Here is a 70,750-nt window from a genome sequence, read left to right as displayed (position 1 = left end):
TTATATCCCAATCAGGATTTGCAGAGTTTTTCATAAAAAATACACTGAAGGGTAAGGGTATTGTCTATAAAGGTCCGTCGTATGATGCCTTCTGTGTTCAGTCTAGAGAGCAAAACCGGATGAAGACTAACATTGCCACAGAACAGAATCAGATGAGAACCAGCATTGGCACACTGCAGAATCAGACGAGGACCAGCATTGGCACTGATCAGAATCAAACTAGGACCAGCATTGGCACAGATCAGAATCAGATGAAGATTGGCATTGGCACAGATCAGAATCAGATGAAGATTGGCATTGGCACAGATCAGAATCCGATGAAGATTAGCATTGGCACAGATCAGAATCAGATGAAGAATAACACTGGTACTGATCAGAAACAGATGAAGACTGGTATTGTTACTCACTTGAACTCTAATCAATCTGTGGGCTATGGTTCCAAAACTACAAATTTTTCTTCTCAATGTGGTGCTATGCCTAGATCTGGCAGGTCTGAATGTAATGGTGTGACTTTGAGAGAATGGCTGAAACATGGGCACCACAAAACTAGCAAAGTGGAAAGTTTGAATATATTTAGGAAGATTGTGGATTTGGTGGACAACTCTCACTCTCAGGGAGTTGCATTGCATAACCTGTGTCCATCTTATATTAAATTGTCACCATCAAACCAAGTCATGTACCTTGGTTTACCTGTTCAAAAACGAATGGTGGATGGTGTTGTAAATTCTGAAGTTGTCCACGTAGATAGTTCTGTTGTTAGAAAAAGACTGTCAGAGCAAGTAACATATCCCTCTCATGATTTAGGGTCAAAGAAGCAACGGCTTAATGAGAATTTGAGAGTTACCGGTGGTGACTTGGGTCTTGAAACTGCAAGTGATAGGAAACTTCATAGCGGACCACAAGATTTTTACAATGAATATGAGGAAGATCCCCAATTTTCTAAATATAACATTGGAAGAATGTCTAGCATCCCTCATGTATCTAATGCAGGTCAAATTCCATTGACATCATGTGAAAAATTTGAAAATAAATGGTACACAAGTCCTGAGGGAGGTTACACAACATCATCAAATATCTACTGTCTTGGTGTCCTCCTTTTTGAGGTGTGTAGACAAGTTCATGATGCTTCCATTTATAATGCAATTTTCATGCATTCTTTTATAGTGTTTATTCCTCAAAATTGAAACATGTTTCTATGGTATGAACTTGTGAAGTACACATTGAAATAAGCTTTGGTCTGTATACATCAGCTCAACTTGGCTTTTTAGTATTAGTGTTGATTTGGAAACTTATTAGTTTTTCTCTCTTTTTTTTTTCTTCACTTTACTGATATCTTCTTAGCAAGGCTCAAACCCAGATATTAAAGTACATTTCTTTGCAAAGTGGCTGCCTCATTTCAGGCTGAATAAAAAACTAGTGCGGGAGTTTAGTGAAATTCTTTCCGGTCACTAAAATTAAATAATTGGTATAACTGGAAGCAATTTGATGCATAGCAAGTTCAGCTGCTGATTTTACTTGGGTCAATTTTTCAGTTACTTGGTCATTTTGACTCTGAAAGAACACATATTGCAGCAATGTCTGATCTTCGACATAGGATTCTTCCTCCAATTTTCCTATCAGAAAACCCTAAGGAAGCTGGCTTTTGTCTTTGGCTGCTCCATCCAGAATCGTCCTCACGTCCAACAACAAGGTAGTACTGGAAATATTGTCTATCATTGTTAATATCTGATTAAATTAAATCATTATATGAAAAAAGGATTTCACAAACATCTGATATACGTATCTCACTTTTTTTCATTGCTTTTTTGGATGAATGTTGTAGATGGAAGAATGTATATTGTGTAATGAAACCATGGCATGCCGTTTATGTTGTTGTTCAAAGAGGTATAAGCATATGCATAACATTTGTCATTGTTAGGCTCATGAATCAACTCTCATGTGATTATCTGTGTTATCACTCATCATAAGATCTTTGCTCAAATCTCCTCTCCCCCACCGGTGGGTTAATTTGGATGTTGTATTATGTATAGGCCTTATTAACTAAGTGTTTGACTTAACTAACAAGATGAAAGCCGTGAAGAAACTTACTTTATAACTCAATAATAAAAACATAATTCCCATATGACTAGGCAATGGCAGCCACATTTTTCTCATATTATTTATAAAAAATTGTCTCTGAAGTATTATAGATAGACTTGAAATATTTGTTCTCTGATATTTCTTCTCTATCCCTTCAATATTACTAACTACAAACTTAATAAACATGTTTGTTTTTAAATTGCATCTGCATTGAAAAATTTGAAACATAGGAGGTTGCATTGAATGTTACAAGGCATTTTAGTCACATAAATGATCTAATCTTTTGATCATTTTAGTCACACAAAATGCATTTGGAAAATTTATTGCAGGAGGAAGAGGGACATGTTTTTTGAGAAGGTATATGGTTGGTAGTTATGCGTGAGGTGAAGGAGGGAGAGAGGAACTTCTGATTTATTAGGAAGGGAACCAGGGTAAGGGAATCATAATCTAGAAGGAATTTTTAGCATCTTGTTTGTGTCCTAAGCTCTCTGAGCGATGCTATAATTTCTTTCTTTTAGAGTAATTTTCTTTTTCTGTGTTTTAGATATATTCCAGTGTTCCACTGTTAATTTTTGCCCTCTGCAATATTCAATGCATGTTGCATTTATGAGTGACTAGTTTTGTACTCATCAAAATCATTCAGAGAATTTTTAAATTTGATATTCTTCTCTTTCTGTCCTTGAGTACATATTTATTAGTGTTTTGGTTAATATGCTTTTAGTTCTTAAAATATGGACTTCAAACCCGGAGTTATACTCTATTGATATGATTCCCTAAAGTTATAACTTCTGTTGCATAACAGGGAAATCCTTCAGTCTGAATTGATTAATGGATTGCAAGAGTTTTTTAGTGAGGAACTTTCATCAAGTATTGACCAAGAAGATGCAGAATCAGAATTGTTATTGCATTTCCTTGTTTTGTTAAAAGAGCAGAAGCAGAACAGTGCTTTCAAATTGGCAGAAGAAATCAAGTGCTTGGAATCAGATATAGGAGAGGTGGACAGGAGACACGACTCAAGAAATTCCTTGGTGTCCTCTGGCTTGCAGAATGACTACTCTTCTCAGAAAGAGATTATGCCTCTTAAGAAGGACTCTTTAAGTTTAGAAATGCTGCCCTCAATATCCCCCATCTCTAAGTCAAATGAAGTGAGATTGATGAGAAATATATGCCATCTTGAAAGTGCTTATTTTTCCATGAGATCCAAACTTCAGCTTTCTGAAACAGATGCCTCAAGTCACCCTGATAAAGATGTACTAAGAAATCGTGAGAACTGGCACGTGGCCCAAAAAAGTGAGGAACAACCTAAAAGGAAAGATACTTTAGGGACATTCTTTGATGGTTTGTGCAAGTATGCACGTTATTGCAAGTTTGAAGTGCTGGGTGTACTAAGAAATGCTGATTTTAACAATCCTGCAAATGTCATTTGCTCTTTAAGCTTTGATCGGGATGCAGATTACTTTGCCTCAGCTGGGATATCTAAGAAAATAAAAATATTTGAGTTTAGTGCACTTTGCAATGACTCTGTTGATATCCATTACCCCGTGGTTGAGATGTCAAACAGATCAAAACTCAGCTGTGTTTGCTGGAATAACTATATTAAAAACTATCTTGCGTCTACAGATTATGATGGTATAGTCAAGGTATGTTTTGCATAAGACACTCTTTGAACCATTATTTGATTATTGGAAGATGTTCTTTGCTATATTCATCCATTACTTCTACGGAATTGATGTTTTTTTTGGTTCAAACTGAAATAGTTTGCCTTAGAAGGTCTACTCACTTTTTCCCCTAGAATATTCTGGCTAAATCTCTGCCCAATAGATAATTATTTTCTCAAATTGGTGGTCTTGTTTGGAATCTAACATCTAGTTTTTTAATCAGTTGTGTCATGACTAAAACAACTTATCCCTAAAGTTTGTGCTAGTAGCAGAAGACTAATGAATGATTTTATATAACATTTATTTCTCAAACAAACCCACTTATCCAGAGTCCTTTGGGCTTAAATCATAGATAACGCACAAGCTCCCCTACCTTGTGCTGAAATTCAATTTTTATTAAAAAAAGCGGTGAGACAAGGATCAGACTCTAGACCACTTTGTCATATAGACTCTAATGCCTTGTGATTAACTAATTGTCCTTAAAGCATAATCTGTTAGGTAAAGACATGAACAGCTTCATATTGTATCTCTAGCAATTTAATTAGTGACGTGTTAATGCCTTGATTTTATCATAGCTGTTTCCCTGACTTTTTAACTTGCATATACAGTTATGATTTAAATCTGAAGTTTCTAGGGATGTCTTTTTCCAAGTGATCTGGGTTCATAACTCCTAAAAGTTTTACCTTGTGAAATTGGAATCTAGAGATGAGTATTTATAATACGTATACATGGATAGAACAATTTAGAATACTTGGGATACTTTTGTTTTATTATTAAATACTATGCATTCATAGAAAGTTATAATTTGAAGGTAAAATCATGTGTGGTTGTGCACATGCTGATACCTTTATCCTTATAAAGTTTTCATTCATGCACTAGCAAAAACATAGATACTAAGACTTTACATTTGTGGATTTTTAAAAAGAAATGAAAGAATAAATAGTTTTCTTGATGGCTGTCCTCGATCTTTTCTTCTATGATATTCTCAAATAATGTCATTTTCTGCCGCGACTTTGTGCTACTGTTGCAGCACTACCTGAATCATACTCATTACGTGGAATGTATGCACTTTTGCCGAAATACATGTGGTTTGTGCATAACATATTATATAGCATTACATAGAGACTGGTGATCACCATTTACTTAAATATAGAATGGCATTCATTCACTTGATTGTAAACACCTGGGCCCATTATCACTGGGAAATGATTTTTTTAGGGGGCGGGGGGTTGGGTTCTGAGAGAGTGTAACCAATTTTTTGACAGCTGCACATGCTTTTACTTCCTGCATTAGTCAGGGCATTTTGTAATTTGATGCATTTTCAGTTATGGGATGCAAGTACAGGCCAAGAATTTTCTCAATTCACTGAACACGAGAAGAGGGCTTGGTCTGTTGACTTCTCTGTTGTATGCCCTACGAAGTTTGCCAGTGGAAGTGATGATTGTACTGTCAAGCTGTGGAGCATCAGTGAGGTAAACCTCCTTTTCATGTGCAAACACACACATATACAGTACATATGCATGTAAGCATGTGGGTGTGCAGATTTTGCTTGATTTCAAATTGGTAAGGAAGAAAGAAACTAGAGTTACAATGTATTTGAATTTTTGTTTCTTTTTTAGCTTTTCTTGTAACATAGCATGAATATTGTAATTTTTTATATTCACTGTTCATTTGGGTTGATCCTGGACTGGCTGACCCACCCGTGTTAAAAATTTCAGCTAGGGTTGGGTTCATGCGTTTGAAAATAGATAAACTCGTAGTAATAGGGTTGAGTAGTAGGTTTGGAAATTTCAAACCTGACCTGAACCGAACCTTTTCAAAAAAGTTTGAATCAATGTTGTTAGAATTGTAAGATTATGTGCAATTCGGCTAGCTACCTATTCATATCATAAGATAAATCTCGAATGACTTTGAATGTCATGGTCTATGAATGAGTTGGTGCAATTTCGTTTCATCAATATTTAGTAAGAAGTATACAATTTAGCAACTCATTATTTCTTCTTTTATACTTTCTTTTACCAATTCTCATGAAAAAAATTGTAAAGTCATATAAGCTTAAATGGTTAAATGAAGAGGAATTGAAAGAGTACTTATGAACTTATCCTATTTTATAATTCCTCGGCGACTTATTCATTCACTGCACGCACTCTCTTTGTCTGTTTCATTTCTTTGTTTTCATTCTTTCAAAATAGAGACTTTACAAGCTTAGATAAACTAATTGTTTTGTTTTATGGTTAATTTAATTTTAAGTTGTTACATTGAACTCCATATATTGGCTATATGATATATTTTAATTTATTTTTCATTGTCTTCAAAGCCTATTATTTGATTATTATAAATTATGGTTCGTGATTCAAAAATTAGCCTGACTATTTTTATCTGAATATTAATTTGATACCCTTGGTTTGGGTCCAAAATTTCCTCAAACCTGACCCATGCTCACATCTGCAAATTTCCCCCTTAAAGTAAAAGACCTTGATCACAGCTTTCTGTACTCGTATCAAGAAGATGAATGTAAGATTTTTTGTATGAAGAAAGGTTTCTGTTAAATTGTTTTATGTTGTGTTAAATGTAATTTTAGTCCTTACAAATAAGGCCATGTTTGATTTTAGTAACTAGATATAATCATTTCTTTTTGGTTCCTCATTTATGTTTGATTTTAGTAACTAGATATAATCATTTCTTTTTGGTTCCTCATTTATGGTAATCTATGATGCACAAATATGAAACGCAGATCGGATACAATGCAAGGCGTATGCGATATGACGATATGCTTATTTTAAAAGTAGAGGATGTTCTGCTTGACATATGCTTTGTTCAAAATGTATAAAAAAATTTAGAACATAATAAATATATAATTGCAATTGTGCAGATTTAAATTCGAATTACATTTCTTGGACATTGTCAAAATAAAAATAAAAAACTGTAAATCATTATCATCATAAAAATATTTGTTCATGGGTTTGGGTTCTTCATAGATACGCATTGGTGAAGTAAACTAGAGTATCAGTATCGGATATGGATACATGAAACAAATTGAAGTATCAGTGCATCATATATGGTAATATGTGCCCTTATTATCATAGACAAGAGACCAAAAGGAGGCGGTTATTTTTTTTGGGACTAAAATCATATTCAACACTTATATCTTTATTTTTCAAAATAAATAATGTTGTAGTGGAGACCTGTTGTTCATAATGGATACATTTTGCTTCACATTGTCTTTTCAAAAGTATAGGATGCTGTAAAAGAGTGAATGATAATTTCTTCCCAATAATTAATCAAGAGCTTATGCAGTATAATTTTTTTTCCCAGAGGAACTGTTTAGGCACAATCAGGAATGTTGCTAATGTCTGCTGTGTTCAATTCTCTTCTCATTCCTCCCATTTACTGGCCTTTGGATCTGCGGATTACTCAACATATTGCTATGATCTTCGCAATCTTAGAAGTCCCTGGTGTGTATTGGCTGGCCATCGTAAGGCCGTTAGCTATGTCAAATTCTTGGACTCTGAAACACTTGTTTCTGCTTCTACTGACAATACATTGAAGATCTGGGATCTCAATAAAACCTCTCCTGTGGGTGCATCCATTAATGCTTGCAGCCTAACCCTGTCAGGACACACCAACGAAAAGGTTTGGTTTTAAATTTAATAGCACTGGGCGGAATCTATGTTTATGAAGAGTCTGCAAAGCTTGTTTGTTACTCTTTCAAATTCCTTTTAAAATTTCACTTTTTTGGGGGTTAAATGGAGACTTAGATTATGGTTGATGATCTGAATATCAAAATCAATTATATGAGATCCATATTGGTTTTGACCAAAATGATTTGTTCACTGTTGAGGAATTATATCTGTTTTTGTCATTGAACTGGCCCATGTTTATGTTTTCCAAATTGGTTAGCTGAAATCTTCTGCCCCCCTCTTGACAGAATTTTGTGGGTCTGTCAGTGGCTGATGGATATATAGCGTGTGGTTCAGAAACAAATGAGGTATATATTTCCTTAACTCTCCTTGAGATTTCATCAAAATTCTCATGACGCCCTTCCTTTTTTCTTACCCCCACATTAATCTTCCTTAATTGTTTTAAAAACAGTATATATTACACGGACTCTTTTAAATGTTTGAAAATATTGTATAATGTCTTCTGATAAAAGAAGTTTCTATAGTGGCAAGAAAAGAAAAACTAAAGAACTGTGTCCTCGGGAAATTTTACAATGTCAGTGTAATTTATTGCATTCAAAATTTATTTAATGACTAATATAAAAAAGCGAATAGGCCAGAATTTTTAAATATCGAGCAGAAAGTTGTGTGCGTGTGCAGGCATCACAATTATGTTTTCTTGCAGGTTTATTCCTACTATAGATCGCTTCCCATGCCAATCACTTCGCACAAATTTGGGTCCATTGATCCCATTTCTGGTAAAGACACAGAGGATGACAATGGACAGTTTGTTTCAAGTGTGTGCTGGAGAGGGAAATCCGACATGCTTATTGCAGCCAATTCAAGTGGATGTGTGAAAGTGTTGCAGATGGTTTAAAGAAAAGGCTCCCCATGGCTGAATTACAGTTTTGCGAGTTCCTGGAGTTTGTCCTTGTCACTCAGGCACTCTGCCCAATCCCATGAACCCCTTGGGAGCGTATAAAAATTCTTTTGACATCTTCAGCTATGGCTTTATAATTTGAAGTAGAAGAAGGGCTTCAATGTCAGCCATAATTGAATGGAGAAATACATCTGCAATCTAAATCCTCATCTTTTTTGGTAGTTGGATTCATCATCATGTGCAACTCGGACTCCAAACCACAATTTCACATTGTCATATGTAGAAAAGGCTTGTTATACTTAAATATCGCTGGGATCAATCCGAGAAGCAGATTGAATTCGATACTAATTAAGGTCCACTTTAGAGAAACTTCTCAACAAACATTAATTGGAGAAGAAAAACAAATCAAATTTCTCCTATTAGTTAAAATCAATTTACGTGCATCGGTTTCCTCATTTAATATTTTTAAAACTGATGTGCGTAATTTAATTTTAACTTTCGGTAGAAATTTGATTCGAATCTGTACTTATTCATAAAATTGTCTAAATTGGGCTAAAGATTTTAGAGTTGAAATCATTGGTGCTAAGTTGGTTATTAGCTGAAGAATGTACCCTGTATCTATGCAAAGGTTAACCGTGCCAATGTAAATTGTATTGCTGTCCTTTTCAGATTTTATTTATTTATGAAGGACTAGCAACTGTAGGGTTTATAGGAAAACTGATTGTTTATCATAAGATGAATCAATCCTTTGCCATGAATGGAAAGCATATAACTTCAGGTTTATGCACTCTTTTCTTTCTTTCTTTTTTCTTCACTTTTATTGGGAAGTTGGGAACACGCTACATTAATACTTTTATATTTATTCATTAAGTTTTAAATTAAACAAAATCTGCATGTTTTTTTTTATATAAAATTTCGTAACACGTATTTAATTGAGGTTATTTATTATTTAAAAGAACATTTAATCTTTAATCATTTATAGGATATTTTAGGTTAAGTCCACATCAGATCATAATCGGATTAAGCTTAAACTTCCAAAAATATGATAATTATAAAAAAGAAATCAGTACAAAATCAAAATAATTAAACCCAATAATTTTAAGTTCAATATTAATTGCATTAAACATAAAATTCAACTCATACAAATTTTCCCTTCATAGAGATTAAATATGGTGTCAAACCAAAAAAATAATAAGATTAAATATAAAGACATGTGTTTGTCCCAATTTTATAAATAGAATAAAACTTAAATCAAAGAGCTTAAAAATGAATTAATATAATAACTTCATAAATACTTATTTGTTTAAGTGAATGTTGTTCTAATTTTATAAATAAAATTGTTTAATAAAATAAATCATTTTATCGAGATATTTGAAATCCTAATTTGATTTTGAGAAGATCGAAATAAAAAGGATAGAGAATTGGAGAGGCAACCTCCAATAATTTCATAGTATCATGATAATTTCACATCCAACCATTTTTCTTCTAAAGGGATGTGAAAGTATAACCTAATTTATACATACAAATATCTCCCTCCACCAACAGTTGAGATGCAAAAACTCTTCTCCTAAAACACAAGAAACCTCCAAAAGATTGCCAATATACAACTATGCTTCTAACCTTCCCTTAACAAGCTACATTTTGAGCTTCCATACTTTCCTCATAAGATATGCCCGTTTTAAGCAGGAACATATAAAGGTGGGGAAGATTCGAATGACGCAAAACAGTCAAAGGACTAGAACTGTGCAAACTAAGAAAGATAGGTTGATGAGTGTTTTACCTCAAATTCGAAAGATAGTATTGATGTTCGGTCACGGTTTTATCTTTAAAATCATCTCTCAGAAATTGAATAAGAAGAAAGTTTTTAAATTCACTACACTTCTAAGTGATATGGAACAGGAACAAGAACCGACGTCTAAGGGAGTGTACCCCTTACCTAAAGGGCTTGTCAAATAATCTAAAACACGTGAGAATCTTCCACCACAAGTCATCGTGAAAGTGAAAAGGGCCATAATCTGAGACATGGCCACAAGTTGTATAACAAAGGGATCGATGCAAACGGTGACATGCTTCCTCTTTTCTTCACAAAACTGCTTTCGGAGTCAGAAAGATGACCGCTTGTCTGTTTTCTTCTCAAAGGGGCTTGGGGGAGTGACTGCCAACGGCGAAAACCTACCTGTTGACATCCTTGAACCGTTGTCCGAAACTGAGACATTATCACTTTTTCTGCTCCTTGTGGATGTTCCTGCATTGCTCAATGGACGGGGTGGCGTGAGCCCCTTCAAATTGGTCTCAGTGTTGGCACGTCTCATTCTTCCCGGGCTCAAAGATTTGTTCAACTTCATCCTTGAACTATCTGTCATCCTACCATATCTAGTTAATGCTGACTGATCCACTTTCTTCGACCTTAAACTGCCCTTATGATCCGACAAATTACCCTCGTGTTTTTTCCTTGAAGGAATGGGCAATGGTGATGGTGATCGGTTCCCTTTGGAGCTGCGATCCGATTCAGACCCCAGGGTAAGCCGTCTTTTACTGGGGCTCAACCTCGTTTGAGCCGGTGATGGTGATCGATTCCCTTTAGAGCTGCGATCCGATTCAGACCCCAGGGTAAATCGTCTTCTACTGGGGCTCAAACTGCTTGGAACCGGTGATGGTGTATTCACCTTTCTCGTCCTTGAAACTCGACTCGATGTAGATGGTAATGATTTTGTCGGCCGCAATTTTGGCGTTCCTGTTTAAACCAGTTTCATATGCATTTAGTTTCTTGCAATCAAATTCAGCAAAATATGTATTATGCTAGCAAACATGCTATGAACACCTTTCATTTTGCCTCTTTTGTGTTTGTCATATTGTATTATATTACCTACCACATTCACATTTCTCTCTTTTCTTTCTCTTGTTGGTATATTTTAACACAAGGTGTGCATGAATGATCTTTTAACGTAAAGAAGATGAAAGTTCATTCTCAAGAGCACTAGAAAGAAACCGTGATGAACACTTAGAATAAAACCCCTTGGAAACGATATACATATATATAAGTGAACTGACCTTGGTCCTTTTTTTCCTTTAGATGTGTTTGCTTCTTTATTCTAACAGTTTTCTTGTAGGGCACTTGAAAGGAAACAGTTCGTGCGTCACAAACTGATGTGGGGTAGGTTGTTCGAGGGAGAGGATCTTCCACTATGAATGCGTTATCATCTTCACAGAGTGTTCTTGGCTCATCACTTTCACTCCTATACCCATCCTTTCGGTGGTGCTCGCAGCACTCATCTTTAGTACCGCTGTTTTTGGGATTCATTTTCTCTTTCTCCACAACCTTATAAGCAAACATTTCATAGGGTATCTGCGACACAGCGGAGACACAAGACGACCTCTCGGTGGAAAAGCTCTTAAGGAACATTGTCTCTATCTCGCAGCAATCAACAGGAGGAGCCTCAAGAACGTTGAGCTCAGGGTTGGTGACTTGGGACTCTGAGTTCATGGTAAGGAACTTTTTGGTGTACCGCAAAATCCTACAGATGGAGGAGAAGCTGGGACGCTGAGCAGGGTCAGTTTGCCAGCACTTCTTGATCAAACTCACAAGGTATTTCGGGGAATGGTAAGGAAACAAAGGTCTCTCACCGACTTCGATGTTTTGGACCATTCTGTCTCCTTGAAAATGGTTTTCTTCAAAAGGCACTTTCCCTGTCAACAACTCGAAGCATATCATCCCAAAGCTGTAGGCATCGGCTTTCTCTGTAGAAGAACAGAGGACATTCTGCGTTTGTTCCAACCGGGTTAGAACTTCAGGAGCATACCAAGTGAAAGGGCTAAAGTCATGAATGGCACCAGTGTCAGCACTACCATTGTTGACAGAAGACAAGGCAAAGCCTGCAACCTTTGCCTGAAAATAACCCTCTTGGGAGTTCCTTGACTTGAGGTGAATATTCAATGGGTTAAGTTGTCCATGAGAAATGTTTTGGGAATGAAGGTACTCCATGCCTCTGGCCATCTGAAGCATGAGATCCACCACAACAGGGACAGAGAACAGAATCTGCCTCCTGGGACCACAATTCTCTCTCATGTAAGTCCACAAATCCTTCTTCATCAACTCCATCACAAGAGAGAACTCTTGCTTCACCTCGTCGTAAAACCCGCAAAGGTATTGCACTATGTTGGGGTGCGAAAGCGAGAGCAGAGAAGAGACCTCACCCTGGTGCGCTTCTCTCTCCCCTTGAAAGTTCCTCAACGCGAAACTCTGCCCCAGCCATTGAATTTCCTTGAAGTCCCTCAGGTGGGCCAACCGGCGTCTCACCTGGTAATCTTTGGACCCGACAAGCACCGCAATCGGGCTGATCTCCGACCCGTTAAGAAGCTTCTTGAGGAGCATATTAGCGAGGCCACGTTCGCTCTTCCTGAACGCAGCAGAACCACCCTCCTTCGGAGTCTTGTCCCTGATGGCCTCGATGAGCCTCCACCTGTCCTCCCTCCACGCGTTCTCCAACTTCTTGCAAATGCCGCGCGGGACCAGGTACTGCTTCCCGAACCTCCATTGGAACAGCTCCGGGTCGTTCCACTCCACGTCGTACTTCCGATCCAGTATCACCTTCTTCTTTGCCTTCTCCTCCGGGTGCAAACCTGAAACCTCCCCTGCAATCTCGATGGCCTCGATCACCGCCGGGAAATAGCAGAGGAGGTTGTGGATGTGGAACTCCACGCAGTCTCGGTGGTGAGAGAGGGTGACGGCTTTCCCCAACCAACCTTTGGAATCCAAACACTGCTTTATGTAATGCTCTCCCTCCTTGAAAACCCTGCACAACTCACTCAGAGGAAATTCCAGAACCTTCCATTTGCTGTTCCTCTCTTCCAGCTTCAGGTTCTGCCGTATCTCCTCCGCGATCGTGTCCATCGCCAAACTGAATATTTCCAGGATCAAACAGCATTGCCGTTGGTTGATTTGGATTTCGTCGCGCAGAACCATAAGCGCTTTCAGACTCCCTAACACCTCTCCGATATGCCGGAACTGTTCCATTCCGGCACCTTCAATTGATCAAAATCTACAAAAACAACGTAACGTAACGTTGAAACAATAGGAATTGGGAAGAACGTAACGTAATGCGAAAAATTAATCCATGCACAGTGTGATTTCGTATAGCCTAATTGAAAATTACAACACCATCAGACAGGGAACCAATATCATTTCGACAAAATGTTTTTGAAAATTGGTATGTTTGATCGCGGTTTCAGCCACAGCGTTACAAATTTTTACGGTCACCGCAACCGCCATTATGGCCGCATCTGCTAATTGTTTACAATGTAAAGGATCCGGTCAAAAGTGTGATTTATGTATGAACAAAAGAGATAACGAAATCGTAGAATACTAATTCAAAAGATGACAAAATCATACGCTTGGCAAGGCGCAAAACCAAGCACACTGACACGGGAGAGAAGGTTTTTTTTTGGGGGGGGAGGAGGTTAGGAATTTGTTTGCAGGGTGGTGTGATGATGGTGGTGGTGGTTTGATGAATTAAGCAATACTGAAGGTGGGAACAGAAGAAAGAAAAAGTAACGGAGAAGATGAAGAGAAGAAGAAACGGAATGTGCAAGGGAGGTTGAAAACGGGAAATGTGAGTAATGAATGTTGGTGCAGTGAGGGGTTGAAGTAGGAGTGTTTTTGTGGCGTTAACGTTGTTCCTGAATAACCTAAGATTTTGATTATGATGTTCGCAGAACGCAAATGGGCGCTGCATGTCTCCGATGTTGGCGGAGTTTGGTCTTGCAACGGCCATCATTATCATTCACCACTCTTTTTGCATTCTATCTTCCCCACCTTCACCATCGTATAAATATGGAAAATAAAACCTTTTACACTCCTTAAAAAAATTATATCCACTTTAATAATAGAGAAATTGTATATTAGAATTTTAAATTGAAAAATAAAATATTATTTTGAGCTGTGAAGTGAGTTTTTTTATTGGATGAATGTGAAAATTTCATTACCCTATAAATATTCGTATTTTCACAACCTATAAAACTATACCCCTTAACAATTTTACTATAATAATGTAGAAAAATTATAATTTCACGACAAATATGTTTTTTCATAGTCCTTCGTTATTGAATAATTGTCTCTTTAAATAATACTATCAATATACTTTTATTTTTTTTCAATAATTATATAAAGAGATTCATTTGGAAGGATAAAGTATTTGGTTAACTAATTCAAAGTCATAATTCATCATCAAATAACAAGAAAATTAGTCACACTTTAGTCTTCCATGTCAAGGTAAACGAGGAGAAAAATTAAGAAAACTCTAATAAATGTTCCTATAAAATTTGATCATTTATCTTTAATGTTTATAGTTTTTTTTAATCAGCAAACAATAAATAAATATAAATATAAACAATAAATAAATATAAATATAAACAAAAGATAAAAGGTATTCTAACTCTTATATAAAAAAGAATCTGAATAAAAGCAAACCTTCAAAATAAAACACAAAAAATTCCTAATCTCACGAAATAGCGTCATGCAAAACAAAAAACCACATCAAAGAAGAAATGTGTCTCTCAAACAAGAAAACCAAACCAAAGCATGAGCAAGAAATAGAAGGCACACCTGCCGGACCAAACAGAAGGAACATAAGACCAACCTTTCAAACCACTTGACGATCAATATTTTGCTATCATAATAATACAAGAAGATGGGCTTTGGACCCAATAAAAAAAGACAAGTACACCATTAGAATCTTGTTTTTTTAACCAAGTCAACGACTTATCTCTTTTTATAAGTTGTTCTGCTATACGGATATTAAAAAAATATTTTTATTTATATATTGTTCTAGTTTTTAACTTTTTAAAATTCTTGTTTGTTTTTAGTACTACTGTTAACTCTGTTTCTTCGTATTTTGAAAAGGTTTTGCTTTCAGCTATGTTTTTAAGACAATTCTTCTACTTGAATTTCATTTCTTATTTTGATTCCGAAAAACAACTTATACTTTCACGTGATTCAACTCACTCGTATCGGTAACTGCTCCATCAAACTATCTAGTTAGATACTACAACGATACCATCTATTTTGAAAAATATTAAATGATCTACTACCACTAAAATATAAAATTAACAAATACAACCGTCAAGATTAAAATAAATTTAATTAAATGAATTTTACAACAGTTAATTTATTCCTAATTAGAGTAAAAAAATAACGATTAAAACTTTAAAGTGTAAATGAATAAATTATGCTTCAATCTCGAACTTCTTATTCTATATGACAATTTTGATTAATTATAATGAATATAAAAATAGTCATTTATATTAATTATTTTTAGCAAAACTTACAAATATATGACATATATATATTCAAATATTTAATTATATAAATATTTTTTTAATTTTCTAATTTATTAATTACTACTCATAATTAAAAAATAATAATAAGTTTTATATATTAAATTACTTTATTATAATTGATAATATTAATTTGTAGTAATGTTATATTTTTTTAATCTTTTTAAATAATATAATTAATTTTGTAAACTATTTTAATTTTAAGTTTTAATTTAAAAAAAAAACAGAACGACCGAAAACAGAGTAAGAGATTAAAAATATTAACTTAACCCGCGGGTCAGTCCAAAAAATATAATCTGACACCTTGTTTTTATTCAAAGGAGAGTGCACACAAACAACGCCTACCTCTCAAAAAAAAAATATATAGAAACGTTTTTGTTTACTTCTTCTATTTCTTAACTTGAGCATTAAAATGCTCTTAAAATAAAATAACTGTTAGAACAAAGGTTTCACAAAAAAAATTATTAAATAAAACAAATTTTAAAAACTAAAATAATTAATTACTATTTAATTAAATTATAAATATTTTTATAAATTAAAATAATTATTAATATATAAAATATTTTTTTAATAAAATTTAATAAATTAATTTTTAAATTAATATTTAACTTTAATTATTAAAATTTAATTAATTATTATTTTAAATTAATTTCTATTAGTCTTTTAAATTTAATTTAGATATTAATTTAAAAATTATTTTGTAAATCTTTATTAATAATACAAACTACTTTACATACTAATAATTTTTTTTAATTTTTAAATTAATATTTAATTTAGTTAATATAATAACTAATTATTTTTAAATTTTAAATTTTAAATTTAATTATTATTTAATAATTTTTGTATAGTATTTTGTTTGGAATGGTTTGGTAAAATTTAACTCCAATTTCTTCATTTTGTTATATATAATGATAGTTTCACACTATAATTTTTCTTACTTTCGTTTAACAATAAAAATATTCTTTTTAAAAAAAATATATTTATTTTATTACTAAAAGAAGTTGTAAAGTAAAAATAAGGAAAAATAATATATTAAATGATAATTTTTCTATATATATAATCGTCTTATAGATGTGAGATTTTTTTGTGATTTATAATTAGCTAGACTGACTCCTAAATATTTAAGATCAGCTTTTTAAAATGTAAACTGTTTAACAAATGTATTCACTTGATTTTTGCGTTTTAAGTTTTAACCACAACAGTAACACTTTTTTTTTCTTTTCTATTTGGCTATTTATAATGGTTTGACTATGTTTAATTACTGCTTGAAAGTTATTGTACCAAACATCAAAAAGAAAAGGTGAAACAATTTTTTTACATTTAGTCAAACCTTCAAAATATCAGCCAAAGTGATTAACTAAATTTGTTGGGATATTATACAATCTTCAAATTTTATTAATGATTTATAAACGTTTAAAAAATAATAATATATTTTTATATAAATTAAAATTAGATTATACATAGACAACTAATTAAAAATTAATTTATACATAACATAATTATAACTTTCAACATTGTATATTTTTTTATTTTCTTCTATTAGAAATACTTTTATATCAGACACATCACTCTAATTTCATATAACATTCATTTCATTCTTAGCATAGTTTTTTCATTTCTTTTAAATATACACTAACTTTTTTTTCTCTCAAAATGTACATTTATTCCAAAGAATGATGTATATGGAAGGTTAAATCCTATGATACAGTTTTGATAATCCATAAATTTCCTTTCTCGTGTATAATTTGTAAACTGTTTAATGCTTTAAATTTTCATATCATTACAGTAATTATTGTAGATGCTAATAACCATGCACAAAATTCTAAGGTGGACCTTCATAATTTATCAACTTTTCTTGAAACAAACGCGTCATTCATTACACAGTCTTTCAAAGTTATAAATATACTAATTATTCTCTGTATTTAAATCAAAATTTAAATTATATACTAAAAAAGTCAACAAAAATATTAAGTTATCGGACGTTAGTAATTCCTAATTCAAAGATAAAAATAAATAAATAAGGTAAAATAGCCGTTTAAGGCAACACCATATCCCCATACTACAAAAAAAAGGAATTTAATTAAATTATAATATAAAGTGAGATACTTTTTTTGATTTAACAAATTATTAAGATTCTAAAAATAAAATTCGATGGATTTGAAAAGGAAAGTTAGAAGAAAAAAAAAAGCATATGGCGCCAAAAGGTAACAGAGTGTCAGCGGTGTGACTGGTTGAAATCCAAACCGAAATCGGCAATCACATGGGCTTAGCAAGCTCATAACATGCGGGTGGGCCCCACCACTGCTATGTTATACCGGCTTCACCGGTTGCCTCTCTCCGCTATTCTTTTTTCTCCCCTTCGAAAGGTAACGGCCTTAGCCTGTTAAAATCCGTGCGCCGTCTCTTGCTCCCATCACCGCACCTTACAAACTTGAGAGAGAAACAGCGTGTGTGCCGAAACCATAAACATGGCCATTTTCAGGTTTTCGTTTGGTTTCGGATTGCTGGCTCTGCTTCTCTCTCTCATCTTCACTCTTTACGTTCCTCTCTCCGCCCATGCGCAATCCCTGCCTCCGGCACCTCCTCCCACCAGCGACGGTAACTGTTCTTTTTTTCAGATCTGCTTCCAAAATTCAATAGAAGTTACTTGTTTATTTTCGCTGGATCTGAAAATGTGCTTGCGTTACTTATCGATTCGTTTTTGTGGCTTTTTGACATACATTGTTCAGGGACGTCTATAGATCAAGGGGTTGCGTATGTGTTGATGATGTTGGCTTTGGCGCTCACTTATCTCATTCATTCCTCTTCCGTCTTCTGAATATTTGCCACCAAAGCATCAATGGTGTTTCACTGCAACTGAAGCAAGGTGTTGTTATATTTATTATGGATACAGCTATTAGCATTAACATTAGGATATGATATGATTAATTGACAACGTTATTCACAAACCGACTATGACAGGGAAAAATTCCCCTACGCCAATTCAACCTTGTTTTTTTAGGGTTTTCTCTGTATCGGTGTTTTCTTGTTGCTACTCAGTGTTATATTCTGTTTATCTAGTGCTGCCATTGTTCATCTCCTTTTGAAGACATTAGGTCGTTTGATTTACCAGTCTGGATTCTCTTCACTGGCCTTTCGTTAAAATCTGGATGTGAAGAGGTTTTTTAATGTATGCTAATACTTTTTTTTAACCATTTCAATTGCTGAAAAATATTAACTTCATGGAAAAATATTAAGTATGCAAACCCATAAAAATTATGTATATCTGAAATATCTAATTCAAAATTTATATATTGTTGAATTTCTGATAATATTATCATGATTATAATGTAATTTTAAAAATAAAAAATATATTAATTTGTCTTGAGAAACATTTCTATTATCAAAACTGAAATATATTTGTGAAAATAAATATTTATTACTAATTTATATAATTCATATAAATATGTGTTTTACACATGTGGCGTCTCTGTCTCTATTTATACTACATAAATTGTATATTTTTTAATTAATAATTTTATTTTTTAATAAATATAACATTATTTATTTATTTAACAAAATAAATAATTGAATAGTTTTTTATTTTAAAATAATTAAATATTTTCTTTTTAAAAAAGTAATGGTTATATAGTTTTTAATATTATTTTTTACAAAATTGTATATATTTTAATTTAATAAGAAATGTAAACATACATGTGCTGCAGCTTGTGTGTTTTTTGTTAGTATTATAATAATCCGCCTGATAAGGGAGAAACAAGTATAAATATAAATATCTATACAGTTTTGTAAAACTTAATTGATATATAATTGTAATTTGTAAATTCAAATTAAGGATATACCTTCTTACATTATTAAGATAAAAAAATAGTATCGTTTCCAGATATTTCCTTTTGCTATTGCCATTATAAATTTGTATTATTATTGTTATTCAATCATATATAAGTTGAAAAATGGATTAAAAGTACAGTTTAAGAAAAGTGTTATGAGAAAAGTTTAGAGGGAAAATATTCAATATCTGGTGAAGAACATAGATTTCACGAATATCAAAGCAAATATTGATTTCACGAACATCTCCAAATGTGCATCTCAATCAATTGGTTAAGGTTTTATTAGTTTTTTTTTATTTTCAATTTTCTCAGTTGCATGTGTACCAACTTCATATTTGCTTCATGCGAAGATCTAAAGGGTATTATTGAGTTTGATTTCTACTGAGGAAAGTTTATAAAGATTTAGAAAACTCGTGAACTCAGTCTTTAAAATGATACAAATATTTTTTAATCAGTTGAAAAATATAAATTAATTTACTATAGCAAAATACAAAAATTAAATCCATTAAAAAACAATGAGGCCTGATATATAGAAGCCCACACTATGGTCCATCGTTGACGGACTTTGCAGGCGATGGGGAATCAGGCGTCAAAAATTGAATAGGGCCCAAAAAAAAAACAACTTCAACGATTAGTGTCTTGCTTTCTGTACCCCCACATTTCTCAAACTGCAACTCCATAAAATTTGAAATTTTGGTTTATTATCTTATTGATAAAGGTAGAAATGCTTGTAAGATTTTTTTATGATTCTCTATATTCAGTCCTTAACTATCATTCAAGACCAATTGCAAACTTAAATAATTGTAAGGAATTATTATGCAAATTTTGTAGGTTTTTCAATTATCACCATTTACATAAGATCTACTTTTATTTTAAGTGAAGAGATTCAGTGACAAGTTGATAAAATGTTTATCAGTACAGTAAATATAATGTACATGAGTGTGTGATAAAATGATAATATATTTATTTATATATGTATGAGAAATAAAATGTATGGTAAAATGGTAATTATATATATATATATATGTGTGTGTGATGTGATTCCACTAGCCATATAGAGAAAGGTTCTTGACCTTCTTAGGAATCACCTTGAGTTGGACATTATAGAGACACTTTTCTTAGAGTTGGATCATTTGTTCTAAGACAAGAACTCACCAAAAACTAGTACCAATTCCCAAACTCATTTGGATGAACCAATTTTAGTCAAATTGAACCAAAAAAGAGGAGAAACTAAAAGGAACCGAACAGAATTGAAATTAAAAGGCAAGAACAGAACATAGGTGTTGGAAAAACAGAAAAACCGAACCAAAAAACTCAAGAACACAAAACAACATGAACAATTGAAAGAGAAGAAAGGAAGGAGAAGAGAGTGCTCATGAAGATGGAAGAATGTTGGATGATCTCGCCACTAGAAGTGTGGAATGCTCCTAGATAAGAGTGATGCCGCCACTTGAGGACTCCATTGATCCATCAAGATAAGACTAGAGAAGAAGGCTCCAAAAGCTCTCCAAAGTTCACTCAAAATTTGAGTAGAGTTTTCTTAGATTAATTCCAATATGAATTTTACAAAGGAAGCACCTCTATTTATAGCCTAAGGTGCTGAAAAATAGGTGGGAAATTTCAAATAAACTCATTTGAAATTCCCACCAAAAACAAGTCACATGGGAGGTGTGACCTTTTTCTACTATGACACCTCCCAAAAACTACACCTACACCACTCTCCTAAGTCACATGGGTAATGTGACTTTATTTTACATTTTCACACTCCTTTATTTAATAACCACACCTCCTAAAACTATACAAGAGTATTTCAAAGCTTGGCCTTGCCCCTCATGGGATGGACTTGGGCTCTTTGGGCTTTGGCCTTCTTGGGCTTGGGCTTGGGCTTTGGGCTTGGGCCTCGTCTTTATTTTATGTCTTCTTTTAATTTTGAGAAGACTAGAAGGAAGAACTTCAAATGTGAGAGTGGATGTCCTCTTCCTCTTTCAAATGTGTGTGTGTCAGAGAGAGAGAGGGATAAAATTAAGGGAAAAAGTAAAAAATTAATTTTAATACATCTGAAATAAATTTCGCATTTATTTATGTTCTAATCAAGAAAAATGGATTTCAACTAGAATATTAAGTTTTAGTAAAAAAAAACACACAGAAATATGTAGAGAGCTTTTGTTATGTATTTTTTCAATTATGTGTCTCCCTTTTATGTTTTACATCTTCTTTCCATCTTTTTTTTTTTTTTTTTATTTGATCATGTTTTTTCTATTTTTGTTAATATTAAATATTAATTATTTATTCAATATTAATTACCGTTATTTTAATTATTATAATAATAAAGAAAAATAAATAAAATTGTTATATTAAATGTTTAATTGAAATTAACTTTAATCATATTAACAAAAGTATAAAAATTATTCAAAATTAATTTATAATATGAGGTTCAGACACGTCTCTTAAATGGTGTCGGACACACGCATTGAACACCAACATTCGTAGGATACTTATATGACACATATTGGTTAAGTATCAAATTAAAAAAAAGAATTTTTAACAATTCTAACATGGTTTTTACACAATTTTAAAAAGAAGAAATACATTATTTTTTAAAAAACTCAAACTTGTTGTATCAATTTTTATTATGATTACAAAAATAAAAAAACAAATCATTTTGAACCGACCATACAAAACATGTTTTTATTAAAAAAAAAATTGAAAGATATTTGTGCATATAAATCTTTATTCTCAATTTTGTATATAATTCATAGTTATATAATCCATATATACGTGTTTTCTCTCATCAATTTAAAATTTTTATATATATTTTTTCTTTTCTATAATTTAGAAATATTATATAACTCAGTGTTTCGTATCTATATCATATCAGTGTCGGTGATATATATAGAAGAGTACCTCCTACCTCTTAGATGCTTAACTAATGGGAAGCAAGGAAGCATGAGGGGAGAATTTATGATTTGAATTTATAGTTGAAGTAATAAGAAGCATTGAGTAGAGAAAGATTGATGAGTAGAGAAGAGAATGAGGTGGTGAGGAAACAAGAGTGATTGAAGTTGACGAGACGTCTGATGCGGGGACCATTCAACTTAGGGACCAAATGATCCCCTGATGCACGTGCAGTTGCAGAAAAGGAGCCCAAAAGCCGTTCGATTGATTACGTGTAAGGCTGAGATTGAGGGTGTAGGGGCCGCAGAATAACATGGGAGATACGCTCTGTTTTTTCTCATTCTCAATCGTGACTCCATTCGGGGAAGAGCTTTTGGCTTTGTTGGACGTTATCTTCTGCTCCTTCTTTTAAAAACAAATCAATAACCCATCACTTTTGTCCCCAGCAAAATCATATGATGATAATGATAATTCAAAATGCAATTATTAAATATTTCAATATAATAAATATAATATGATATTATTTAGGAGTTGAAGTTAATAACGATTTATATTTATATCTATTTTTTTTTTTCACTTCACCAAAATATATTTTAAAAATAAAACCGTAATAAAACACGCTAGACAAATATTGCGGTCTTTATCTTTGTCTATGCTTTATATAAATTTAAATTACCTCTCCCATCTTTCACACACATCTTCCTCCCACTTATTTCAACACCCTCATTAAATAATATCATAACTTTGCACATCACCATTCATCAAACCTTACATTAATAAATAAATACGAAAGAGACGTTCCTTCAACACTATGAAGAGCATGTTTGTCACCTTGACTTTTAAACCATTTCCTTCTAAGTTTTAACTTCTTCATCATGCTCCAATATGGTCTACCATTTTCTGGCTTTCTGCTATATGGCTGAACTTACAAAGCCCATCAATACTCACGGAAATAAAGGAGTAAATAAATTTTAATATAATTAATATAGTCTAACATCACTTAAGAATCGAGTTAAAAATAATTTATATACTCGTACAATTAATCTTTTAAAACCAAAACTGTGATAATTGACTTCTAAAATAAATGATTAATCTTAACTATCCTATCTATTGATTTTGAAATCGAAACAAGGTGATTAAAAATAATAAAAATTGTGGATAATGTTGTGTAAAAGAAGGGGAAAAAGCATGAAAATTGGGAGGAAGTACTGGTCTAACGTGGTCCAAATGCAATGGGTAAGAATATGAGGTTTAGTGGCATGAAAAGTATGGAATTAGTATTGTGCCACTTGCACCCCTCTGCTTGTGTCAGATATTGCGTTCAATCCAAAGGCCAAAACGCATTTTCATGTTGCCTTCATTCACAACTCTCATTTTATGTGCCACTCAGCATCTTACAGATCCTCTCTTATTTTTTCTTTTGCTTTTATTGGCAAGTTCCCAACACAAAACCAACTTGCGTTTTTGCCTTTTCAGCGGGGCCAAAAGTCTTCATCTTTTCTCTTAATTTCTTTCTCTGCAAAACTCACAAAACACACCCAATTCAATTCATTTCACAATTTTTTCGGCACTAATTTATAATACTATTCATATATCATTGGTCAACAGAAGAAATAAATCACAAGCGATTCACATTACAACTAGTGTGAGCAAAAGAAACTTTACCCAATGCGTTAGCCGTGTTGATAAAATGAGTTATTTTCAGTATTTATATAATTAAGAAAATCTATTTAACACTTAGATATAATACTATTTTTTCTTGTTCTTTCTTATTTGAAACCATAATATATTTTGCATTGATTTTAAAAGACTTATTAGATTGTTGATGTGTAGAAAATTCATTACATTTTACATCGATTTTATAACCGATGTAATAATATTTTGTTTAGAACCGATGTAATATATTTATTTTTACATATAAGTTGAAATTTTAACTGATGAAATATGTAATATTTTTTTCAGTTTTTTATTTATTTATTTTCTTAATCAATAATTTTAAAAAACATACTAGATATGAGTAACAGTAACAAATTACAAGAAATATTATCAATAAAAATATAATATCAATAAAAAAAGAATTTTAATTTTAATATTCATCATATATATATATATATTTAATAAAACAAAAATGTTATAAAAAATCAAATACAAATTCTCTCCATATACACTTGCTAAATACCTAACGTATTTATCTTAATCTAAATAGTATTTTTAAAATTGAAACATAACAAAAAAAATAATCTTAAAAACTAACATATTTAAAATTAAATTATAAATATTTAGACGTATACATTATCAACAAAATTATTAGCTATTAATATAACAAATAATAAGAGTAAAAAAAATGTAACTTACACGGGGTTGAAGCAACCCAAAAAAAATCGGTGGAGACAATTAAAAATGAAGAATTAACTCAACTCATTCTAGACACCAAAGCACCTCTACAAGTGAGAGCGGAACCAAACCCAACAACACAATCCTACACTAAAGAATTTTACAATCCAAAAAGGTAAACCGACAACCTGAAATAATGAGGTAATGGAGAGAGTAATCAATAGCGACAAAGAAAATGCAAGTCTCCTTCAATCTAATAAACTAAACCCAACAAATGAAAAAAAAAATACAACGCGACAGTATAAACTATAGTGCAACACGGTGAGAGAAAACACCAAAAGAAGAAAAAGACTAAACCCCAACCAACCACGACGAAACTCTGGCACTACCCACCACTATGACCAATATCACTGGTTCTCCAAAGAACCCAACCCAAAAAATGAGAATGAAAAACGTGACAACTAAGAACTGTACACAATGCAACAAATGAGAAGAAGCGGTGATTGTCTCACACGACCCACTATTACATCCAACATTAACTGAAAATCCAAAAAACCAAACAAAAATGAAAATACAAAGAATCGTGAAGAGTATGTAACGCAATGAAAAAAAAAAAAAAAAAAAACAAATGTACGAGAGAAAAGTTAACGCAAAACACGAAAGTTAAAATTTTAAAAACAACAAATATAATATTAGTTCCATAATCCAATTATATTATATGTGCTTATTATATGGGTTGTACAAAATTACAAAATTATATAATATTTGTATAAACGATATAATATCTATTACATAAATTACAAAATTAACACAGTTTATAAGTTTAATATATAATGACATGATTTTAAATATATTATATCGATTACAAGGATAATTGATGTAATATTTATGAAAAAAAATTATAAAAATATCAGGAAGTGATACTTTACATTGATTTTTGGGTTTTCATTTAACAGATTTAATAGTTTATCATAATATTTGTATTTTTCATCCATTAGTGTGAATCCACGTAATAATAGAAGAAAGTTTTGATGCGAGCCCAACAGGTAATAATTCAGTTCCTCTCCGATATGTCTAATTATTTACCGATATAAACTTACCATTTTTTAAAAAACAAAAATATTAAAAATAAAAACATTGAAAATGAAAATGGTAAAATTTAGAGTGGTCTTTGAAATCAATTAATCCACTCAACATTTTCTTGTAAGTTCTGAAAGCAATGCAGAATTGGCTTCACCGCACGTTGGCTAAAGAAATAATAGTTTTAATAAGTTTCATCTGCTTTTAATATTTGTAAATCTTCAATTCCTAACATAACCAAACCCCTTTATGTACTCATTTTCTATTAGTTTAAACCTAAAAATGAAAATTATTAGTTAATATCATTAAATCAAATATATTTTTATTTTTTCAATAAATAATTTAATCGAGTAAAAAAATTATTTCATATAAATGAGATAACTATTTATGTAATTTTAAGTTTTCAATCAATAATTTTTTGTTAAAATAATTATAATTTACTTCTAAGTTTTTTATTTTAAATTATCAAAATCACATATTTTCTAATATATGATAACAAGGTTATCTCTAAATATAAATGTAGCAATATACGTTTAAAGTTTACCAAGAAAATATATTAAAACTGTATGTAACATTAAAAAAAATCATAATTTTTTTCTTTTTATAATTTAAATATAATATAAAATAATTTTTTTCGTTATATATTGATTTTTTTATCTAATCATCCTAAATGTATAAAATGGTAAACTTATAATTATAAAGTAAAATTATGTATAATATTTTAATTTTACTAATATTTTGTAAATAAAAATTAAATCACTTCTTTAAAAAAATATAATAATAAGGTTGATAATTTATTAAAAATGAAATTATATTTTATTTATAAAAATATCGAGCATACTACCTCATTGAAACATGCATTTCAAAGTGATATAATTATTTTAATTAATATCTTGAAATTCTTTTACTAAATTGATCATAGTTAAACATAAAAACTAACCAAAAAAAATGTTAAATATGTAAAGAATAACAAAAATATTTAGACATATTAAAATAATAGAATACTTAATAATATTTATATATATATATATATATATATATATATATATTTAAAGCATATTTAAGTTAATTATTTTATATTAATTTTAAATTGTGTAAAGCTATAAAAAGAAAAGAGTAATAATAATTTGTTTATTAATAATAGTAATAATAATCAAAATAAATTTTCAAGATAATAATAATACTAATTAAAAAATCATAAATAATACTAATTAGAAAATCATAAATAATAATAATAAAACCATTAAGTTTTTTTATACATTTGAGGTGTTTTGTTAGTATTAGATAATTCATAATTTTCTTTTCATCCAAGTTCACCCTATTAAACGTAGGTAGTAGGGCAACACAAGGATAAAATAATAGAATTACAAATTCATGAATTGAAAAAATAATTTTTAACTATAACATCAATTAAATCGTTCAAAAACTTTCTCCTATTTTTTATACTTATCTTTATTTTAATTCAAATAATATCGCTTTTCTCACTTATTCCCTTATCCTCAGTCAAATTCATTTATTTAAACAAACAAAGACACTGATGGGAATTTAGGAAAATAATAATTTATTAAAGAAAATATCAATAAATACATAATTTTAATATAAGTTCCGCAAACAAGGAATTTTAAAATTTTTGAAAAATTATGTAAATCACTTGAATTGGTTTTGAAAAATATTTGAAAATTTATACTAAAATAATGTTTTATTAATAAATAACATTTACTGAAAATAGTTTTGGTACTTACAGATACACCTGTAGTTAGATATTTGTAGGAAGGGAAATTAGAATTAAATTATTTGTGCAACTTGTGGTCGGGGCTCACGTGGGGATTACTCCAATAATAGAAAACCATAAAACAACTAATACTCACTCTGTCACCTTCTTTTCAAACTATTTTAAACCTCTCTTATAAATAAAAACAATATCATTTCTAACTTACTTTTCTTCATAATTAAATATTAAATTAAAATAAAAATCCTCTAAAAATTAAAAAAACTGATAGTTAAAATTAATTAATTAATATAATAAACTGAAAAGCTCCAACCTTTGAATGATGGAACACAGTCACTACTACATCACTGTTACAGATTCAGAAAAGGGAGACAAGGAGAATAACAGAAAAAAAGTGAGAAAAAAAAAACTATTAGTGATTACATTGCTACGATTTTCCGCCGTTACAAAATTTGCCGATTTGGGGGGCAAGAGAAGGAGGAGAATCAGTGTGTTATAAAAGTGATGAAATCAGAGAGCAAGAAGAGGATCGGAGACAAATAAATCGTCGATATCTTGGAAAAACTCCTGATTTCTGTCTGTATGCCAACTTTTCAAACCCAAATCCTCACAAGCAGTGAGAAACACACCAGGCCAATCGTCGTCGGAGAACAACACGCTCTCAGCCGCCGCAGCGCTGTCCAACTCGCCGAACATCTCCGGCGCCGCCAAACAGTCTTGGAAGTCAAATTTCAGTTCGCTCGGAATCGGAAACAGTGACTCAGCTTTGGCCTTGGAACTCTCGGGCACGGAGGAGTAGTCATCGTCTTTGCCTGCTATGGATTCAGCTTCCTCAGACAAAGAGCAAGAGTGAAGAACGGAAGTGGGAGAAAACAGGGTTTTGTTCTGAGTTTCCTCGGCGGAGGCGTAACCGTTGGGCGCCGGCGTCGGGTCTTCGTTGTGCCACGTGGCGGGTGGCGTTATGAAATTGGTGAGCGCGTCGGGTCCACGCAGCTTAATAGCCGCGTTGTCGTACACTAAGGCGGCTTCCTCGGCAGTGTCGTAGGTACCCAACCATAGCCTCACGCGTCGCGACGGGTCGCGTATCTCCGCCGCCCATTTTCCCCACGGCCTTTGTCTCACTCCGCGGAATTTCTTAACCGTCGACGCGCGCGGCGTCTCTGCAACTCTGTCTTTCCCCACCACGCTCCTGCTTCGAACTCTCTTCCTGGAAAAGACGCCATTGTTGTTACCGGCGCAGGGCTCGATGGAAATCTCGTTGATGAATTTCCTGTGGCGTTGTCGGAGGCGCTTGGAGGAGTGGAAGGTTTGTTCTTCGTCGCTGGAGGAGTCGGTGGCGTCGGCGTCCGTGACGGTTATTCTGACGAGTCTGGGATATGGGTTTTGGGGAGGGTGGTGTGAGAGTGTGAGTAGTTTGGTGTGGTGTGTGTACTTGGTGGGTGGCGTAGTCATGGTGGGGAAGTGGTAGATTGTTGGGGGTAGCAAAGCATTGACGGTGGAAAATGGAGAGAGGAGAAAGGGAAAAAGGGAAAAAGGGAAGAGAGAAGAGATATTCCTTTGACACTAGGAGGGAGAAGAGAATAAATAAAGGGAAAGAAGAGAGAAAAAAGTTTTGGAAGAGTGAATGAGAAATGTAGGTGAATTAATGGTTGAATAGATATGGTTGAGAGAGAGTAATTGAAGGGGGAGTGTAGTAATTTGAAGGAAATGTTACGTTAAAAAAGAGTGAAATTAAGAAAGAGGTTTATGCAGAAGAAGTTGGGTGAAGGAGGTGAGGTGAGGGAAGGAGACAGAAGGTACGAAAAAGGTGGAGGAGGCATATGAGGCTGTGAACAGTGTGGGGCTAAACAAAAACATAAACATTAAAAATAAAGCTTCATTTTAAATCTTAAACACTGTCTTCTCCGGAAAACAAAAAGGGCGGGTGCAGGCGGCGCTGTGTTGCAGTTGCCCGAATTGCGACTTATGCTCTGCACGGCTCTGCTCTGCTCTGTTCAGCATGTCCCTGTGGTTGGCGTACCTTGTGTTGTATGGGTTTCAAATAGTAAACTAACGGAACCCTGATGGTTGCAGCAAAATCACACCAAGTTCTGTACTCTTGTACACAAAGATGAAATAATGAAATCAGGGAAATGAAAGGAAAGAAAAACACCAGTACTCCATACAAGGATAACCTCTCTAAGTACTCTCCTTTTTCTTACCCAAACCTATTTTATAGCATCCAATACCTATTCACTCAAATATACATAATTTTATAAATAGTGGTTAAGATACAATTAGATGAATCCATAGGAAGACTTATCCGAAAGGTACAGAAGAATCCAAGTGCCATAGATAATTTGATAATTTTTTTCTCTCTATTCACCTGTACTCGAACTAACTTATTATCAAAATCTGTTTATTAAAAAAAAAAAAATCACCGTACCTCGAAATCGTGAAAACCAAAAGCAAAACATAAAAAAAAGTCATTAGAGGTAACCTTAATTGAAAAAAATAATTAGCATTTAAAAAGAAGTGGTTTTGTGTACTGTAACTGTTTGAGATACGACTGAGGCAATTTAAAAAGGACACGTGGAGCAGGACAAAAGGCAGTCCAATCACGTGAGATGAGACACTTTGAAACCTTGCCAGTCCCCCTTTGACGGACATAAAATAAGGAGCAGCGACTTATCATACTATTTTAATGCACTGTATAATATTTTAAGTGTTTTTTTTTTTCAAACTAAAGTAATTTTCCACGTTTATTATTAAAATGGTTAGATTTTTTTAAAATTTTAAGAATTACGGTTTTTTAGTATTTTTTATTCAGAAAAATTACAGAGAGAAACTTGCGTATATGACTGGATTTTATATCCCTGCTCACATTAATGGGAAAAAAAAAAAAGCCACATTAATTTGAAGGAAAGATCAAATATCTTGGTGATATCATCCTTTTATTCAAACCGAACATTAGACTTTGTGCTGATAAAAGTAAAGTTGAAAAAGTAAGGAAACAGGGAGAAAAAGAATAAAAAATAATTTGAATGTAGAAAAATAAGTGAAAATAAATAAATAAAATTGTAGATGATGTGAAATATAAATAGGATTTAATTATATAATTTAGTGATTTACGAAAACATCCTTGTTTTAAAATTGTTAATGTTATATATTTCTATTTATAATAAACATGAAAATATGAAAATAAACATGATAATGTATTCTTAACTTATTTTTTAAAAGTGAAAAATAATATTAAAAAGTAAATCGAACTTTTTATCAATATATTTATGGAAGAAGTCCCAAAATTATGATGTGTATAAAAATATATTATTTACTTTGGAATTTTGAAAAGTTAAAAATAATATTAAAAATTCAAGAAAACATTTTGTCAATGATTATAAGAAAATTGAACTTCAATATTCGATCACCTTATATATATTTTTTTAATATATATTTACCCCTTGTAATAAAAGGCTACCTATCGTTTTACTCTTAAAATTTTAATTATCTTAGAATATTAAATTTTAAATGAGGAAAAATACTTATTTAATGTTCATAAATATACCTTGATAATAAAAAATAAAGTTTCAATATAATTGTTTTTTAATTTCAGTCAATTATAAATTATTATTATCAAAGTTTTAGAAGATGTTATCATCACAATCTAGTTAAACATTAAAATGGATGTCAAGTTCACTTTAATGACGATGAATGCAAATGAACCACACATCAACATTATAACATCACAACATCTCATTAAATCATGATCTCTCTCAAAAATATTTCCTTCCTTTTTCTACTTTTTACTCTCACGTCTCAAGCTAATACAAAGCCAAAATATCCATACATTGTTTGCATCACAAAATGTGAAGATTATGCCCCTGATAACACCTACTAGACCAACATTCACACTATTCTTTCAAGGATCATTTTTTACATCTAATTCTACTAGAGATTCTACAACTCCTCTTGTGACCAAGACTCTATAGAGTCTACGCACCTGGCCTTTGTTATCAAGATAACATGTGTCAAATGGGTTATAACCAATTATGTATGAGAGCATAATCGATTATGGTTCAACAAGTAATCAATTAGGCTTGCATGTATAACTGATTACATGCTCGGGCATAATCGATTATGCCCCCTCATGCATAGTCGACTATAGTCCCACTAGAATATGTTACTAGCAATGTTGAAGCCTTACACTATGCATTCTTCACTTTCAGGAAACCAAATTTTTTATCATGAACGTACACTGACCATAACCTCGGAAGTACAAAAGTGTAAATCCACCATGCATGTAATGTTTTTCTTCTCGTTTTAGATGGGTGTTTCTTCCCCACCCCCTCTTATTTCTTTCCTCTCATTTCAACGTCAATCACTCGTACCAAATGTGAATGGTAACATAACTATATCCGCATGAAAAACACTTCAATAATACATCTAACCATCTAAACTTAAATCATGTCCTTTCAATTTATCATAAAAAAAAATAAAAAATGCTATATTAAATCTAAGTAGAGAACACATAAACTTATAACCGTACTCCAACAATGTTATTAAAAAAGGTTATCAAACCAAGACCTGGGTCATTTGTGTTTAACCTCATAATCTTGTTCTTTACGTCTTTGCCATAAACTATCTAATAGTTGTTAGAGGTGAATATTTGGATTTTAAGATGTGGAGTACTTTATAACTCTATGCCAATATGAACTTTTAACTTTGAAATTTTATTATAGATGTTTTTTATTTTCAGGTTTTAATGTCTTAGAGGTTAAATTAATTAAATTTGCAAAAGCCGCGGATTAGTCAGCAATCCAAATAAACCATATAATTTTTTAAAGCTTAAATTAAATATTTAATATATCTTGTTTTTCTTATGTATTACATATTTTCTTGCGAATCTACTAAACAAATAATCAAAATAATGAAAAATTGAAATAATAAACTATATTATAGACGAGATCAAACGCTGTTAAAGACAGCATTGACGGGTTTAAATGATTTAAAATAGACAATAAAATTAATTTCACAAGTTTTCATATTTAATTTATAATAGATTAATAAATTTTGACATAATTAATATATACTTAACAATTTTTTTAATTAATATATTGGTAATTATGTGTATATTAGGAATGACAATTAGGTGGACTCTAAAAGTAAAAAACTAATATTTATCGATATATGTTTCCTAACATCACAAAATATAGATATAAAAGAATTCTATTAAAAAGAAAATCTGACTTAAATGAAGAATACCCTCATCAAATAAGGAAGAATTAATAAAAAAAAGTTAATATTAATACATGATAAAAAAAGCTTTTGAGAAGTTTTTTTACGCATAAAAAATCTACTTGGAGATGGAATGCCAGAATGCTAATTTGTAGTTGCGTGATTACATGAATAAAGAGTATGAAACACATGTCTTTGAGTTTTACTCTTAAGAAGAATAGGTAAAAAAAAATTAAAAAAATAATATATAATTTTTTAAAAATATATTAAGAAATAAACTTTAAAATTTAACTTAAATTTATAATAAAAAAACTAAAATAATTTTAAAATTCATTTATATATATTATAAAAGTTTTTATCATATCGATATTAAATCTCTAATTATTTCTTTACGATAAAATTTATTAATGCATGAGACTGTATAAATGATTATTATATAATCAAATATATATTTTCCATAAAAATTATTACTTTAAATATTCACTTTTTATTTTTACAGGTGACATTCCCAACTATCTAGATTATCAAATTAAGATATGAAAATCATTTAAAAATATAATATTTTTTCTCAATTCAATACGTGAATAATTATGAAATTATTTTTGAAGTGACGTGATTTTTCAAAAATATTTAACCTTATAAAGGAGGGATTTGTTTTCTTCAAATAACACGTTTTCCACTTTTAATTCCCTAGTTATAATATTTTCTTTTTACTTTTCTATTTAACACTTTTTTTTTATTTCTCAACATGAAAAAAAAGTGATAGATATTAAAAAAAGTGTTGATTGGAGAATTAAAACCGTGTTATTTGAGAAAAAAAAAGAAAAAAAAGATTAGTATAATAATAAAGATATATTTTAAAAGTTGTAAATATTTGAATCTGATTAAGAAAAGATTAAGCAATATATTGAGTTGAAACGAAAAGAAGTATATTGCTAGATGAGTTTGTGATTTGATAGCTACTTCCATAGCCACTGTATGAGAACTGTTGAGATAAAAATGATGGAAAGACGTAACATTAATATGTGTGTGCAGTTGTTAAACAAATGGAAAAAGTGTTTTTGTTTTTTATTATCTTAATTTATAAGACAAGTGAAAACAAAAACTGGTGAGTAATTAATATTATTAGTCCCAAATAGTGTGAAAAGTTAGAATGAGTATTTTATTGGTGGAGTTTGTGTTAGCAGCAATGGTGGTTGGGAAATGAAATGAGTACGTATTACCGTTAGAGATAGGCAGTGGGTTGAGCTCATAGCCCTAGGAAGTTGATAGTTTGATGCATGCATTGAGCCACAAAATGCAGAGAAGCTTTGGTACTTGTTGTCATTTTGGAGTTTAACCACACTCATATGGGCACTGTGGCCAATATGTGCTTTCTTTTTACTTATTATCATTACACCATCATAACTTCATCTTTCTCACTCCCTATTCTAATGCAACCACTCCCATTCACCCATTTTCCAATATTATATATACTCACTCATTCTTTCCATTTTTAACTTACATATAAAACTCTGGTTTTTTACTAGTCTAATTTTCCCCCACAAATTATCATTTTAGGTAAAAGGAGTTTTTTTTTTACAAAAAAAATATTACTTCAATCGTATTATTTTATACTATATATATGACTTCACCTTAAAATTAATTTTTAAAAATTGTTAATGTGTGATATAATTTTTGTTTAGCGAAATTATTAAAATTATATTAGTGTGATACGATTTTCACGTGGAGTCTTACCTTAAATTAATTCAATTTAAAGAAAAAGAAAGAGACTAAAAAGTTAAAGTTGGTCAGATAGAAAGTATGTATGTCGAGAGGTTGAGAGATCGAAAGAAGATAAAGATGAGTGTGAAAGTTAGTAGAAATATTACGTCAAAAAGAACACAAGTGTCAATATTAATAAGGAACATGCATTAAAGAAAAATTAACTATAAAAGTCAATTAATAAGATATAAGCAAAAAGATTAAAATAATATGACAAACACAATAGATCCATTAGAAGTAATATAAATAGATAGAATGTTTAGTTTAATTTTTTAGCTTTTCTATGAGTAAATTAACACAAATACTGACTTAATCTTCAGAATGTTCCTGCAGGTACTACCTCACATACTAAGAGACTGAAAAATTATTACAAAACACAAGTAACAGAGAGAAAAGAGACAAACAGAGAAAAGAAGGAACCAGAAAAAACGAAGTGAACTAAATACACTCTTCTTCATATATTTAGTACAAGTACACTAAACATTTACAAACTTTTTAAATCAAAACACATGTGAAAAATTAAGCAATTTACATCAAAGTTTTTACAATTTAAGAAAAGTTTGAAAATCAAATATATTATAAAGCAAAAACGAGCTTACTTATTTAAAGTTTCATATATGAAAGATCCTTTACATAATTCTCTACCTTCTAACGGATATGATTTGATTGATAAGAAAAAAAACAGATTTGGGGGGAGAAGACAGAGTTAGAGAGAAATAAAGGGAACACGTGTGCAAAGTTTTGCGTTTTTGGAAATCGATCAGAATCAGAATAAGAAATATGAAGGAATTGAAAAGAAATGGGTCTAGAACCGAGGGTCTCACATTTACTATAGAGTAAGAAATAGTACAAAAACCGACAAGTCTTGAACTAAATAAATAAATAAAAATTATATGATTTTAAGACCAATCAAATATTAATTATTTATTTTTTATCAGTAATAATAATAAAAAAATGCTTAGTTTAATAGGTATACGAGTAAATTGGTCCATTTAGTTATGTATGTGTACAAAAGTTGGCACTAAAGGGCAAATTCTCCTTCCACTTTAATATCTTCTTCCTTTTTTTGGCACTTTTATATGAATTTGTATTAATGGTAAAAAGTCAGTTTTAATAATAATTTTACAAAATAATTTTTTTAAAAATAATTTTAGATACATTCGGCACCTCATACATTTTTCTTTTATAATTCACAATTGCAATATTCGAGAAAACAATTACATTATTTCATATACTTTAATTTCTTTTATAAAATAAATTCATATTTACATAATGATTTGGCTCTTTTATAGTTAAAAGTTTTACTTCATGTAAAACATTGCAGAAGAAAATAGTTACTGTTGTAGTTCATGTGAAGATATTTTTTTTTTTGTTTTAAATTCTACTTTTGCATATCTTTAGTTTTTTTTTTCTTAAATTTTATGACTTTGAAATGATATAATAAAAACAAAAATATAATTAAAAATATCATAAAACTTACTTTAACCATATTATTAATAATAGAAGTCACTACAATAATCTTACCAGTTGAAAATAAACTTCTCTTTCATGAAAGGACGTTGTTGAAATTAAAAAAGATAAAGAGATGCGAAACAAAATTGTAAAGTGAAGGAAGAATTTGGCCTAAAATTAATGTACTTTTATAATTCATATTTGAAACTAGTTTTTTTTAATGAAATTGAAATTCACCTAAATGCATGCGAGAGCACACATTGTTGTGTAGCAATCTGAGGAACATGTGGCGAATCGGTTACAATGTTTTTGAATGCCACTCGTTCTCACCGCCTCTCACTTTGTCTCCACCTCACCACAATAATTTTAGTGTTTCTTTGTACTATTTTACTTCAAAGTTATTTCAGACCCAAGGTTGGAACTTTCAACTTAGTTCTTTAATTATTATTTTCTTGTTGCTCTATTAATGGACAAGATCTTACTTATTAAATTCCTTCTTCCTTTTTCTTTTCATGCCACTGTCAAATATTAAAAACATATGTTCATGTACTAGACTATGATTATTATTTTCTTTTCATACTTTTACATTTTCACTACACCAAATAAATTTAATTCAATTCTACTGTTTTTATATATTCATTTTTGGTCTTGGAGGGTACATGTACGTACACTTCGACCTCAAGTTAGAAAAAAAAAATTATTAAAGACTCATTATCTTTTACTTTAAAGCATGCATTTATTTATACTATGTAGCTCATATAGACCTAAACATTATTAATGACTTTGAGATTATTTTACATGTTAAACAAAGTAATTAAATGATGATATTAAGTGTTGACTGATTAATTGTACATAAATTGAGAAAATTAAATATCTCAAATATATGTTGGTATATTGGGTTATCTAAATATGTGTTTACAAATTACTATAAGCAACTCTTTGCTTTACTAATTTTATATTTTCATCTTATTTTTGACAATTTATAAATTAATTTAAGTTCTTACTCCTGAGTGCTGATTCTTATTTTTAAGAATGAACAAATTAAATAAAAAAGTGTACAAATTAAAAACAGTAAAAAATGGTTTGGAGATAGTATAGAAGTGTAGTAAATGTAAGAATGAAGAGGGGCATGTGATGAGTTAATAAATGTTTGTGGTGTGGTGCGGTGCGGTGCGGGACCATGTGCACCTTCTGTTACTCTCTTCTCTTTCTACCCAACACCACCACATTCATTGAAATTCATCTTCAATATGTAATTACCAAAATACACTTTTTAATATATACGTAACTAGAATTTCGAGTTTAGGGTTTACTTTGTTTTGAAATTCGATATTATTTTATTTTTAAAAACTAATAAATTAAAAGAGAAAAAAAATATAAATTATCTTTAATTTTAATTTTTGAATAATGTGAAACTATATTAATGATATCAGAATAAATTAAATGAAAAACTTAAGACACATTTTCGTTATAGCATACAAAACCACTATTTTTTATTTAAAAATTTAATATAATTACATACTAAAAATACAATACTGAGACTCATTTTATTTTTGGTCAAATGAAAAATGGCAGGCCAAAACATAAAAGAAGTGTGCGAAACAGATATGCTCTTCATTCATTCATTTATTTTGGTTTTTAAATATATTCTAACGTCTATCACGTCATCAAATCTTTAAATGCTACTACTACTTGAGATATGCTCTTTCAAATGTATACCTAAATGTCTGCGTTGAACATTATAAGCCTCTATGAAAAATTCAACAACTTAAAAAAAAAATAAAAAAAACCAAGGGCATGGATTTACACCTCTTCAATCTTTTGGAACACTAAATCTAAACTAAAATGTAATTTATTTTTCAAAATCCGGCCCAACTGTATTAAAAAATTTATAAATGTAACTAATATACTCAGTATATTAATATTTTATATTGTTAATTTTAAAATATTATATATTTGAACGGATTATATATTAAATATGGTTGACTTTAATAATATTATTTTATTATATTTGAGATCGGAATAATGTGTTTTTGTAGGGTCTTAGAAATAATTAGTGTAGTTCTTGTCTTCTAGGTATCTTAGATTCTCTTCGCTATCTTGGGCATTCGGCTACTAGATCCACTGATTCGGATTTAGGTTGGTTCTTGGATGTGGGATATGGACTCTCACCTATCTGACTTGACCAGGTTCAACTTTTGACTTCTAGACTCAAAGTCAACTCTCAAACGGGTGTATGTACTTGCAAGAGACTCTGATGATAAAATCATAATTGATTTTGTATCATTATCATATAGAATTCACTTTACTTACATCTTAAAAAAATCGCCTATTTACAACAAGTTGAACTTTTAATTTAATTAGATTTTTACTTTTCGCACCTTATAATTGTTAAATATATATTTTGGACCTATTTATTTGAGTTTTCATACATAAATGTTCTTATTTTATTATTTATTTATTTTATTTTAACCACAACTTTTCAACCTTCCCACCTAACCAATTCAATATATATATAGTATATATGAAGTATTTGAATTGGTTAAGTAATTAATCCCTTAATACTCTCATGTTGTGTTTCTATGTGGATTTCAGTTTTTCTGAACATTATTTTTCAACTCAGATATGTAAAAAAAAAAAACTTAAAGATACTTGATGTGGATGTGGTATATGAAATAACGAGATACCTATTTAGTATCTGGTATGTAAAAAGCGTTGTAATTAAGGTTTTTTGGACTATTCTATTTAAGAACTAATTTGATATTACAGAGTATATTTTAGATTGACATTAAGTTGTAATGCTTTATAGATTAATTTGTATGTTTTTATACATTTTAGAAATTAAATTATCTTTTTGGCTGTTTTTCAAAGACTAAATCGCTACCGATTTACTTAATAAATGCTTATTTATAAAAAAAATTGTTTGATAGATTTATTTATAATGTTTTTTAACGAATTCAACCATATTTAATATTATGTTAAAAAACTCTTACATGTAAACAAATATGGGCACTTTCTCGATAAATACAATTGGGTAGTTTAAATAATATACTTCTTTATTTTTTAAAATAAAAAATTAAATAAATGTAAACAACGTTTCTAATAACTTTACAGTAAAATAATTTTGTCTATATTATATATTATTCCATAAAAAATAAATTAAACAGGCCACTGGGTTATTTAGCAAATTTTTGTGTTTCGAGGTTTTTTTCCTAGGCCTCTGATTTGTAGCAAGGTACAAAATAGAAAAAAAATTGAAACTTTTTTTTGGGCCAGGCGAGACAAAGGCTGCGGCCCATTACTTTCGTCAGTTTGAAAGTTGAGACTCAGTGGACACAACGCCCCTAAAAAAACCATTTTAAAGAAAGAATTGGCTTCTTGCGCACCCAATAAAATAAATATAAATAATTGCATTGCCTACATCCTATACCATGGAGCACCACATAAATGACATGGACAAAAAATAGATATAATATCTAAAATGTAAGACACAAATTTATATATTATAATTATATAAATTGATAATAAAAATTTATGTGTAAAAGTATATTTATGTTTTAGATTTTTAGCATAAAAATGTTTCTCATGATTGATTCAAAAAAATTTATTCCTCATTTTATAATTATAATAAAAACTTGTATAATAAAATTGAATTTTAGAAAAATAATATAAATAATGAATTTTTTTTTAAAAGTGTGTTAGAACTGTGTTAGAATTATTAGAAATTCAACAAATTCTTTTAGAATTAAACATTTTACCAATACACATGTCATAAGACTATGTCTGAAACACATTTAAGAGACGTGTTTGAACCTCAACCATATATAACACTGCATTCGCACAATTCCGAAGTCTAGAGAAATGGAAAAAGGTTCATCAAGTGACACAATGTTAAAATGGAAAATCACAGATCCGATTGACGAAGATGACACAGTGAATCAAACAAACAAAAGCAGTTTCCAGGCACAAAGCTAAAACACAAGCACAAGAAAACAAATGAAATGTTTCATGAGTTAACAGCTAGAAAGATAAGCAACCACCGGATTGCACTATCATCTGGTGCTTCCTTCCCCCAACGCATTAAAAACACAATCATATAGAAATTAGTTAAATTAGTTTGGCTTATTCCTGATAGTAGCAAATGTGCTGAACAAGAATTACCAGAGAAAAGTAGTGAAAAGAACCGTGCATGCTCTTGTTCAGAATTTGGAACAAAACATTTTCAGATACACTGAAATCAAATAGAGGCAGATCATTGATTTCTTTTTTGGTGTAGTGATAGAAGAAAGTTGTCAAATATCACGCAGAGTGGTTAAAGGGGTTTGTGTTGCAGATTTGGCTTGGTTCTCAGATGATGCTTGCTGATTCACTACTGTATCAATCTGCCTCACATTTTCTATCATTTTTACAACTTCCGACATCTTAGGCCTCTGATCAGGATCCCTCACCACGCATGACATGGCTATCTGCAACATTTCCACCATCTCTTCCTCTATGTTGGGATACCTGATCAACTCCAAGTCAAACACTTCTGCTGTCCACTCTTCTCTCACAACCGAATGAACCCATCTCACCAAGTGCACAATCTCATCGCCCCCAGTTGTGTACACAGGGGATTTTCCAGTGAGAAGCTCTAGCAAGACCACACCAAAGCTGTAAACATCAGCAGGTTGTGTTGCTTTCCTCGTGTCTGTAACTTCAGGTGCTCTGTAACCAGCGGCTCGTGAGATGGGTATGGGAACTGAACTCATAATTGTTGCTAGGCCAAGATCAGACACACAACCATACTGTTTAGTATTCACAAAGATATTTGAGGATCTGATATTGCCATGCACAAGCTTCACCCCATTCTCGCAATGGATGCGAGTGAGGCCTCGTGCAGCACCCAAAGCAATTTTCATTCGAGTCTCCCAATCTAAAGGCACCCTATCCTCTCCTCTCTTACCTGAAAAACTCAGAAAGCATTATTTATCAGTCACAGCAAAGGTTTCAACAGTTTAGTTTTGCCGCATGTAACGACATAAAATTTTCAGAACAGATTAGTTTTGTTAGTGTGATATACTGTCAACTTTGTCTGATAACAAGGCAAGCGTTTCAAATAAAAAGTGTTCATATATAAACACTTGACTTAAACATACAACACCAACTGTAAGATTTTCAATTTATAATAAGGAATAATTAACAACAGTGTGGAAGTGGAAGTTGGGCAGGACCATATAATAGTTTCTCCAGTGAAAGTGAAAGCCAAGATCTGTTTGGCTTTAGAACACGAGTACAATCAAAGCTTATCCAGAGACCAAATTTTAACTTACTTAACATACCAAATATGCAGGGAGCCTTTCTTTTGAGTCAAAACCTAAGATACAAAAACAACATCTAAGCACCCAAAAAGCGGAAGATTCTACACAAGTGAGCATGGACATTAACTTGAAAATGTAGGAAAGCAAAATTAAGGTACAAACCATGCAACAAAGCAGAGAGACTCCCTTGAGTGTAGTAATCATAGACCATGAGCTTCTCGTCTTTGGAATAGTAGTACCCCTTTAGCTGAACCACATTCTCATGTTTCAGATTCCCCACAACCTCCATGTGCTGCTCAAAGTCCCTCTTTCCAACACCCACTTCCTTCAACCTCTTCACAACAACAGTGGTAGCATCCTCTAACGCAGCCTTATATGCAGCACCAAACGTCCCCTTCCCCAGTACCTCAGCAGAGGCCCTCAACAAATCCTCCAAGTCAAACGCATAGCTACACCCCTCAAAGAAAAATATTTTATTATTCGCATCAAGGTCCCTCGAAACTACTTTTTCCGGAGACATATCTCCCTTCTGCAACTTCCGAGCAAAGGAATCCCCTTTCTTCTTTCTGGACCAGCACACTAGGATAAAAGCAACGAACGCTGCAAGAGCAACAGGAGCAGCAGCAACAACAACCCAAAACAGCGCCGTTTCACCGTGTTTCGCAGATTTGGAATGTGAAATTGTTTGGAGAGAGACATTGTTTCCCACGAAAGCCCAGTTGGGAAACCTGTGGAGAGAGAGAGGGATTTGGCCAGAAAGCGAGTTATTGGCAAGGTTGATGGCAGTTAGGTGGGTCAAATGGGAGAGGGAGAGAGGAATGGTGCCAGTGAAACAGTTATTGGAGAGGTCGAGAACAGAGAGGTTCCTGAAGGCAGAGAAATCGGGTAAGGAACCAGAGAAATTGTTGAACTGAAGGTAGAGAAAGGAAAGGTTAGAGAGGTTGGAGAAATCAGAAGGGAGAGGACCAGTTATGGAGTTAGATCTGAGACTGAGTGTTTGCAAGCACGTGACGCGGCTTAACGTGTTGGGAGGAATGGTTCCGTGAAAGCCGAAGCCCGGCAAGTGAATGGCTATGACTCGTGAGTGGTCGGAGTTGCAGGTTACACCGGTCCAAGAGGTGCAAGGAGAAGAGGTTTGGTTCCAATTGAGGGGTCGTAAAGGAGCCAACTTTTCGACCAGATGAAGAAGTGCTTGCTTGTCCTCTGTGGGTTCTGCATTGGGTCGGGAGAGGATGAGAGAAACCAAAGAAAGCAAAGAGACCAAACAGAAAATGCGTTGCATCTTGCGGCAGAGAACAAGGTGGTGAAATTCTGGTGCAAACGCTCAGACCAACCACCACTGCTATGCTTCTGTCAAACAAAGATACCAACAACTTACCTCCAAATGTCATACAAAAATAGAGAGGGAAAAGAACGAAATCAGAAGCGGACACTCAGAAACTTGCATCGAAAAATGTGCCTGCAGATACTGCCAGGTTGTGTTGCGTTAAGTCAAATGAGGTGGTCGTATTCAACTGTAATTTTTTTTTCATTGTGAATCACCGAAAGGGTAAAAGGGCCAGTATTATTATTATTATTATTATTTTGTAATGCTCTTTTTGTTTATGGGTAAATTCTCTTTACACGGATGAATTTTAGGGAAAGACATGTGTTTCTATCAATTGATTAGCGAGGAAGTGTGTGTGGATGTGGGAGTAAAGAGTATATGAAGTGTCTAGTTCAAGTGCTAAGAAATAGAGGAAAAGTAAGGTAATCAAAGTATTCTTCATTTTTACAAAGTGAATGATAAAGATTTTCAGAGTGGTCATGCATAGATTTTTAAATGTGATAGAAAATTATTTATCTGAGTTTTTGAAAATTTAGTAAATACTCGTGAATAAATCTTGTAAATGTTCATATTTACATTCTTTCTTAAAAAAGTTTGTTATTATTAATGTGAAATAAAGTTGGTGAAGTTTTGTTTGGAAGAATTTGTTGTCAATAGTAGTAAAAATGTTTTTATAAAATGATGGTCGTTGGAGTTCGTTGAATATGTAAATGTAAGTTATTATGCCTCAAACAAATGACATTGGAGATTTGAAGGATGAAGATAAATTGTTAAAAGGGGATACTTGTTTATGCTTTAAAATGAAGTACATAATCAATTATTTGCTTTATTTTAAAATATAACTGATAATGTTTTTCATATAATCTATTATGTCTCACATTTTTTTTAAGTTTGTAGTTTTGTTTGGCTATGTTTACATGGCTAGGAGGTAGTTGAAGGTTGACCTATATGATTGTTATAGTGTAGGTGTTTTGGTGAAGGAATGTATTGGTGAAGTGTTGTATGTATGTCAAATATCATGTGCTTGGTTTATTGCATGCATAAATCATCAACAAGTAAGTCTTAAACAAAACCTTTTTATGTATTCATGTGTAGTCATTTGGTTGATCCATAGTCAAAATGTGTTTCTTAGACTTATAATAACATTTTGTTAGATACTTTGAGATACTTAAACCAAGCATCTTAAATAAAAATCAGTTATATATCCCATAAAGTTCTTAGTATGTGAGAGACTTAAAAACCGATTATGAGATTCTTGGTATGATGCATTGTTAATGCGATAAATGTATCTATTTGATAAAAGTTTCAAAAATAAAATTTTATAATTTTCCACTTTTTATATATATATATATATATATATTAATATTATGGTTGAATCATATTAAAATATTGTGATTGATATCAAATAATACTGTAAAAAGTATATTATAATTTTTTAGACAAGTGGATCAAATTTTACATAATATCTGATTGTTAATAATTAAAGGACACTGTAAAATTGTTTTATAATATCAGGACACAATTTTTATTTATTTATTTAGGAGTTTAATTATGATATAGTATTAATTAATCTAAATTTCTTTTATCCACTCAAATGTGTTGTTATGAAATTTTAAATAATTATTATAAAAAAACAACAACTTTAAATAAACAGTTTATTTTATTTATGATTAATTGATACTATAAAAAACATTGTATATGTTTGTAAAGTGTATAACATATAAATATAATTCCTTTAATATGGTTTATTTATTATTTAAAATGGTATTTAAATGTAAATACTATAACACTAAAAAGTAAATATAAGTTGTGTATCAATATTAACAATTTTGACAATGATAATGTATATTTCGCTGTGAGTAAAATACTTATCTTTATTAAACTCCAAAATGGTTTATAGAAGTGCTTAGGGACATAAATTATAAAATTTATAATTTCGCTTAAATCTTTTATAATTATTTATATTTTAATTTTATCAAAATTTATTTTCAACATTTTTTTATGTATCACATGCAAATTTTATCTTTAAATAAATAATAATATTTTACTTTAAATTAATTTAAACTACAAAATTAAAATTATAATCTTACTATTCCATCAATTAAAACAATTTATCAATCATTCATAAATTTTTTTCTTGATTTTCCTTCACTTTTTATTCTCATTTCTTTAATCAAAACAATATTTATTTCTACTCTCCTTTTTCTCAAATTCACTTTTTACTTCCCCTTCAAATTTAACCCATTATATTAAAAAATTTATACAACTCTAAATATTATCAAAACACCGTTTTCAAGGAAAATAGTAATATTATTAGGATGAAAAGGAAGTATGAGACAGTATTATTGAGAGATGTGGTTTACTTTTTGTTTTGTCTTATTGTTACTCAAAAGTGATATTTTAGAGGCACTGTCATTTCCAAAAGGGGCTGAACCGAAAATGAGAGAAAGAAAAAAACTTAAAAGATTGATGATTGGTGATTGGTAAAAGGTGTAGCATCCGATGCAAACCTCACAGTGATATCCACATTGCCAATGCAAAATTGTGGTGGAGATGAAACCTGTTTTTAACTCTTCTGTTCCAAATCCATTTACTGATATCTCTTATAAAAATAAATTACCTTTTCTAAACCATTTTTATTTATACTAATATTTCCTAGTTATTAAATTTAATACTCATTTTTACATATTAAATAATTATACTAATTTGTGTGAATCATTTGGAAAGTTTGCATTCACTCACTTGTGTGAGTATAAAATGAAATAGTTTGTAAAGTTTATTTGAAATGAAATAAACAAATGAGGTAGCAATAAGATGAATGATGGAGTAGAAAATGTGGAAAAGTTTACTTGTTCAAATACTTGTTAAGAATGGTATTTGCATTATCATATTTTAAAGTAAATATATGGAAGATGACAGTGTAACTTCATAGAAACTGCAGATGGACATTGCAAAGTCACTTTCATTCAAATGGATTCTCAAGTCATCAAAAATTCACATTATGCATCTAATTCAGCTGTTTCAGTTCACCTTTATCAAAAATTTTGATTTGTGTTCTCTATTTATTTACATAGATGCTGTGCTTATGACTTTTACTGTGACAATATTTGCACAAACTACCATTGGCTAAAAAACAATGTTCAGGTAGTCTTATTGTTATTGATTGATTTCAGTCTGCACATAAAATTCACAGCAGCAGCAGATGATCAAGAAGATTGAAGAAGTGACAATTCTAAACGACCTTTCCATTCTTCACCAGGCTTCAAGGGGATTGGTGTTTCAACTGCTGCACCATCCACACACAGCATTTGCTTGTACTCTTCATCCCCTAGATCTACTATGGACTTGGATTTTTTATCCCAAGGATTCCAAATAACTGTTCAATGACAAAATGTAATATGAATTGTTAGTTTGGCTAAGAAAATGACACAAGCCATCAATATTACTTGTTTTTCAGGTTTTAAAAGAAACTCACCAACATCAGGGAGTCCATCTTTTCTTATCACAAATGTTCTCCTCTTTTGATGATCCAGAACAGCTACCATATTGTTAGAATTGATATAGATCCTATCAACCTATAAGATGGAGACAATAAAATTTACAAACTGATTAAATATTGGGTATAAAAAGAGTAACTCTAACTTGAAAAAAAGATTATAAGAACTGTTTCACCTCAGATTCAAATGTCAAAGCACCTCCCTGTTCTGTGAATTGTTGCTTCTGCAATAGGTTGTCCAGGTAGTACTCAGTTTCCAACCCTTCTATCCTCACTTCACTGTCAACAATTAAATAGTAAAGATGAATTATGTTTACTCATAACTACCAACTCACTACTTAGTCAAACTCTTCCTTTTCACAATGTTTACTCAGAAATATTTACAAAGTATACCCACCTAACATCTGAGACGGACAGATATGTACGATAGCCAATGCAGAAACTGAAATTCTTGCTACCAACATTTCTGATTCGTGATGTCAAATTCAGAATACCATCTGCTGTCAAAGAAATCCTTAGGCGAAACTCGAAGCTGAAAAAGATAGTGTAAAGGGAAGTGATATTCAGAACTTGAAATCAAAAGAAAGGAGAATCTATATAAGATTCACAAACATTTAAAAAATATAACATAAGACATATAAACATGTAAAAGTATAATTAATAATCACAATCACATTAAAAAAGAGTTCGTATAATTAATTAAATACATATATGTAACTGTGGTTATGATAAAGAAATGGAAAATTGTAGTTATGTTAGAAAAGTATATAGAAGATGATTAAATGATAAATATACATTCTGGTACCTGTGTGGCCATGTTTTGCTATCTTCTTTGTATGGTTTAAGCAACAGATCAATGTAAACTTTTGCACTGAAATTACCAGAAAGGTGTGGAGGATCTTTCTCTATCGTCCAGATCCTGTTTCTGGCAAATCCATGCTGCTCCAGTGCTCCTCTGTTTCCGAACTGCACAAAAATTACACTAATTTTTCCATTATCTGTTTGCAATGCAGCATTGTGGAATATAATTAAAATTTTAAAAAATGATTTATACCTGTGGAAAACAGATTGGAATCCCTCCCCTCACAGCTCTGGGAGGATCAAAGATTGCCTATTGAAATAAAAGGAAAATTAATAAACAGAAGAATTCAAAAAATCAATTAAAGATTCATAAACAGAAGAATAACTAACACATTGCATTGATCAATGATTAAAAAGATGATTAAGAGAATGATGGGGGAAGTACTTTCTTGCTTACGAAGAGTAGCTCTCCAGTTGCTTTTGTTTTCCAAGAAAGAACCTGAGCTCCCAGCAAACTAATGGTTGCTGAAGCATCACCATTTTTGAGAATGAGTTGGGGTATTCCATTCTTGTCGTTGATGAGTTCAACAACTCCAGGATCAAGAGGTTTCTTCTCACTTTTTGCTGGTGATGACTGTGCTCCTTCACCTGCTTTAGAAGTAGACTCAGAATTCTTCATATCAAAATTCTTGAAGAAACTAAAATCTTTATCTATGTGTGTGAGCCAAGAAGGAAAACTGAAAAGGGTGAAGAGTCATGGAATTGGGATCACACTTTGTATACTTGCGTGAACCTTGGAACCAAAACCTCAACTAACTAACTAACTAAAATAACTAACTTGAAAAAAGATCTGAACTCTAAGGATTTTTTTGACCAGACACAGAGAATTGGAATTTATTAGATTTGTTTCTCACCTGCTACCACCCTTCTGGTAAATTAAAAATTATTATTATTTTTCTTACCTTAAAATAAGAATAAAAATTCACAATTTTTTTTAATTCGAGCAATTTATTTCAATTTGTAATTTCACATTTTTGCTATCTATCCAAATTAAATTGAAATTAACTATTTCAATTATATTATTTGTTGTTACTCCAGTATACTAGAGAGGTTAGTGTAAAAAAAAAATGTGATGTGCTCTATAAATTTGTCACAAAAAAATACCACCGTATGTTTATGAATGATATAAAGTTATATGATTAGTTTTGGAAGAAAAATAATAAAATAAATAAATAAATTTTAAAAGAAAAATATAAATGTACACATGTGTGCAGGAAGTTTATTAGTATTTGTACTGGTAGGACGTGTTTGGATCACTGAGGTGCGTTGTCCTAGTCCGATTGGTGTAAGAGGGTAAATACTTAACTCAGTCTAAAACAATAATAAACCCAATGATTTATTAAGAACTCAATCCAAATGGCTAGCAAAATATATTAAAATAACTGAATAGATAACTGAATTAGTTAGGCACAAATATTTACTCTAAAAAATTCGATGAAAATAAACAAAGATAATGTTATATCAACATTTCTAAAATAAAGGAGATATATATATTAACATACTATTTTTATAGTTGTTAGTTCCTAAATTGATGGAAGTCTTCATAATTATATACTTCAAATCACTTGATTGTCGGAGTCTTCATAATATATTTTCTCACTCAATTGATCGTCGAAGTCTTATCAACAGATGCAGTTACCTCAATGTGAATTTCAAACATATGATGTAAGTACAAATTTATTTTTTCTTTGTTGTAAAATCATGAATCCTTATTATACATTTATATTTTACTATAATTTATTTGATAATAAGATTTTTTTAATACATATAAACAAATAATTTAATATTATACATAATGTTAAAAAGAATAAGTATTTAATTATAATCAGATAGATAATAAAACTATCTGTCAATATAGAGGGTTAAAAGGTTAAACCAAGAATAAAATGAGATACATATATATTAATAAGAAATTATACAATAAAACCGAAAAATCAATATAAATTAAATAAAAAATTAGTGAAAGATGATATAACATATAACTTGTCATGTTATCAAAATTATCAGTGGGATCACACTTTATATATTTGCGTGAACCTTGGAACCAAAACCTCAACTATGCCACTCTTCTGGTAAATTAAAAATTATTATTATTTTTCTTACCTTAAAATAAGAATAAAAATTCACAATTTTTTTTTAATTTGAGCAATTTATTTTAATTTGTAATTTCACATTTTGCTATCTATCCAAATTAAACTGGAATTAATTATTTAAATTATATTATTTATTGTTTCTCCAGTATACTAGAGAGGTTAGTGTAAAAAAAATGTGATGTGCTCTATAAATTTGTCACAAAAGAATACCACCATATGTTTATGAATTAGTTTTTGGGAGAAAAATACAAAAATATTAAAATAAAATAAAAAACTTAAAAAAAATATAAATGTACATATGTGTGCAGGAAGTTTATTAGTATTTGTATTGTTCGGGTGTTCGGGATCTGACCACTCAGGTATATTGTTCTGGTTCGAGAGAATAAATACTTAACTCAGTCCAAAACAATAATAGACTCTCAATAATTTGTTTTGAAGTCGACCCAAATGGCTAGTGAAATATATTAAAACAACTGAAATAAATAATTGAATTAGTTATGCACAAATATTTATTCTAAATTTGATATGAAAATAAATAAAGATATACTTTGCCAACATCCCTAAAATAATGTGGATATATATATATATATATATATGATTGTTAATTCCTAAATGAAGGATCTACAAGTACTATAAAAAGGTCTCAAGACCCTAAATAAAGGGAGGTTTCATTCCAACTACTCAATATATTCATACTTATATGCTCACTCACTTGATCGTCGGAGTCTTCATAATTATATACTCTCACTCACTTGATTCTTGGAATCTTCATAATTATATGTTATCACTCACTTGATCATCAGAGTCTTCATAATTATATGCTCTCATTCATTTGATTGTTGGAGTCTTGTAAATGTTTCTTCAATGTGAATTTCAAGCATATGACACAATATGTAAATACAAGATAATCGTGCTTTATTTTTCTTTGTTATAAAATCATAAATCCTTCTTATACATTTATACTATAATTTATTTGATAATAAGAATTTTTTTAATACATATTAACAAATAATTTAATATTATACACAAGGTTGAAAAGAATAAATATTTAATTATAATCAGATAGATAATAAAACTATTTGTCAACATAGAAGTTTAAGTCAAGAATAAAATCAGACACATATATTAATAAGAAATTATACAAGAAAACCACAAAATCAATCTAAATTAAATTAAAAAAATGAGTGGAAGGTGATATAACATATAAGTTGTCAGGTTATCAAAATTAACAGTGGTAGTTAAATTCATCATGTAAACATTGTACTATAGATACTTTCATTAGTATTCACTACACTAAACTGTTCACTAACAAACATTGATGTGGGTCAACGATGTCGTTTCGATCTTTCCACTTCCTCGCGCGTTTCACCAAACCGCATCACCACCCTCTTGCCTCCACGCCCTGTTCTCCACTCTCATCTCTCCACGCGCCGCCATGTTCTCCTCACCACCACCATCCCCACATCGACGAACGCCTCATTCACGACCAAATCTCCCACCTTTTTCCCATTCCCACTTCTAAATCCCAAAACACCGTTTCAGAACCCCTCAAACCGTCGCACCTGGACGCGAAATCTGTGGACGCGTTTTTGCCTCCAGAAGACAAACTGCGCGGAGTCTTCCTCCAGAAACTAAAGGGCAAGGCCGCAATCGAAACCGCTTTGTCGAACGTTGGTGCTGACGTCGACGTTAACATTCTTGGTAAAGTACTCAACAATGGAAACCTCAGTGGTGAATTCATGGTCACGTTTTTCAACTGGGCAGTAAAACTACCAGGGATACCCAATGAAGTTGGTAGTTACCATGTGATTGTTAAGGCACTAGGAAGAAGAAAGTTTTTTGTGTTTATGATGGGTGTGTTATGTGACATGAGGAAATGTGGTATTAATGGGGATTTGTTGTTGTTGTCTATTGTTATTGATAGTTTTGTTAGGGCTGGTCATGTGTCTAGGGCAATTCAGATCTTCGGGAACTTGGATGATCTTGGGGTTCGGCGTGACACCGAGGCTTTGAACGTGCTTTTGTCGTGTCTGTGTCATCGGTCTCATGTTGGTGCTGCCAATTCTGTGTTGAATTCGATGAAGGGAAAGGTGTGTTTTGATGTTGGAACATACAACGTTGTTGCTGGGGGATGGTCTAAGATTGGTAAGGTGGGTGAGGTTGAGAGGATCATGAGAGAAATGGAGGTTGATGGGGTTGGACATGATTGTAGGACGTTTGGATTTCTTATGGAGAGCTTGGGGAGGGTAGGTAGAATGGACGAGGCTGTTGAAGTTTTCTGTGGTATGAGGGAGAAGAATTGCCAGCCAGATACTGCTGCTTATAATGCAATGATTTTCAATTTTGTGTCTGTTGGGGATTTTGAGGAGTGTATTAAGTATTATAAGAAGATGTTGAGTGATAACTGTGAACCTGATCTTGATACGTTTGTTAGAATAATTACTGGGTTTCTCAGAGTGCGGAAAGTGGCTGATGCGCTTCAAATGTTCGATGAAATGTTGAGGCGAGGTGTTGTGCCATCTATTGGGATCATAACAACCTTTATCAAACGATTGTGTAGCTATGGTCCACCATACGCTGCTTTGGTGATATACAAGAAGGCAAGAAAATTAGGGTGTATGATATCAATGGAAGCTTATAAGATACTGCTTATGCGGCTTTCTGAGGTTGGAAAATGTGGAACATTGTTGAGCATATGGGAGGAGATGCAAGAGTGTGGGTATAGTTCAGATTTGGAAGTTTATGAGTACATCATCAGTGGTCTTTGCAATGTTGGACAACTGGAAAATGCTGTTCTTGTTATGGAGGAGGCTTTGCACAAGGGGTTCTGCCCAAGCAGGCTAGTATATAGTAAACTGAGCAACAGGCTGCTTGCTACAGAGAAAACAGAGAGGGCTTACAAGCTGTTTCTGAAGATCAAACATGCCCGGTCCCTTGAAAATGCCAGAAATTATTGGCGTTCTAATGGTTGGCACTTTTGAACAGTAGTGCCAATTGGCAGATCTTACAGTAGATTGTCTTCTTTGCTTTCCACCTTGCTGGTCTTTGAGCTTGTTTGGAGACTTTGAAGCTGATTCCAAGTGCTTCAATGTTTCCAGCTTGATGGGAGGTTGTGTTAATTATTTGGAGGAAAATTCCTGTATCAACTTCGGATTGAAATCTACAACTGGCATCCTTTCTCACAACAAATGGAATCTGGTGAACCTGGAGACATGAGAGCGGCGCTTTATGCATTGTCAGGTTGAAGAATGCATCGCCATTTCTGCTATCCTCTATCATTGCATTTCTATGCCACTGTCTCTGCCAACCATTTTTCTCCGTCATTGAGTAGCTTTGGATTGGTTGAGTTTTTGGGACTTATTGAGGTATTTGGTTGCTTCTGATATCTGTTTGGTTGATTGTGAGGATTGTAATCTCCTATTTGATTGATTGAGTTTAGTTGCAATCCGGGTTTCTCAATTGTTTTTATAGAAGATGCATGATTTGAAATTGAATGTTTATGGAAATTTTCTGAAACAGTTTTGTTGAAGGGTTTAGGAATTTTACTGCTGTATTATAGTTTCTCTTAATAAGTTCAGATCAATTATCCAGGAAAATTATAGTTATCTGATGGGTTTGTTATTGGAACTTAAAAGATTTATCCATTACCATTTCGGTAATGGCTGACTATAAGTGCATATGCTTTGCCTTTGGAAAAAGATGTCTGAGAATCATTGGTGAATGTCCTATGTTTTCTACATTCATATTTTGCATAACATAATCTTGTGCTGTTATTTTCTTAATGCAGATCAGGTCCATCTCTAGCTTGGTATCATATGGATATTGATACAATGGCAGGGAAGAATAGAAGGTAACATGAACCTTTAGAAGCAATAATTATGAATTTAGTAGTTCATGAACAAGTCATTCATACAAAGGGCAATAATTGCTACATTGTTTAGATGTCTTCTTGATGAAGTGTTAATTATTAATTTGAGCAAATTTTAATCATTGAGAAATCCTAGTTTTCCCAAGACATTGTTATACAGTTGTATATTTATCCGCATTCCCTTTTATTTAATAAGAACATATTTGTCATTTCACATAAAAATATAAAAATAGTCTACATGTTGAAATTTGATTCGGTGCAAGAAGTATTATTCGGTGCAGGAAGTATTTGCTGTAACTTTTTTATCAGTTAATCATACTAACATTCTAGAGTAATACTAAAATACTATTATAAATTGTAATTGTTATTGAAATATATTAGTATAAAATCTGTTTGGACAAATATACCTAGAAAAATAAAAAAGAAAATTGTTTTTTTATAAGCTGGAAGTAACTTATATATAAGTAATCTGTCAAAATTCTCATATAAAACCTATAAATTCTTATTTTTAATTGTTAATTTTAGTTTATAAATAAATTCATTTTTAAAAAATTTTTTTGATGTTTTTTTAAGATGTCAATTTAATTTTTAACATGTTTATAAGTTAATTTTAATTTAATAAGAATCTCATTTGTTAATTTTTTTTCTCTTTTTAAATGTCATTCTAAAGATATTTTGTCTAAATGTATCCATAGTATATTTATTATATATATTTTTTAAATTACGTCATGGCAAAAATCGATATTATTCTGATACGCATTTTACAATTAACATTTTCCTTCTCCATGATGTTATTCATTTCATTTATGTTTTATAAAAAATGTTGCACAAAACGAGCTGTATGAACACTTTTCTCATTAAAGAAACATGTTTATCAAGTAATCAAGAGTTTGAATCAGTTTTTAATTTCAATGATTTGTTAAAATTTAAGTTGAGTTTAAATTGTATGTTTCGTCAATGTAAAAGACTTATACTATTAATAATGAGAAATCATTGTAAACACAATTTTTAAAATAATTATAAAAATTAACAGACTTATCATAAATAACTACATGTCATAGAATGATAAGGACATTAAGCTTCATTAAAATCTTCAAATTTCATAACATTTAGACATAATTAATAAATGTCCTATCGATGTACCTTTACATCTACATTTAATTACAAAATTAATAATTTCTTTTATAATTATTATTCAATGAATGAGAAGTGTAACATCGTTTAGGTTGATGTAGTGTAAATCAACTTAATCTATCTCCACTCAAAGCAAGTCTAAGTATAAATATATAAAAGGAATACTGCATGTAAATAATAAGGTATAAAAGGAACATGCCAATGTCTTAAATAATATGTTCCTATTATTCAAAGAATAAATAAATGAACTAGGCAAGAGGTATGGATGCATCACATAGATTCAACATGTATGTCTCAAGTCTAATTTTTTTTTTAAATCCTATAATTAAGTTGCTATGAAACTTTAATTTTTTCCATGAGTCGAAAACTTTTAACCAGGATAGACAAGAGTTATTTATATTACACAATTAAATGAAGAAAGAACAGTTTCTCAAAATAGATAAACATGATGCCAATTTGTCAATGCCTTAGACCATTCTGAGGAGCATGCAAGTATCTCGAGTCACAGGCATACTAGAACCAACAGCTGCCCCCATTCAAATTGAAGAATCAACAACTGGATGAAATTATCATAATGAAATCACCCGAGACAAAAATGATGATAGAGGAAGTAACAGGTTCTGTTTACCATAGATGGTTCATCACTCTAATTGCCAGTGGAAATCCGTCATACTGCTACACAAATTGCCCCTGAAAGATGAGAAGAAAACAATAAATAATAGTTAAATGCATCACCACCTCTTTTGTGTGTGCATATATGTCAAATCTCTTTTTTTAAAGAAAAAAAGATACGCTGTTTGTAATACTTTACCGCTTCCACCCTAAAAGCCCGTTACTTATGATAAAGCCTAAAACAACTAGGTCAATTTGTGTAATATTATTCATACGATGTGTATACGTAAGACAGAGGGTAACAAGAAATTTACCTGGGGACCAGGAGGAGCAGCAAAGTTTTGTTTCATCAATGTGCTGTACATCAAGCCCAATAAACCAAGACCCAATGCTTACATCATCGTCTACATATGTGCGGAGCATAAAACTGCAAAGTAAACACTCCAAATTGATACAACATTCTTAGTTCATGTTTGGATACCTACCAGACTAAATCACATAAAAAAACTTAAAAATCTGGGACAAACTATTTGCTGCTTTAGCTTTCAACGTGAAAATTAGAAACAATCATGAAAGAATTGAATCTAATAATTACCTGTTTATTGAAATAAACTGAGCCAATGATTTTGAAATGACATAGACCTGGCCTGAAGCATGTCTAAAGTATCTGAATCATACAAGCATGAATATGAATGTCAACAAAGAAAGTCCAAGAAGAGGATGAGAGAAAAACAATTTATGGATCTAATACCATGATTAGTATATTTTAATAGGTGATCTTAGATAGGCTTTTCAAAGAACTCTCTCATGCCATTTGTTCTTATAAAAGCTGAGGAAAGTCTTTTTCCCCCAAAAACTGTAATCATTATAATTATTTTACTTGTATTTCTTTTGTCTTGTCATGAGTTTCTTCTGACTCATTAGACCAAAGACTAATCCTTTTTGCAGTACTCTAATTGTCACTGTTCCAACGAGTTTTAACAGTTGGTGGAAATCGAATTTTCCTTGCAACATGGCACATAGTGTGAACGCAGAGTGTTCAACAACTATGCCAATTCATTAGGTTATTTTACTTATAATTTAAATACGCACAATCATATTTGAAAAAAAACCTTTAACCAAAATTCCATTCATCCAACTGTGAGGCATATGATGTTGGAGGGTTGTTTGCAACTTAGATGCATCATTCTCAGTGGAAATTGTCAATGCTTAATTGTCATACTGTAAAAATCCAGTTTATTTATTATTATTGATCAAATTTCTACTGCTGCATAAGCTCATCAAGGAATTCACATAAACTGTAAACATCTTTTGATAAGATATCAGTAGATTGGTTAAATTTTTCTGATAAACAAAAGTGATTGCATCATATAGACTGGAACTAAGAAGAACTGGCAATTTCTTCCCAACACGGTAATATCCTATAAAGAACTTTTAGCTTTGTATCAAAATCAATATCTCATAAGAAAAGAAAAGAAATAAAACTAACACTTCAAGTCTGTATTACTCACGATTTCCCATCCCCAAATTTCCACCAGTCTGGCTCATACCATTTATGTGTCCTATAAAACAAGATTCAGACAGAATTAGAAAAGGGAATTCTAATACCATAATAAACTGTTCTTATTTCCCAATGAAGCATTATACTCACTGCTCAGAGAAAACATTGCCTGATTTCATGCAACCAATATACACACGGGGCTTGTCCGAGTTAGAAGCTAGCACTCCTCCAAGGGAATCTACAGAAGAAATTATTTCACATAAGGACACAGCAAAGAACCTACTACAACAGCTAAATATACTAAATCCAATTGGCTTTAATCAATGCCATCAGTTATGAATCTTCATAACTATCTAGGAATTCAAGAAATTTATATAACTACACGGGTGGGGTTTCTGCTCATCATCAAATTATCAGTACCAATATTTTCCCTTGTTTGATTTTCATGAATGGCAAGTTCTGCAGTCACTCTGGAGCTATACTGCAACATGGGGAACACTATATTTGATATCTTCTAATTATTAAAAACAGCCTTTTATGTGTGTGTATGAGATGCATGATGTATTATATTTTTCATTGCCTGAAAGAATGAAGGACCACATACCAAGATTAACATAGACATCATCATTGAACTTAGCATAAAATTCAGCATCCCATTTGCCTACTGCATAAATGAAGAATGATTTTATCTTTTTTGCTTTTTCTTCAGGGGCTTCCACTTGATTATCCTGCGAAGTAAATAAAGATACATGACATTATCATATTTGTTTGTCACGTGTATTAAATTATGTACATATAACGTCATGCCAAGCATCTAAAGAGTCTATCGCCACAAACAAGGGGTAAGAACAAAAGTTGGCCAAAGACTTATTAACTACACTCCAAAAATCTGGATTTAAAAAAAAGAAGTTTGAAGCCATAGTTTTATACCAAGCCCTTTACAATGCAAAGTATATCCAAAATGCATAGTCAAGTGTACACATTCAGTCACAAACCATGTAGTCACACCGGGAAAGTTATAATATCTGTATTTTCCATCAAATATTGCTCGCATGAAACTATCATCATAAAAGTTAACATACAAGAATGACGAAGTCATTGGTGTGACTGCTTTCTGTTTCAATTTCTTTGTCCAAACTGTCTCCACCGTTTTCACTGCATAATAATGTTAAAAGCCAATCATTTGCAAAATTGAATTTGAACCACCAAAATTGTACCTTCTTCCTATTACAAATCGCACAATGATGCCTTTCTTATCAACCAGATCTCTCATAGCTATACCTGCAAATAGGGTATCAATGAGTTTTGTTTTGGCAAGGCTTTTACAGACTACATTAAAATAATCTGAAAGATTAAAAAATGAAATCATATTTCTAGAAGAGAATTTCAAGAAAACAAATTATTAATGTGACTGCCTGAACATATAACCAAATATGCTGACATTTATAAACCAAAATAAAGCATAAAACCACAGAAGTGGTAGAAAAAACGTTCAGAAAATAGTATACTGCTTGAAACTGAGAAGTGATCAACACCTGCTGTCAAACTTTTGAGTTATGACTTCATAAGTAATTCATTCTGCCCAGTTGAAGGTCATAGACTCTTATTCCATTCAGTAAAAAAATTGGAAATGATAAAACTGAAGAAAAACTAAAAACAATAACAGCACGCCTGATATTCATGATTATTCAGTAGTAGCTCAAGATCATAGAATGCAGAAACCAAACTACAAAAATTGAAGTTTGCACTGAATTTATTTGGCACATATAGAAAGTATTCCACCGAATAAAGCTGAGAATGCCAATATACAGTAATCATGTAAAAGGAAATCAAAACAACGAAAAAGGTACCAGCTGGCATCCAAGCCTTACGGATTGCATCTCGGTTTTTTCTCCGGCCAAAGGTTGTCATCACTCCAACTACTAAAAGTACTTTCTTTGTAGGATGCTTCTTATTATTTCCTGGAAACTGCTTTGGAACAAAACCTTCCTGTCTAGCCGCAGCTAGTTCGGTCTCAAGGACAGACAACTTCTTACTTTGTTCCCTAAAAATAAGGTAACAGCAGTCTCAGGTAAAGAGTATTCGAAGCCAAATTCAAATTCATTTACCAAAATGGCACTGGTAAGATTACAACATAAGAAAATTACCTGCAGGCTGTAACTTTCAGTGTATCATCAATAGAAACGGCAGATTGACCCTGAAATCGGATGAACTACACTGCCTCATTGATATCTCAAGATGACAAATAAACCTTAAAAAGGAAACACGAGCAATCCCATCCACACACAAAAAAAGGCATTGTACAGTCCACACTTCATTACAAAAGAACATTCCAGTGTAAAAAATACGTGCTACACAGTGTAGACAAGACTATACAAACTTCAATGAAGAAAACTAACACCATACCAGACCAATTCTTTTTTCAAGCTCTTCAATTAAACAAGCCCTACTTTCCGCCTCCTGAAATAGCCTGCGCATAATACATCAAAAACTCGAAACGCGATCCACACTCGAAATTGAGAAGACAAATGATGAATAAGGAGGAAAATTTACAATAAAGATTACAATGACTTATTAACGAACAAACCTGGCGGCAACGTAAATGGTAGCCATGGTAGCAATCATAGCTAGCACGAGAGCAGAAAAGCGTGATTCAAAAGAGTCACCAGATAGCCGGTTTTGCGATCCCCGGCTACGCATTTCTTTTTTGTCGAAATTATCATCCAAATTTCAGATCCGAGAAGAAAGAATATGAATCGGTGTTTAAGAAACTAGTGTAACCTTTTGGTTGGAGCTTGATGTTTGGAGTTTGAACTGTGAAAACGGACGTTATAACCGCTTTTAATTTCAGGGTTCATGTAATGAAACAGCTTTTTTTGTTTCTGGTTTGGGAGGAGGTATCAAAATGCTGCTGAATTCAATGCCAAATGCAAGATAACTTCACTCCTTCATTACCAAACTCTTGTTTTCATGTGGGTTTCTGGGTTCTCTGTTCTTTGTGTCCAAACCAAACCTACTTGTTGATTATATCAGACAATGCGAATGTTAAATTTAGTTGAGTGTTTTCGGTTAATCATAGACACATTGTTCATACATTTAATAGGTTGGGATATAAAGTTAAAAGGTACTTATTTCTCAATTAAAAAAATTATATATTTATATTATTATATAAAATGATATTATATAAAAGAAAAAAATATATGTTACATAATAATTTTTATCTTTTTAATAAATACAAATATTTATTTAATAAAATAAAGATAAAATAGACAAAAAAATTGTATACCCAAAACCAGTTTTGGTTTATTTAATTTGGTTGTTTAAAGAGAAAATCTCTTTATATAAAAGTATAAATATTTAATTTTATAAATTTTATAATTCTTTTAGATTTAAGTAAAACTAAATAAATATCTCATAATTGTAATCAATTTTTTTTTAAATTAGTAAATTTAAAATGTAAAACTTAATTTTATTAATATTAATGGTTAAATTAAATTTTTTCTTAAATTTTTTCGAGAATTTGAATAAACTAATATTTAAATCAAATAAAATATTATTATTTACATATTTATATTAAGAGTATAAACTTATAATTTATTTTAATAAATATAAATATATTATATCTATATATAAAAATAATTATTACTGTCTTGTTTTAAAAACTGTTTTACCAATGTAAGTATCTTGGAAAACAAAATTATATAAATAAATATAACCAACTTTTTTTTCTTCTGTTAGTCTTGTTATTTGAAGTTGTAATTCGATTTTTATTAAAATAAAATAAATTATAATACTTAACAAACAATCATAATAACTCATTTTACTTTTTCTTTAATCTTGATAAGGATAAAAAAATAATAATAAAAATTTATAATTTTTTAAAATTAAAAAAATTATGAATGATATGTTATATACAATTTGATTATTGTTATAATTTAATTAATAAAAATATTCTATAACAATAAATTTATTTTTTATATAACTGGCATAAAGACATTCAAAATATTAATTTTTATTTTATTAGATTTTTTTTTAAAGAATTTTTTAATATATTTTTTAAAAATATATATTTCTTTGTATATTTAATATTTAAAATATACAAATACAAATAGATTTATATTTCATTAAACAAATATAAATACACATGTAATAATATATATATATATATATATAATAATTAAAGAAAAAGTATTAAATAAGATGTGACATAACAAATTATTGTTTTATTGTTTAGAACATATATATAGAAATATATGTTATGCTTTGAAAATTTACCATTTATAATTATTATGTTTGATAACGGTGGATTTGGATTTTTATATATATATATATATATATTTTTTTTTATTTATTAGAATAAATTATAAATTTATAATAATAATATAAATATAAAAATAATGACATCTTTTATTTAATTTTTATTATTAAACATAATTATATATAAATGATAAAAAAATAAATATAGATATACAAGTGCAATAATATCTTTGTTTTCACTAATAATAATAATAAAAAAAATAATTAAATTAAATTTATATAACTATTAAATATTAAAAAAACAAAATATTTTTTAAATATATCATTCTCAGTACAAGTCAATTTTTGCAGTTACCAAAACAACTCAGTATATATCTATGTAACCTTGTTTTCGCAGAAAATAAACAAAATAAAGACGAAAAGAGAAATGAGTTTGGGTTAGTTTGTTGGTTACTTCTCTGCAAATGCTAAAACCTCATTTGTTTGTTCTTGCTGCACGTATGGTTCTATTCAAAGGATTTAAAATGACTGAGACAGAGACACTGATGATGTTGGTTTGGAGTGTAACTTCTCGTTCGCATTCGACAATATCAATTTCTCCGACCGAATTCTCAACATTGAGGTTATACCCGACCCTCATTGCAGCCGCACCCAATCCCGTTCTCTCTCCACCGTAGCTCCCAGTCGCAAGAGAAGCAGACACGGTCTTCTGAAAGGTACCTTCCACTCAGACACTTTAATTCTGCTACTACTTCTTAAATTAAATTTGCTAGGTCTAAGAATAAACTCAAATTTCCCACATGTTTTGTCATATTTGTTGTTTCTGTGGTATCCCAAACACTAGAAGTTATTCATTGGTTTATTGAATTTTCAAATTCGGGCGTGATCATTGGCATGCGTAGTCCTTACCAGGTTATAATCTATCTAGTACAGACACTGGATATTACGAAGACTGATACATATCTAAAATGTAGGACGCAGATAAGGGTCTATATAATATATAATATAATTATAAATTATATAAATTTACAAAGATTTATGAGCACCAGGTATGTTTGAGTTTTTAGGACAGTGTCGAGCTTCGTAAGTTATAACTTGTTAATTTGGTTTGCTAAGTCCCTGAAAAATTCAAATGGTTCCATTTAACAGGTAGTGATGTCCTCTTACAGACCGAGGAAAAGGTAAATTGTAATTTATCAGATGCTGAGGAAGCTGTGGCAATTACTGAGGCATCACCATCAGGTTTTTGTGTTAACATATGGTTCCATTCCTTTTTTAAAAAATTCAATACCTTGGATTGTTATAGTCATGAAGTCCCTCCCTAATGCTTCAAGATCCCGCTATTTATTTCCTGACAAATCATTTGGTGTTGTTGGTTTCGTCTCGTGCCTTAAGTACTGAATATAATTCAGTAAATATACAAATTTGCATGCATTTGTCTTCTGAGTATATGAATCTTGACCTAGGTATTTAAAATTGGGATTTTACCTTGATGGGGAGAAAGGAGGTAAAACTCACAAGTTGTAAAGTTCTAAATTGAATTGTAGGATTTTTACAAAATCCATAATATTGTTATAAATGAGCTAGAATAGTATCGAGAAGTTCAGAGAAAAACCTTCGTTCATATCACGCAATTTTAAGAAGACATTCAACATGAGAGGTTCAGTCATAATGTCAGCCATTTGTTCTTGTGTAAAGCAATATAGCAGTTCCACTGTACCAGCCTTTGTGAGTTCTCTTAGGAAATGAAACCTCACATCTATATGGTTGAAGAGCGTACTTGGGAAAACTTCATTTACTATTTTTGAGGGCTGCAGCAATGAACTCTCTGCTTCAGTGCAAGACAAACATACAACCACCGTTTTTTTTATGACTAAGATATTGCACCTGAATTTAGTAAAAATACATACCTGAAGTGCTCTTTCTATCTTCCGAATCTCCAGCATAGTCACTTATCTGTATAAGCAAATAGTTAATCTTCTCTACCCTTCCTATAAAAAGTTCCAAACTCAGCACTTGAAGAATTTGTGTTGCTCTCCAAGTGCTTTTCTTTAGAAAAACTTCTCATGGCTGTTTTCCTATGACACAATCTTTGCATAACTTTGATGGAGACGTAAGTTGTGGTAACCCATTCACCATCTCCTCTGTTGAAGGTTTTCAGGCCTTTAAAGCCTAAATGCTCATATCTGCAATGCCAAAGATGCGCTGAGTCTTTAGTAACAGCATTGAAGCATGCTGATTCTGTAGGCATACAGAGGGTGCTGAACATGTACATTCGATTTGAGGACATGTTCACCTCTATGATTAAGCCTCTCTCTGGATGATACACCTTTCATCTTTCAAGTCGAAATAAAATAGTTAATTCCTTCTCTTGCAATTGCCCAATGCTAAGTAAGTTGTTCTTCAACTGTGGCATATAAAATACTCCATTTATAAGTTGGAAAGTTCCATGAAGAGTCCCTTAAAAATAGGAACTTATTATCTAAATAATAGCAACAAACTACCAAACAAATACATATTGGTATCTCATATCCCATAAATATCATGCATGCATCATAATCATAAATCATAACTTATTGAAAATTCCGAAACACAAGTTCACAGCACATTACAAAGCTTAAAACTTAAACACAAAGCAAATAGTAATACTCTAATCCGAGGATTGAGATGCTAATCTATTTTGCGGGTTTTGAACAAGATGAGTGTAAGAACTAAGAAGAGAGGGTGCATTCGGACAATTGATCGCAAAAGCCAAAATGTGAAAAAACTCAAACCTGTAAACAAAGGTATGAATAGAGGAAGAATGGAAAAAGAATATCAACGTCTAAGAAGAATGACTGGATAATAGTGGAAAAACTGCAAAGGAGAATGAAGGAAGAAGAAGATAGGCTATTAGGGTTTGTTGGTTCACCAAATCGAAGAAGTGAATGCTTTGTACAGTTTTGGGGTGAGTTGTGAGGGAAAATTAGAAAGTGGGTCAGCAAAAAATGAGTTATGTCAAATGTCCAAATGAATCACAAGCGATTTTGTAAAATCCTACCTCTTATGCAATTTTTGGATTTAAATCAAGATTTAAGAAGCATTTTTACCTCATCTTCGATTTATCTATTGTTTGAATAGTTGAATTCAAAGGGATTAAAATCATGGAATTTTACTAGTTGAATCCCAATTTTAGCTACCATGATCCTGACTCTAAATTTTTTAATTTTAAGAAGAAATTGATCATCCGGTTTTGTAATAGGAATACAGACTAGAAATGGATTTTGTTCAGGGAATATAGGAATTGAAAATTTAATGACAAGGATACTGCTTAATGATTGGAACTTACTCGTTAGTTTGTGCTTTTGACCATTATGTGACTATTAGTTCAAACAAATTAAATCTAACTATACCAAACAAGTTCAACTGGTGAGTTCTTTCTGTGTTTGGGAAGTGCTTCCTGACTACCTTCATTGGTTATGATCTGATAATTTATGGATGTTTTCAGTGATAACCATGATGAATAATCTCCACCAGCAAACTGCATCTGTGCTGTAAAAATGTTTTCTGTTGATATTTATGTATGAATTTAACTGTCAGCTTGTGATACAGTTATGATTTACAGTATTACTTTTGTAGGTGATGAATTTTCTCATGGAAATGATTCATTATTGGACATGAGTTGGTCAAAAGTTCTAAGAGTTAGGACCATACATATAAGTTCTCCAATTCTTGCAGCAAAAAGCCCCTTCTTTTATGAGGTACGTTGCTTTACTATGCCCAGTGCTGCGTTTCTACTTAATTTCCTTTGATGTCAATATGCTTTTTAGTTCTTCTTGAGGTTGTTCCCAAGTACTCATACACTTAGATGACTCCTTGCTATAATTCTTCCTGTAGTTGTTTTCAAATGTGACGAGAGAGTCTAAGCAACAAAATGTTACTCTTCGTATCCACAATTCTGGTAATTGCAGGATATACATGAGCTGACGGTTTTTGTCGCTTTGTCCTTCTGGTTGCCCACCCTCTCCTCCCTTTTCTATTTTGTAGACTTTATAATGCTTATGCTAGTTTTTTAATGTACAAATGTCAGCTAAAGCATTCTTTTCTTTTTAAACTATCATTGGAGCAGAAGAGGCTGCCGTTATGGACCTACTTAATTTCATGTATAGTCATACTTTATCAAGCACGACATCTGCTTCTGTATTGAATGTGCTGATGGCTGCTGATAAATTTGATGTTGTGTCATGCATAAGTTATTGCACTAGGATGTTGGGGTTAAGGCCTATGACTTGTGAGTCTGCCTTACTTTATTTGGATTTTCCTTCGAGCATTTTGAAGTCAGATGCAATTCAAGCACTGATAGAGACAGCAAAGTTGTTTCTTGCGTCACACTACAGAGACATAACAAAGTAAGTTTCTTACTCGACATGTTTCCTTTATCTGGGTGATTTTGTTTTTTCTTCAACCATTATTTATTGCAGTTTTTTTTCTCTTGGCCCATACTTTATTTTGCAAACTCATGGACTTGTAAGGTTCTTCTTCATCGAGTGATCTAGGTTTGTAGATGAAGCACTGAATTTGCCCTTAGCTGCCATTGAAGCAGTGCTGTCTAGTGATGACCTCCTGATACCTTCCGAGGATGATGTCTATGAGTTTGTGATCAAGTGGGCTAGGATACATTATCCCAAAACTGAGGACCGGCAAGAAGTCCTTGGAGCACGCCTTGGTCGACTCATACGTTTTCCACACATGAGCTGCCGAAAACTGGAGATGGTCTTGAAATGCAACCACTTCCATCCTGACTTTGCATCAAAGGTTGTTCTTGAAGCTCTTTTCTTCAAGGCAGAGACACCATGTCGAAAACGCTCTCTCGCTGCCCAGGATGCCGGCACCACCTGCTCTCGGTATGTCGAGCGGGCTTACATGCACCGCCAACGTGTGAAGTTGGTTGAATTTGCATTGCCTCGTCCGGGGGGTGTGATATACCTTGACCTAAAGAAAGAAGAATGTGCACAATGTTTTCCTAATGGTAGAATTCACTCTAAGGCATTCCACCTAGGGAAGGAGTTGTTTTTCTTGTCAGTTGGCTGCGATGTGGACCACCACAACCCATTCTATTGCTTTGGCCTTTTCTTAGCAGTGAAGTTAAAAGAGTCAGATTCTCTTGGTGTTGAATGTGAATTTGCTGCTAGATCAAAATTCACTGAGGAGTATATAACCATACGCAAAGGAATATATACTTTCACTGGAGGGAAGGTTGTGGGGCATAGGAACCTGTTTGCTATACCATGGACTACATTCATAGCTGAGGATAGCCAATACTTCATCAAGGGATTACTTCATCTAAGGGCTGAACTTACCATTAGACAATGACTCCTTTTTAGGATTGGTACTCTCTGTTCTTTCTACCTTTTCATGACTAATGTCCAATATTTTCTTGTTAATAGGCATGCCATTATTAGTCTTACTTTTTAAGAGCATGCAAATGCTTTTTATTGATTAGTATCTCACTGCATTTAGGTGATGACTGAATAGGATTTGGATTAATTATATCAATAACTGATTGTAGAATATGAATAAATTGGATTTGGATTAATTATATCCCTATTTGATTGGCGAATAGTTGGGCAAATTTTCACCCAGTCAATAACACAAAAGAATGTTATCTTCAATTCAAAATTTTAAGAAAATGAAGTTATGGATTTTTGTCACTTAACCTAAAGAAAATATTTATTCAACCTTATATTTAGTTATATCTATTACATGTAGATATAGATAGTAGTTGTCTCTTCAACTTGCAAGCATGAGGGTTTTGTAAAAGGTCCACAGGATGCTGATATATTAACATCCTTAACACTAAAATCGTATATTTCACATCTTAATAAATTAATATATTTTATTTTTATTTTATTTTTTAATTTAAAAATATTATACTATTGTGTTTTATATGGTAAACATAATTAATTTGAATTTATACTTTAAACAATATCATGTTCTATATGGTAAATGTTAAGTAAATCTGATTAAAAAAAATGTTAAGTAAATAAAAAGTATTTTGAATATTTTAAAAAATACAACACATGTCATTATTATTTGTATGGTTAAATATGTTTTCTTTTTCTGCACTATCACATTAAATTTGTTTTAGTCTTAGTTCAAACTTTAGATCATCCAGATACTTATAATATGAAAATTATTGAAACATATTTATTTTGAAATGTTTGTTAGTTTGTTTTACAGATTTTTTTTTTTTCAAAATTAGTTGTTGTTTTAATTGCAGAGTGTTGATGTCAACTATAACTACTTTATAAATTGATGAAGTGAAATATCAAATTGAATCAATTCTATAAAAAGATCTTATTCTAATTATTTTCATACTACAAACACCTAAATAGTTTAAAGTTTGGATTAAGGACGATAACCAATTTCGTATTATAGTAGATAAACAAAAAACAAATTTAATTTTTATTTTTATTTAATAAATGAAAGAATTTATAAAAGGATGAGATAAAAAATTAAAATGATTCCAAAATATATTCTGATATAAGACTTGAATATTCCGAGTTACTTTTAATATGGCAGACATAGAAAGGGTATAAGTGGTGTTGTGAAACTATGTTTATACTCATCTAAAGCAATGTCTTTTAAAGGGTAAGCCCTATTCGAATCTCCACTCTTTCATCTCTCGTCTCATTCATGTCACAAGACAGGTACATAAAAAAGTAAAAAGCTTAAATTTAACATGTATTTTTATTTAATTTCTTAAATATTTATAAAAAAATTTGGTCTATCAATTTGTTTATATATATATATATATTATTTCACATGATGAAAAATACTAGTAATGAAAGAGATTTAATATTATTTATTGTTAAAAGATGAATACGGTGTATGTCACCAAAATAACTTTAAAAACATGTTAACTATTAGTAAGATTGAGGTAGGTAGTGTAAGTTACACTTAAACTGAAATAGTTAATTTATTAAATACTCAATAAAAATGATCATTAGAACTTATTTAGAGTAAAACAAAGTTAATTTTCGGAATGAAAATAATTGCGTAGGGAAACCATATATTTTTTTCTAGAAAATGAAGAAAATAAATAAAGTACTTTCGCTTAATTAATAGAAAAATTACTTTTACTTGATTGGGCAGGTAAAATCATATTTTTTTCTCAGAGAATAAATAATACAGTTTCTATATCGACTTATTTAAAAAAAAAAATTACAATTACTTATTCCTCTGCTAATGTTATACTAAGTTATTATAAGCAATATGGTTTCTAGTTTTAAAATTAATAGATATCATTTTATTATTCTAACACTCATATATTTTATTATTATTAATTAGACATTTACTCTATTCCTTTTTAATAAATTATATATATAAATATTTTTAATAAAGTAACTTATATCTCCATTACTTTATATATTATTGTTCTTACAATTATCCGAGACTGAATGTCCCTTGTCGAATTCTTCTTATCTTCTCTTCGACTGATCGTTCTTTTGGGATGTCTGAGAGGATATTTGCAAAGACATTCTGACGCTCAAGTCAGATAAGATCAATTTGAATGATCTAATTCATGGTTCAAAGTAACATTACCTGGGGGTTCCCTTTTAATTATACTATTCTAATGGACTTTGTCATAACGATTAAGATAGGCTCAATGAGTGTATAATCATGCTTGTTTGCTCCTAATTAAAATTAATGTATTTAACTTGAGACTGACATATATCATCTTTTTGGCTGAGAGGTTGATAGGCCGTGAACGTAATCGAACATCTGGTCTTTCAATCTCTGCAGAGAGATTGGACACTAATATTTCAATGGATTGACTTACCTATTAATCAATAAAGACCCATAAGTCCGACTACGGTTGAGCCTTGGTATAACCATTATAAACGTAATAAAATAAATGTTTATTTATTTAAAGTTAAAATTCAATTTTAACTTTATGTAATAATAATAATAAAATCGTGTATTCCATTCTTTTCCTTGAGTTAAGCACTTCCCATTTTTTTCATTCTTTTTTATGTTTATATTCAAGAGGCGACAATACTCATGATGCACAAAACTTGTTGGTAGAACAAGCAGAATATGAATAACTTCCTTTCCAACATAATACAAAAGCACTTTAGTTAACACTAGTGCTTCCACCGGTTTCTCTTGATGCGAACCAGCTTATAAAAAGGGGGTTTGTTCCTGAGTGTCTTTGTGAAGATTAAGGTTCTCATCTCACACAAGTCACTGTCTTGTCTTCAAGTGCATCAAACGTTTGGAACAAACCTTTCATGGTGAATAGGCAATGAACAGAACTTGGTAAGAGAGAGCTTTCTTCTGTCCATTAACATGTGGTAATAGGATTCAATTAGCTGCTGACTCATTCATTCAAATGCTGACAGAGTGAATCAAACTCATACAGTAAATGAATGAATGATGTGGGAGACAAATTGAATCTTATGCTTCCTGTATTTGGACTGAAGGGAGCTCCCTTTTTTTCTTCTTCATTCATTCTTTGCTTCTGTTTCCTCTGTTTCTTCTTATCTTCTTTCTGCTATATTGCATACTTTTTTCAAGTATCTAACACTTTGATCCAGAAATGTACTTTCGCTTTGGATGAATGAAACCTCACAAGGTGAGTAATTACATCTACTTTAAGGTAATTTTTTATGTAATAGTTGTTATCATTACTGAATAACTATTATCAGGTTAATTAAGGATCGAATTCAGCTGGTTGAAGCAATTTTTGTGCAGTACATGTTACAAGGAAGGTATAATATTGCAGTAAAATAAAAAGACATTCGAAGAGTAATTTTTAAGAAGTAGATTTTAAGTTGAATTCAATTTTATCAAGTCAATTCATAAGATGAAGTTTGCACTCACTTATATTAGGTTTCGTTTGCGACACTTTTCAAAAACCACGACTTTCAATTTTCACCACTCATGGCATCAATGAACAAAAACTAGACAAACTCACCAAAATTACTAAACTTAACTAAGTCCAAACTCAACCAGGATCAAATCCTCTTGCGAAAAGGATTGGTTTTGTGGATTGAGCACGGGGTCCTAGTACCGAATCCGTTGACTGTCGGTGGAATGCTCGAGCTGCTCCTGCCGCGAGAACGGGTCATCGCATGCCGCTTGGAGGACAGATTGGGAACAGATCCTTCAAGACCTTTTTCCATGTTTTTATTTTTAGTCGATGTAGATTCGAAAAATAACTTAACATCTTTTTAATTTTAATTTTCTGTGATAGAAACTAATAACAGGCTGAGCATAAACTTTTAGGATTCTTCAGGTAATGGATCTGACTCTATTTAAGAAGTTGTCGTGAAGATTGATTTGATTTACTAAATATAGATGAAAGTTGTTTGGGTTTGGTTATGGTATATAAACTTTTCAATCTTTACTTGAAAAGTTGAAAGCAGATGAGGCTGAAATTCAAAAGCATAACTCCAACACAATAAACTGTTGTGAAAGAATATTGTGAAAGAAAAAGATTTAATGGCACTTCATTTTTTGGTTGGGAGACAGGGAATGAATGCCACAGTGGAACACCAAATAGGGATATTGAAGGACAGAAATTACTTTTTCTTTCTCTAATTGTAATTTTAAATTTATGTATTATAAATGTAAGTGACTAGTCGTTTTATAATTATCTCATTTACCTGAAATAATATTTGCAGTTGTTGTTTATAGGTTATTGCTGTTGTTTCATTATTAAATTCCTTGGGTTTTCAATTCTTTAGTATTATATTATTTAATTTATTTTTGAAATAAAATGCTTATATTTTTTATGAAAAAGAATAGAATGTTTAATATACAAAATAAATAAAAAATAAAAAAATTAAAAGTATCAAAGCTATATTTACACCAAATATATTTGGCATAAAAAATTTGTATAAAAATCGTATCATAACATGTTTTCATATCGTTCTACATTAATCAGTTGATTCAATAGTTAATTTTACTAACTTAGTTTTAGTTTAATAAGTTGGTTATCACAATTTTGGTTAAGAGAAATAACTTTAAGCGGCGTATATATCAACTACGTTTTACAAATATAACCTATAGACAATAAAATTATATTGGTTCTTTAACAACTTTATAATAGATTTAATCTCCTCATTTTCATTTCTACTTGAGTTTCTTCATCAATTTTCTTCTATTTGAATTTCTCATTTTTTACGAAATTTTACAATTAAATGAATTATATAATTTAATGCTTAAAACTCAATCTAAAATATAAAGTTTCCCTCCAAATATAAAACTCATAAACGACTTTTTATTCGTCTATAACACACCGTCATTAGATTACAAGCAAAAATCAATTTCAAAGTTTAAAGGACTAAAACTAAAGAAGCCTTTTAAAAAGAATAAAATTGAACTTCGAGAATTTTTTAGAGACGAAAAAAT

General features: G+C 31.2%; 9 protein-coding genes and 1 long non-coding RNA gene across 23 annotated transcripts in view; 5 read left to right on the top strand and 5 right to left on the bottom strand.

Moving 5' to 3' along the window:
• Positions 1-9,059, top strand: part of LOC137811469 (protein SPA1-RELATED 2) — a 10,347-nt gene extending 1,288 nt beyond the window's left edge. For 2 of the 6 annotated variants that reach the window (XM_068613242.2, XM_068613243.2), the window contains exons 2-8: positions 1-1,103; positions 1,533-1,690; positions 2,882-3,719; positions 5,063-5,209; positions 7,053-7,370; positions 7,666-7,725; positions 8,082-9,059. The exon at positions 1-1,103 is cut by the window's left edge. In XM_068613242.2, the coding sequence (XP_068469343.1) occupies positions 1-1,103; positions 1,533-1,690; positions 2,882-3,719; positions 5,063-5,209; positions 7,053-7,370; positions 7,666-7,725; positions 8,082-8,273 (2,816 nt within the window). In that variant the 3' untranslated portion in view covers positions 8,274-9,059. Of the gene's footprint in view, positions 1,104-1,532; positions 1,691-1,822; positions 1,885-2,408; positions 2,511-2,881; positions 3,720-5,062; positions 5,210-7,052; positions 7,371-7,665; positions 7,726-8,081 lie in introns of all 6 variants that reach the window. The other 4 variants (XR_016518645.1, XR_016518647.1, XR_016518646.1 and 1 more) reach the window with 4 other exon arrangements.
• A 1,041-nt stretch (positions 9,060-10,100) lies between these two features.
• Positions 10,101-13,407, bottom strand: LOC137811468 (Protein kinase family protein). Its single transcript, XM_068613240.2, is given in 4 exon segments — positions 10,101-10,317; positions 10,319-10,422; positions 10,424-11,010; positions 11,328-13,407. Coding segments are annotated over 4 exon segments (2,763 nt in total). The 5' UTR covers positions 13,291-13,407; the 3' UTR covers positions 10,101-10,208.
• A 4,554-nt stretch (positions 13,408-17,961) lies between these two features.
• On the top strand, positions 17,962-18,548 carry LOC150029115 (arabinogalactan protein 41-like). Its single transcript, XM_090298600.1, has 2 exons — positions 17,962-18,206; positions 18,338-18,548. The coding sequence occupies exons 1-2, from the start codon at positions 18,077-18,079 to the stop codon at positions 18,424-18,426; spliced, it is 219 nt and encodes a 72-aa protein (XP_090154726.1). The 5' UTR covers positions 17,962-18,076; the 3' UTR covers positions 18,427-18,548.
• Positions 18,549-27,738: 9,190 nt separating this feature from the next.
• On the bottom strand, positions 27,739-29,698 carry LOC137811467 (ethylene-responsive transcription factor CRF2). Its single transcript, XM_068613239.2, has one exon. The coding sequence runs from the start codon at positions 28,923-28,925 to the stop codon at positions 27,984-27,986; it is 942 nt and encodes a 313-aa protein (XP_068469340.1). The 5' UTR covers positions 28,926-29,698; the 3' UTR covers positions 27,739-27,983.
• A 10,096-nt stretch (positions 29,699-39,794) lies between these two features.
• Positions 39,795-42,735, bottom strand: LOC137811466 (putative inactive receptor kinase At4g23740). 2 transcript variants are annotated; one of them, XM_090298596.1, is made up of 2 exons: positions 41,366-42,735; positions 39,795-41,259 (listed from the first exon to the last, which is right to left on the bottom strand). In XM_090298596.1, exons 1-2 carry the CDS (start codon positions 42,483-42,485, stop codon positions 41,216-41,218), a joined length of 1,164 nt encoding a protein of 387 aa, XP_090154722.1. In that variant the 5' UTR covers positions 42,486-42,735; the 3' UTR covers positions 39,795-41,215. The 2 variants fall into 2 exon arrangements, with proteins under 2 accessions (XP_090154722.1, XP_068469339.1); XM_068613238.2 differs by having other exon boundaries at positions 39,795-40,848.
• A 2,720-nt stretch (positions 42,736-45,455) lies between these two features.
• Positions 45,456-47,606, bottom strand: LOC137809698 (putative glucose-6-phosphate 1-epimerase). The gene is made up of 7 exons (XM_068610793.2): positions 47,273-47,606; positions 47,081-47,137; positions 46,832-46,992; positions 46,424-46,558; positions 46,203-46,305; positions 46,006-46,105; positions 45,456-45,906 (listed from the first exon to the last, which is right to left on the bottom strand). The coding sequence occupies exons 1-7, from the start codon at positions 47,504-47,506 to the stop codon at positions 45,737-45,739; spliced, it is 960 nt and encodes a 319-aa protein (XP_068466894.1). The 5' UTR covers positions 47,507-47,606; the 3' UTR covers positions 45,456-45,736.
• A 2,604-nt stretch (positions 47,607-50,210) lies between these two features.
• Positions 50,211-53,098, top strand: LOC137811465 (Pentatricopeptide repeat (PPR) superfamily protein). Its single transcript, XM_068613237.2, has 2 exons — positions 50,211-52,345; positions 52,768-53,098. The coding sequence occupies exon 1, from the start codon at positions 50,312-50,314 to the stop codon at positions 51,959-51,961; it is 1,650 nt and encodes a 549-aa protein (XP_068469338.1). The 5' UTR covers positions 50,211-50,311; the 3' UTR covers positions 51,962-52,345; positions 52,768-53,098.
• Positions 53,099-54,184: 1,086 nt separating this feature from the next.
• Positions 54,185-59,178, bottom strand: LOC137811464 (hydroxyproline O-galactosyltransferase HPGT1). 4 transcript variants are annotated; one of them, XM_068613233.2, is made up of 13 exons: positions 58,683-59,178; positions 58,502-58,565; positions 58,243-58,292; positions 57,946-58,139; positions 57,313-57,376; positions 57,178-57,250; positions 56,700-56,823; positions 56,246-56,333; positions 56,106-56,156; positions 55,190-55,261; positions 54,909-55,021; positions 54,611-54,672; positions 54,185-54,538 (listed from the first exon to the last, which is right to left on the bottom strand). In XM_068613233.2, the coding sequence occupies exons 1-12, from the start codon at positions 58,793-58,795 to the stop codon at positions 54,650-54,652; spliced, it is 1,029 nt and encodes a 342-aa protein (XP_068469334.1). In that variant the 5' UTR covers positions 58,796-59,178; the 3' UTR covers positions 54,185-54,538; positions 54,611-54,649. The 4 variants fall into 4 exon arrangements, 3 of the variants coding, with proteins under 3 accessions (XP_068469334.1, XP_068469333.1, XP_068469337.1); XM_068613232.2 differs by having other exon boundaries at positions 54,185-54,672; XM_068613236.2 differs by having other exon boundaries at positions 54,185-54,672; positions 57,967-58,139; positions 58,683-58,944.
• Positions 59,179-60,699: 1,521 nt separating this feature from the next.
• LOC137811462 (BTB/POZ domain-containing protein POB1) lies at positions 60,700-65,846 on the top strand. Of its 5 annotated transcripts, none has more exons than XM_068613229.2 (6): positions 60,700-61,068; positions 61,502-61,594; positions 63,971-64,092; positions 64,229-64,292; positions 64,461-64,740; positions 64,888-65,846. In XM_068613229.2, the coding sequence occupies exons 3-6, from the start codon at positions 64,009-64,011 to the stop codon at positions 65,702-65,704; spliced, it is 1,245 nt and encodes a 414-aa protein (XP_068469330.1). In that variant the 5' UTR covers positions 60,700-61,068; positions 61,502-61,594; positions 63,971-64,008; the 3' UTR covers positions 65,705-65,846. The 5 variants fall into 5 exon arrangements, with proteins under 5 accessions (XP_068469330.1, XP_090154720.1, XP_090154719.1 ...); XM_090298594.1 differs by having other exon boundaries at positions 60,777-61,068; positions 64,864-65,012; XM_090298593.1 differs by lacking the exon at positions 64,229-64,292 and having other exon boundaries at positions 60,906-61,068; positions 64,585-64,740; positions 64,888-65,806.
• A 2,578-nt stretch (positions 65,847-68,424) lies between these two features.
• LOC137811461 (uncharacterized) lies at positions 68,425-70,030 on the top strand. The gene is made up of 2 exons (XR_011081087.2): positions 68,425-68,969; positions 69,043-70,030. It is a non-coding gene; the product is annotated as an uncharacterized LOC137811461 (long non-coding RNA).
• The last annotated feature ends 720 nt before the right edge of the window (positions 70,031-70,750 follow it).

This window comes from Phaseolus vulgaris, chromosome 2, assembly GCF_051622355.1.
Source record: "Phaseolus vulgaris cultivar YP4 chromosome 2, ASM5162235v1, whole genome shotgun sequence".
NCBI lineage: Eukaryota > Viridiplantae > Streptophyta > Magnoliopsida > Fabales > Fabaceae > Phaseolus > Phaseolus vulgaris.
This window is presented reverse-complemented; position numbering and strand designations above follow the sequence as displayed.

Coding starts and splice junctions, on each gene's coding strand:
- LOC137811464 (XM_068613232.2), bottom strand. CDS start 58,795: ATGCGTAGCCGGGGATCGCAAAACCGGCTATCTGGTGACTCTTTTGAA. Junction 57,251..57,312: donor CGATTTGTAATAGGAAGAAG/GTACAATTTTGG, acceptor ATTATTATGCAG/TGAAAACGGTGGAGACAGTT. Junction 56,157..56,245: donor GGCAATGTTTTCTCTGAGCA/GTGAGTATAATG, acceptor CTTGTTTTATAG/GACACATAAATGGTATGAGC.
- LOC137811466 (XM_068613238.2), bottom strand. CDS start 42,485: ATGCAACGCATTTTCTGTTTGGTCTCTTTGCTTTCTTTGGTTTCTCTC. Junction 40,849..41,365: donor TCTCTCTGCTTTGTTGCATG/GTTTGTACCTTA, acceptor TGAGTTTTTCAG/GTAAGAGAGGAGAGGATAGG.
- LOC137811467 (XM_068613239.2), bottom strand. CDS start 28,925: ATGACTACGCCACCCACCAAGTACACACACCACACCAAACTACTCACA.
- LOC137811465 (XM_068613237.2), top strand. CDS start 50,312: ATGTCGTTTCGATCTTTCCACTTCCTCGCGCGTTTCACCAAACCGCAT.
- LOC137811462 (XM_068613229.2), top strand. CDS start 64,009: ATGAGTTGGTCAAAAGTTCTAAGAGTTAGGACCATACATATAAGTTCT. Junction 64,293..64,460: donor TCTTCGTATCCACAATTCTG/GTAATTGCAGGA, acceptor TCATTGGAGCAG/AAGAGGCTGCCGTTATGGAC. Junction 64,741..64,887: donor CACTACAGAGACATAACAAA/GTAAGTTTCTTA, acceptor CGAGTGATCTAG/GTTTGTAGATGAAGCACTGA.
- LOC150029115 (XM_090298600.1), top strand. CDS start 18,077: ATGGCCATTTTCAGGTTTTCGTTTGGTTTCGGATTGCTGGCTCTGCTT. Junction 18,207..18,337: donor ACCTCCTCCCACCAGCGACG/GTAACTGTTCTT, acceptor TACATTGTTCAG/GGACGTCTATAGATCAAGGG.
- LOC137809698 (XM_068610793.2), bottom strand. CDS start 47,506: ATGAAGAATTCTGAGTCTACTTCTAAAGCAGGTGAAGGAGCACAGTCA. Junction 46,559..46,831: donor AGCAAAACATGGCCACACAG/GTACCAGAATGT, acceptor TATCTTTTTCAG/CTTCGAGTTTCGCCTAAGGA. Junction 46,306..46,423: donor CTGTCCGTCTCAGATGTTAG/GTGGGTATACTT, acceptor AATTGTTGACAG/TGAAGTGAGGATAGAAGGGT.